The 72,089-nt window shown below is 43.9% G+C and overlaps 4 long non-coding RNA genes and 1 pseudogene across 4 annotated transcripts; 4 read left to right on the top strand and 1 right to left on the bottom strand.

The window, feature by feature from the left end:
- Positions 1 to 2,758: 2,758 nt before the first annotated feature.
- LOC115538029 (putative nuclease HARBI1) lies at positions 2,759 to 4,236 on the top strand (annotated as a pseudogene).
- A 2,856-nt stretch (positions 4,237 to 7,092) lies between these two features.
- LOC115538030 (uncharacterized) lies at positions 7,093 to 7,394 on the top strand. The gene is made up of 3 exons (XR_003975001.1): positions 7,093 to 7,104; positions 7,186 to 7,298; positions 7,379 to 7,394. It is a non-coding gene; the product is annotated as an uncharacterized LOC115538030 (long non-coding RNA).
- A 30,551-nt stretch (positions 7,395 to 37,945) lies between these two features.
- Positions 37,946 to 39,923, top strand: LOC115538031 (uncharacterized). The gene is made up of 2 exons (XR_003975002.1): positions 37,946 to 38,008; positions 38,834 to 39,923. It is a non-coding gene; the product is annotated as an uncharacterized LOC115538031 (long non-coding RNA).
- A 502-nt stretch (positions 39,924 to 40,425) lies between these two features.
- LOC115538032 (uncharacterized) lies at positions 40,426 to 41,310 on the bottom strand. Its single transcript, XR_003975003.1, has 3 exons — positions 41,292 to 41,310; positions 41,072 to 41,118; positions 40,426 to 40,621 (listed from the first exon to the last, which is right to left on the bottom strand). It is a non-coding gene; the product is annotated as an uncharacterized LOC115538032 (long non-coding RNA).
- An 8,394-nt stretch (positions 41,311 to 49,704) lies between these two features.
- On the top strand, positions 49,705 to 50,398 carry LOC115538033 (uncharacterized). The gene is made up of 2 exons (XR_003975005.1): positions 49,705 to 49,840; positions 49,960 to 50,398. It is a non-coding gene; the product is annotated as an uncharacterized LOC115538033 (long non-coding RNA).
- Positions 50,399 to 72,089: the final 21,691 nt, after the last annotated feature.

Raw genomic sequence — 72,089 nt, 5'->3', positions numbered from 1 at the left:
CATCGAGTTTCCGGTAGCACTAAGTCTGACTGACTCAGCTGAGAACCACGCAATGGCATGATTGCATGATGTTATTCACTGCTAACGGAAACGGAAACTGGACTGAACGAACGAACGAACGAATGATTCGCGAACGACTCATCTTGGCGAACTGACTGATGCGAACAGGTTCACGTAAACAAATCATTTGATCCACCATTACTTCCTATCAATTTAACTGAATTCACATGAACACGCATGATGATGGAGAGATTGTGTGTGGTCGCCATGCAGGGCCGACGGACTGCGGGGACAAAGGGGACAGTTGTGGGGGGGCCTAAGGCAGAGGGGGGGCCCAAAAAAAAAAAATTACTCATCGGCCACGTCCCCCGTCCGTCCGTCAACAATTGCTCCATACCCCCCCCCTCCCCCCCCGTCAACAATCGCTCCATACCCCCCCCCCCCCCGTCAACAATCGCTCCATACCCCCCCCCCCCCCGTCAACAACTTAGCGCAGGGGGGCCCATTAGTACCTATAGTATAGGGGCCCAGGATTTGGTGCTACGACCCTGTCGCCACGTCAGTGCCATCTGAACGCGTGTTCACGTTCGGTGGGAGGAGCTACAGCAGGTAGCGTTGCAGGGAGGGGCCAGAGAGCACGCAACGGAATCTCAACGGCTGTTTTTTCCAAAATCGCCCACCCTAGCTTTAACTAGTACGTTCTGATACTAGCCATGATATTATACTCATTTCTATCACTTGGTTTAATGTTCTATGGTTATAGATTTACATAAGACTAATCGTATTACTTCAGAGGTCCTTACAGAGAGAAGTAATTGTTTTACGTTGTGGGGGGATGTTGTGTCCACTACCTGATTACACCACTAGGTGGCTTTACTGTTATGTAGTGTGTTGTGGTACTAGAGAAGAAGTAGAGAACGCATGTGCTAGCTAGGGCATAGATAACTAACACATGTTATGTTGTTGGATATTGGAGATTAATTTAATGGTTCATCAACTAAAACTTTTACATTTCTTCAATGATTTAAAACGTTCATCTCATCATTTCTCATCTCATTTTCGTCCGCTTATCCGGGGTCGGGTCGCGGGGGGAGCAGCTCAAGCAGGGGGCCCCAGACTTCCCTTTCCCGGGCCACATTGACCAACTCTGACGGGGGGATCCCGAGGCGTTCCCAGGCCAGTGTTGAGATATAATCTCTCCACCTAGTCCTGGGTCTTCCCCGAGGTCTCCTCCCCATTGGACGTGCCTGAAACACCTCCCAAGGAAGGCGCCCAGTGGGCATCCTTACCAGATGCCCAAACCACCTCAGCTGACTCCTTTCTAAGTAAGGGAGCAGTGGCTCTAATCCGAGTTCCTCACGGATGGCTGAGCTTCTCACCCTATCCCTAAGGGAGACGCCAGCCACCCTTCTGAGAAAACTCATCTCGGCCGCTTGTACCCGCGATCTCGTCCTTTCGGTCATCACCCAGCCCTCATGACCATAGGTGAGGATAGGAACGAAGATCGACCGGTAGATCGAGAGCTTTGCCTTGCGGCTCAGCTCTCTTTTCGTTACAACGGTGCGGTAAAGCGAACGCAATACCGCCCCCGCTGCTCCGATTCGGAGGATAGACCCCCTTACCCCATGCTCCCGCAGCACCTCCCACAGTTTCTCCTGGGGGACCCGGTCATACGCCTTCTCCAGATCCACAAAACACATGTAGACCGGATGGGCATACTCTCAGGCCCCCTCCAGGATCCTTGCGAGAGTGAAGAGCTGGTCCGTAGTTCCACGTCCGGGGCGAAAACCGCATTGTTCCTCTTCAATCTGAGGTTCGACGATCGGCCAAACCTTCCTTTCCAGCACCTTGGAGTAGACTTTACCAGGGAGGCTGAGAAGTGTGATACCCCGGTAATTGGCACACACTCTCTGGTCCCCCTTTTTGAACAGTGGAACCACCAGCCCGGTTTGCCACTCCTTCGGCACTGTACCCGACTCCCACGTGATGTTGAATAGGCGTGTCAACCATGACAGCCCCTCAACACCCAGAGCCTTTAGCATTTCTGGCTGGATCTCATCAATCCCTGGGGCTTTGCCACTGCGGAGATGTTTGACTACCTCAGTGACCTCCACCAGGGAAATTGACGACGAAACACCATCAACCTCGAGCTCTGCCTCCAACATAGAGGGCGTGTTATTCGGATTTAGGAGTTCCTCAAAGTGTTCATTCCAACGTCCGACGACCTCCTCAGTTGATGTCAACAGAGTCCCATCCTTACTGTACACAGCTTGGATGGTTCCCCGTTTCCCCCTCCTGAGGTGCCGGATAGTCTTCCAGAAACACTTTGGTGCCGACCGAAAGTCCTTCTCCATGGCCTCTCCGAACTTCTCCCACACCCGCTGCTTAGCCTCCGACACGGCAGCAGCTGCAGCCCTTCGGGCCTGTCGGTACCCTGCAACCGAGTCAGGAGTCCTCCAGGATATCATATCCCGGAAGGCCTCCTTCTTCAATCGGACGGCTTCCCTGACCACCGGTGTCCACCACGGTGTCCGAGGGTTACCGCCCCTTGAGGAGCCTAAGACCCTGAGGCCACAGCTAGCCACCGCAGCTTCAGCAATGGAGGCTTTGAACACCGCCCACTCCGGCTCAATGCCCCCAACCTCCACAGGAATGCCAGAAAAACTGCGCCGGAGGTGTGAGTTGAAGATACCTAGGACGGGGGCCTCCTCTAGACGTTCCCAGTTCACCCGCACTACTCGTTTGGGCTTACCAGGGGCCCGTTTCAGAAAGCAGGTTTAGTGAAAACTCTGAGTTAGTTAACCCTGAGATGAGGGAAACTCTGGTTTTTCAGTTTCACAAAGCCAGTTCAGCTTTACTCTGAGTCAGTTACCCAGGCCACATACTCCGTGAACCTAACCTGCTCGCTGGCAGGTTTTCTTCAACTAACCCTGAGTTTCTCCTGCTCTTAAGTTGAAGCCTGCAGACTGAAGGCAGTGGCAGACATGGCATGTCCTTTCATTGAAGAGCCAGTTGATGTCGAGGCGCGATACTCCGCAGAAATCTCCACCGGGAGAGGATTATTAGACCCCGATTGGATGTTTTATCATTCCCTGATGAGTATCTGTTTGAGCATTTCCGTTTCTCTGCATCATCTATAATTTATATAAACGATATTCTCAGCCCTCACATCGCTCACATGACGCATCGTGGACATGCTCTCAGTTCCGAGCAAATTCTTTGTATTGCACTTTGTTTTTTTGCCAACGGCAGTTTTTTGTATAACGTCGGAGATGCAGAGCATGTGTCCAAGGCAACTGTCTGCCGGGCTGTCCGAAATGTGACACTTGCACTGAAACGGCTACTATGCACGTTTGTAGTGTTCCCAAGTCACAGACCCACCAGACTTCTCAAAGAAGAGTTCCACAGAATTGCAGGTATCAGTCTAAGCAGTAATTCATTTATGTCATAAAGCTTTGAGACTTGAAGCACTAATCAGTCAATTTGATATATTTTAGGGTTTCCAGGTGTGATTGGCTGCATAGATGGCACTCACATTCCTATCATCGCTCCTTCAATAAATGAAGGAGATTATGTGAATAGGAAATCTGTCCACAGCATTAATGTGCAGGTAGGCCTAAATAGTAGCCTTTAACATTCCAAATTGTGAAGATCATATGTGATGGAGCCCACATGATTAACAATGTGGAAGCGAAGTGGCCTGGGTCTGTGCATGACTCACAAATGTTTCGTGAGTCGACACTGAGTGCCAGATTTGCCCGTGGTGAGTTTATATATATAATTTATGTACAGTATATAGTTATATCCTATGATGAAATATTTTGTTACCTCCTATTGCAACTGAAACAATAAACTGTATCTTGTATTATCATTGGAGAGTTCGATGGTTACCTACTCGGAGACAGAGGGTACCCCTGCCAGCGCTATCTGCTGACCCCTTACCCTGACCCTGACCCTGGCCCACAGCGACACTACAACTTGGCTCACTGCAGGACACGAGCCAGAGTGGAGATGACCATCGGGATACTTAAGGCCCGGTTCCAGTGCCTTCGTAGGCTCAGGGTCACCCCAGAGAGAGCTTTTGACATTATAGTGGCATGTGTGGTTCTCCACAACATTGCCACTATTAGAGGAGAACAATGTCCTACTCTTTCCCCCTGTGATCCAGGTATTAATCATACCCCCCCTGCTGATACACGAGATGGAAGAGCTGTTAGAGACATGATATGTGTCTGACCCATCACCTCCCCAATGTTCAAGAACGACAATATGCATCTCATTTTATGAGGTCTTCTTTATTTCCTAGAAGGACAAATTTTGTACAGTTGTTAATCCTTTGTTGTTGAAACAATTAAAAAACATTCACCTGTGGGCACGTCACCCACCTTTAACTGATGGTCCAGCAGTTGTATTTCCTTTTCTGTTTTGGTGATCTGCAGCCTTATGTGCTCCATTTCTAGGTGTGATTTGTTTATTTGAGATTCTAAATATACCTTGTAAAGTTGTTTCACAGGGAGCTATAGGAACATAAATGACATTGAATTTCAGTGCCATGTCTATTTAGTGTCATTGTAAGTTGTGGGTCAATGCTGAACAACATCTTACTGAGGTAAGCTGTGCTGTGGAGGTTGATGGACCTTCTTCCTCATTGTAATTTCCAGCATGGCTCTGTTGGAGAGAAAGAAGTTGCAAGTTGTATTGTGGAACAAAACTATTAACTGAAGCCAAAGTTATTTAAAAAAAAAAAAAAAGGTGTGTACTTCAGCAGGCCTCTCTGCATCTTCCCTCTCTGTGGCAGCTGATAAGGTGTCTTCATCATCCTCCTGTAATGAAACAGAATGTGTGTGTTATATTCTACCAATTATGAAAAATCTGTGGAATATTAAGAGTACTTACAACAGCATGGAGGTCTGTTATGGCAGAAGGCTCAACGAGACAGATTACACCATCAGTAACTGATAGAAGATGAAGATTAGACAGTTGATTACCCAGAAAAGTGCCCCACCTAATTTAAACACAATTTTTCAAACTCTGAGTCACCTTAAAATAGATTGATATCTGAAAGCAAAAGCAGCCAATTGCAAAGAACTGTAGCCTACTGCTACAAGAAAAATCAGTGTGCCAACTAAGTTGTGTCTAAGATGAATGGGTGGCCATTACTGAGCGAACACTAGAAAAAGGATTAACGTACATGCCATTCATTTGAATAACTTACCTCTTATGTAGGCCCCTGTGACCTTGGGCGTGGGTGGGTCCGATGAACTCCCCCCAGAGATGCCCTCAGCAATGGGTCGTCCACTGTTCTGACTGAGGGCTATCTTTTCCAGCCTCTGTGAGAGGTGGTGGTGGTGGACCCGCCACCTGTTTGGCGGGCCTCAGCCTTTTTTTCTGTTGGCTATAATGGAGGTTCAATTTAAATACATACAGAAAACACAAACTTTGGAGACTTGTATGTATAAAAGGCATTTAGGTGTTGCTTTCATAGAGACAATATTAATAATGGCAGTGTTGGGATTTCTCTTTTTTTTGCAGATTTCCCTAATTACTTAAATATATCCATCACATGTTGAATGTTAGCCACTAAATGCTGTTTAATGAGGGCAGGCTAAACAACATCACAATGCTTGTACTTTATTATACCTTACCTGTTTGAACTACATTTTATAATTTCATCTTTAGCTGCTGCCAAGTCCGTTTGGTGCCTGTTGGGTTGCACCTGTGCTCACAGGGACACACATATGGAATATGTATGGTTGAATAAGTGGAACATTCAAGACAAAACATTTCTTTTTTTTTCTCAAATTAATACTCACAGCATTGACTCGGTCAGCAATTTTCTGCCGCGCAAGATCCCGCGCTTTTGCTGCTGCCACAGTATTGCTTCTTTTAAAAAATATATGCTCACTTTCTGCATACGCAGTCATTAATATTTCCAACTCCACTGGGGAGAAGTAGGAGGATCGAGGCTGTTTACCACTTGTTGCCATGGTGAATCATGTTATCTGTGTTCCATTGATGAAGGCTTTTTATATCCTCATGCACGAGCTTCACTCAGGGTTACCTTGACTCTGAGTTGATTGAACTAAGTGTTATCACCTGTTCTGAAACCGAAAACTTAGAGTTTGACAGCTCAGAGTTGCTCAACCTAGGGTTAAGGTTTTAACTCAGAGTTTGTTGAACCTGCTTTCTGAAACGGGCCCCAGGTCTATCCGGAAATTTCCCCCATTCCCTGATCCAACTCACAACCAGATGGTGGTCGGTTGACAGTTCCGCCCCTCTCTTTACCTGAGTGTCCAAAACTTGCGGCCCCAGATCAGAGCCCTGTTTCAGGTAGCTGGTTTTGAGGCAACCCCAAGTTTGTTCGCTCTGAGTTAGTGGAAACTCTGGGTTTTCCGTTTCAGGTAGCAGGTTCAGCGCAACCGAGAGTTAGTTGCTGCGGCAACATACGCCGTGGACCTAACCTGGGGGCATGCCCTCAACCTGGGGCCCCAGAAAGCAGGTTTAGTGAAAACTCTGAGTTAGTTAACCCTGAGATGAGGGAAACTCTGGTTTTTCAGTTTCACAAAGCCAGTTCAGCTTTACTCTGAGTCAGTTACCCTGGCAACATACTCCGTGAACCTAACCTGCTCGCTGGCAGGTTTTCTTCAACTAACCCCGAGTTTCTCCTGCTCTTAAGTTGAAGCCTGCAGACTGAAGGCAGTGGCAGACATGGCGTGTCCTTTTATTGAAGAGCCAGTTGATGTCGAGGCGCAGATACTTGGATGTTTTATCATTCCCTGATGAGTAGCTACCTGTTTGAGCGTTTCCATTTCTCTGCATCATCAATAAATTATATAAACAATATTCTCAGCCCTCACATCGCTCACATGACACATCGTGGACACGCTCTCAGTTCCGAGCAAATTCTTTGTATTGCACTTCGTTTTTCTGCCAACGGCAGTTTTTTGTATAACGTCGGTGATGCAGAGCATGTGTCCAATGCAACTGTCTGTCGGGCTTTCCGAAATGTGACACTTGCACTGAAACGGCTACTATGCACGTTTGTAGTGTTCCCAAGTCACAGACCCACCAGACTTCTCAAAGAAGAGTTCCACAGAATTGCAGGTATCAGTCTAAGCAGTAATTCATTTATGTCATTAAGCTTTGAGACTTGAAGCACTAATCAGTCAATTTGATATATTTTAGGGTTTCCAGGTGTGATTGGCTGCATAGATGGCACTCACATTCCTATCATAGCTCCTTCAATAAATTAAGGAGATTGTGTGAATAGGAAATCTGTCCACAGCATTAATGTACAGGTAGGCCTAAATAATAGCCTTTAACATTCCAAATGAAATATGCTTCACTATACAGCTAATTACTGTTCTCCACTGTGAAGATCATATGTGACGCACATGATACATGATAAATAATGTGGAAGCGAAGTGGCCTGGGTCTGTGTATGACTCACGAATGTTTCGTGGGTCTACACTGAGTGCCAGATTTGCCCGTGGTGAGTTTATATATATATATAGTTTATATATCCAGTATATAGTTATATCCTATGATCAATATTTTGTTTCCTCCTATTACAACTGAAACAATAAAGTGTATCTTGTATTATCATAGGAGAGTTTGATGGTTATCTACTCGGAGACAGAGGGTACCCCTGCCAGCGCTATCTGCCGACCCCTTACCCTGACCCTTGCCCACAGCAACACTACAACTTGGCTCACTGCAGGACACGAGCCAGAGTGGAGATGACCATCGGCATACTCAAGGCCCGGTTCCAGTGCCTAAGTAGGCTCAGGGTCACCCCGGAAAGGGCTTGTGACATTATAGTGGCATGTTTGGTTCTCCACAACATTGCCACTATTAGAGGAGAACAATGTCCTACTCTTTCCCCGAATGATCCAGATAATAATCCTGACCCCCCTGCTGATGCACGAGATGGAATTGCTGTTAGAGACATGATATGCTTCAATCATTTCTAACTGACTGCCTTTTTTCTGTTGGCTATAATGGAGGTCAAATTTTAAGATAACCAGAAAACACAAATTTGGAGACTTGTATGTATAAAAGGCATTTAGGCGTTGCTTTCATATAGACAATATTAAATACTGGCAGTGTTGGGATTTTTCTTTGTTTAGCAGATTTCCCTAATTACTTAAATATATCCATCACATGTTGATGCAGCCACTAAATGCTGTTTAATGAGGGCAGGCTAAACAACATCACAATTGCTTGTACTTAAATTATACCTTATCTGTTTGAACTACATTTTTATATTTCATTTTTAGTTGCAGCCAAGTCCGTTTGGGGCCTGTTGGGTTGCACCTGTGCGCACAAACACACATATGGAATATAATTGTTGAATAAGTGGAGCATTCAAGAGAAAACATTTTCTTTTTCTCAAATACTCTGACTCGGTCAGCTATATTTTTCCACGCGAGCTCCCACTTTTTGGCTGCTGCCATAGTATTGCTTTTTAGTAAAAAGATATGCTCGCTTTCTGCATATGCAGTCATTAAGATTTGCAACTCCGCTGGGGAGAAGTAGGAGGATCGAGGCTTGTTAGTACTTGTTGCCATGGTGAATCATGTTATCTGTGTTCCATTGATGAGGGCTTTTTATATCCTCATGCACGAGCTTCACTCAGAGTTACCTTAGCTGTGTTCGAAATCGCTCCCTATACACTCGTTCCCTATTCCCTATATAGTGTACATGATATAGTGCACTATATAGGGAATAGGGAACGAGAATTCGGACACTACGCTGAACATTTCTAAACGTAATTTGCGTCAGTAAATGCGCCGGGTATTTGTGTGACGCAGACAGATGCGCCCACATCATGTAAACAAACCTGGCACTCACGACGAAAGCTGGAGGTTGTATTGATGTTGAATGTTACATTTCCTTGTTTAATTAATTTTTAATGTTAAATATTCTATGTCAAATCCCAAATAAATTGTTGACATTTCTAAACGAAACCCGGAGACTCCATCATTAAATGTATTCGTTTTCGCGGTCATTCGGCTTCTTCTTCTCCCCTGGAAAAATACAACCGCATTGCATTGTGGTATACGGGAGTAACATGTAGGGAACATCGTATGTACCCTATTTTAAGTCCACTATATAGTGCCCTATATAGTGGACCACTGAGAATTCGAACACCCTACAAAATGGCGTGCACCCTATTTAGTGCACTACATCCATGATAGGGAACGATTTCGAACACAGCTCTTGACTCAGAGTTGATTGAACTAAGCGTTATCACCTGTTCTGAAACCGAAAATTCAGAGTTTTGCAGCTCAGAGTTGGTTAACCTAGAGTTAAGGATTTAACTTAGAGTTTGTTGAACCTGCTTTCTGAAACGGGCCCCTGCTCGGGAGGTGGTTAGACCTACTCTGAGTTTGTTGTCTATAAGGCTGAAGGCAGCTCTCCGACAGAAGGAAGTGTTAGAAATGGCATGTCCTTTTCTACGAGAGCCTGTGGACGTAGAGGCTGCGATCCTCAGAAGGAATCTCCGTGAGGAACGATTATTAAGACCCCGGTTGGATATACTTTATTTTCCTGATAATTTTCTTCACGAGCGCTATCGTTTTTCAGCGCAATCTATCATTTATTTAGACCACCTTCTCAGCCCCCATGTTAACTGTCAAACGCACCAGGGGCATGCTTTAAGTTTATTTTTTTATTTTTTATCGCAATTAACGCATGTGCAGAATGATCCGCCCCGTGCATCCCACCCGCTCTGTACTACAGTCACTTCAACGTTGTGGCTTTCCCATGATCAGAGTAGCTGACTAACCACGGACCTATAACTGCTGCAAGTCAAGAAACTCATTTTAAGAATGCAAGGCAGAAAAGATCCTGGTACTGCTTTTAACCAGATGCTGTTCTTCTCTACATGCACATGCTCAGCATAATCGTCTGCATTGTTCACTGAAGTAAAACCCTTTGAGTAAACTGTTCAACAAAATACTTGTCCCACCACAGCCCGTGTTCTAATAAAGACAATGTACTATTATGAGGATTTTTTTATTTCCTGAAAGCACAAAAAAAAGTAAAGTAATTTATATTGGGTATGATTTTAGAGCAGGGAACAGTAGCCTATCCCAGTTTTGCCACCTCACCCACCTATAACTTATGTTCCAAAATTTGGATCTCCAAAGTATCCTCTTGCATCTTTTGAATTGTTACAATTGCATGGAGGTTGGTGGAGGGCATCTGGTTCAAGTAGGGCGATGACGCCATCAGTAACTGGAAGAAGATGATTAGACAGTGCAATTATTACTTGAGCCAGAATATTGCCCCATCTAATTTGCAACGCGCTGGGTTGCGTGTACATATTTAATTATTTTGAATAACCAACCTCTTATACTGTAAAGGCACTTCTATCCTGGGGGGTGGGGGGGGATCAGAGGAGCTCCCCCAGGGATTGCCCTCAGCCACAGGACCCATACTCTGTTGGCTGAGGGCCATCTCCTCAGCCTCTGTGAGGGCTGCAGGTGGTGGACCCCCTCCAGTCTGCCGGGCCTCTGCATTTTTTCGATTTGCTAACATGGAGGAAAATGTTACCCTAATATTCAGTAAGCGCTATTTTGAAGACACATATATATTTATAATGCATTTTGCCTAGGTGTAGCCTTCTAATATATCTAAATCCTATTAAATATTGGCAGTGTTGGGGTGGCTGGGAAATGTAGGCCTAGGCCTACTACTTAACATTTACTGCTTAAATATAGTATACAAATATATAATACATGTTGAACATAGCTGTTAAAATTAGGTAGAGCAGGCAAAACAGCACAATTGATTTGATTTCAATTAAACATTAGTTTACCTGTTTAAACTATATTTTTGTACTTCATTTGCTGCCAAGTCCTCGTGGGGCAACTCGGGGTTGCGTAATTGACACACACACACACACACACACACACACACACACACACACAACACACACACACACACACACACACACACATCTACATATTGAATAAGTGGAAGATATTTAAACATTCCTCTTATTTTTATTTTACTAATTTATTTTCACTCACGCATTGACTTGTTCAGCTATTCCTGCGAGCTCTCTCTCACGCTCTCGCTGCCCGCGGGAGCAGTTACCCATTTGTAAAAATGGGTAACTGCTCGGCATACGCGTTCCTTAGAATTTCCAATTCCGTGGGGGAAAAGTAAGTGGATCTACGCTTTTGGTCCATGTTTGATCATGTTATCAGAGATCCATTGATGATCGCTCTTCATAGTCAACAGGCACGCCCTCAACCCAGAGTGAACATACTCAGAGTTGATTAACCCAACGCTGATCACCTGTTCGGAAACCGAAATCCCAGAAGTTGCCTTTTCAACCCTGAACTCTGAGTCAACCAACTCAGAGCGCAGGATTAAACTCAGAGTATGTTAAACCAGCTACCTGAAACAGGCCTCAGGAAGGTGACGCTGGTTAGAGAGGACCAGTCGTATCCGGATCACCCAGACAGATTTGACTCCCGGCCCCAGGTGTTGGTAGAGAGGCTCTGACTGGCCGCTGTTACTGGGAGGTAGAGTGGGAAAGATGGGTTTGATATAGGAGTGACATACAGAGGAATCACAAGGAAGAGGACAGGGTGTTGGACGGAACAACAAGTCCTGGAGTCTTGATTGTTATGTTGGTGGTTACTCTGCCCTGTACAACCGTAGTAGGAACAGTCCTCCCTGAAGTAGGCTACAATGAACCACGACATGGAGGAGAAAGGGATTGTTTGGCCGCGAATGTATCCCGCTTGAGCCCTGCTTCCCGCCGCCTCGGCAGCGGTCAGCGCTATTCACCGCATCCTGAAGCCGAGGCGGTGGTCCATCGGCAGCGAGGCTCCGGCGGGAGACGACCGCGGTCAACAATCCCTTTCTCCTCCATGTCGTGGTTCATGACTTCAGGGAGGTCAAAGCCAAAGTTCCTTTCCCCAATTCATTCTCAACCATGGCTGAGATAACCTCCACTACGGGTCTAGTTGTAGAAATACCATAGACGAGAGTCCGACGTGTTATGCCGCCATCACACAACAGCAGAACGGTTATCCAAATAACAAGGAAGTGTACAACACTTGCGTTACAGTCCTGGAGCTCTATATCTAAATAATATCATATAATACATAGATATCTATATCAAATAATACATATTATCACGGCCAAAAGCTGTGTGCACGTCGAGACGATATAATGAATCACAAAGGACTTCGTCGGGTTCTCCGACGTCTCTGGTTCTTCCACTTCCACATCAATCTGTATTAGACCAGAACCGTGCTCTGCCTGCTGCCGGCGCGAGGGCACCACCCGCCCGGCTGCCTGCTGCCGGGCGAGGCGGTGGTGCTCGCGGCAACCGGCGGCAGGCAGCATGTCGCAGTCATGTAGTTCGATGTCATTCTGCATATTGCATTCAAAATTCTGTAACTAGTGTGGTGGAAATTTAGCCTTACATTCTATGTTAAACTATGATTATTATTATGCCTACATATCATATATATACTTTAATGGTGAGAGAAGAGCTTGATCACCTCTAACCTAGATGTTGTGTGCCGTGTGACACCAGTGAGTTGGGTCCAGGATATTCTCACCTGATGGGCCATGTGATACATCAGTCAGAGAGTCCAGTCTACTCCCATATTGATGTACTCTCTGAAGACAATGCTTACATTCACACATGTGCATCATCTCTGTTTGTATAAGGATAATATATGTTCTAAGGTCACATTGGGATTCAGAAGACATAGGAGTATGCTGACATCCACACAGTATGACCCTGATGGGAAATTCTATATTTGATGAAAGTCCAACTTTGTATTGTGTAAGAATTGGGGATATAAGGAGCTGTCCGGGATTCATTCGGTAGTGTGTATTCGCGAATACCATTCAGCTTTGTTGTCTCTCGTTTGCGGGTGGCAATAAACTCTCCATCTATACTTGACCTGGACTCCCCGATTCCTCTTTGCTTATAGCTAGTTGAGGTGAATTAGATAAGTTGTTATTATTAATTCTACAACATTTGGCGTCACGACCAGGACTGAGGAGCAGAGACAGCCCGGCTGCTGGACTGACGGACGGGGCACGAGCGGATCACACAACCCTAGAGCTCGTCAAATTATTGGTAAGTTGTCTTACCACAAATTAATATGGTTGTTTGATCTGTTCCTGTCCCGTCTGGAAGCTCTGCTGCAGGCAAAGCGTCTCTTCAGTCCAACGAATCAAATTAATCATTGAAGAGAGATTGGGGAGCTCCAGCGAGAGATAGAGTGTGCGCGCGCACAGCCATAGACGCTCTGTTGTTATGGTTAACTAACAAGCGGTTTATGGTTCTAAATTGATACAAAATTGTTATTTTTGTTTTTTGATAAGGCCTACTATAAAGTCCTGTGGCTGTGTTCTACGGGAACGAATTAGTGTCAAAGTTCCAATAGAACAAGCGCAGGTCCGCAGGTCGAATGAGTGCGCACTTGTTGGATTTCTGAGGCCCCAGCTGAAATTGGTTTGGGTCTTCTATAAAGTCCTGCGACTGTTATCTAGGGGAACGAATTAGTGTCAAAGTTCCAGTATAGGTATGGCAGTGCAGGTCCACGGTTACATTCACACATGTGCATCATCTCTGTTTGTATAAGGATAATATATGTTCTAAGGTCACATTGGGATTCAGAAGACATAGGAGTATGCTGACATCCACACAGTATGACCCTGATGGGAAATTCTATATTTGATGAAAGTCCAACTTTGTATTGTGTAAGAATTGGGGATATAAGGAGCTGTCCGGGATTCATTCGGTAGTGTGTATCGCGAATACCATTCAGCTTTGTTGTCTCTCGTTTGCGGGGTGGCAATAAACTCTCCATCTATACTTGACCTGGACTCCCCGATTCCTCTTTGCTTATAGCTAGTTGAGGTGAATTAGATAAGTTGTTATTATTAATTCTACAACATTTGGCGTCACGACCAGGACTGAGGAGCAGAGACAGCCCGGCTGCTGGACTGACGGACGTGGCACCGAGCGGATCACACAACCCTAAGAGCTCGTCAAATTATTGGTAAGTTGTCTTACCACAAATTAATATGGTTGTTTGATCTGTTCCTGTCCCGTCTGGAAGCTTGCTGCAGGCAAAGCGTCTCTTCAGTTCCAACGAATCAAATTAATCATTGAAGAGAGATTGGGGAGCTCCAGCGAAGAGATTAGAGTGTGCGCGCGCACAGCCATAGACGCTCTGTTGTTATGGTTAACTAACAAGCGGTTTATGGTTCTAAATTGATACAAAATTGTTATTTTTGTTTTTGATAAGGCCTACTATAAAGTCCTGTGGCTGTGTTCTACGGGAACGAATTAGTGTCAAAGTTCCAATAGAACAAGCGCAGGTCCGCAGGTCGAATGAGTGCGCACTTGTTGGATTTCTGAGGCCCCAGCTGAAATTGGTTTGGGTCTTCTATAAGTCCTGCGACTGTTATCTAGGGGAACGAATTAGTGTCAAAGTTCCAGTATAGGTATGGCAGTGCAGGTCCACGGGTCGAATGAGTGCGTACTTGTTGGACTTTTTGAAATCCCATCTGGAATTATGAGTTATGAGTTAGAATTCATTACTGTGGATTAACTCGGTTTTATTTAGAGAAGAGCTTTCTTGGAGTGCCGACCAGTGAATTTTCAATTCAAGTCTTGGAGCAGTTGAGCTGCAGATCCTGCGCTGGTTGATGGTGAATTTCTAATTCCGATCTTGGCATTCTGAGAAAACCAGGCTTCTCGCACTTTTGAATAGATAAGTCTCTTGGTTGGGGTACCGTTTGAGTTGGTATTTTGAGAAGTTTCTTGTTTGTTCATGATCTGGTTGAATGATTATATATCCGACAGTTCATATTCTAAAAGGCCAGCTTCAGCGTTTGGCCAATCTTTTATTTTGCATTTAAAGACGAATGAGTGACTGGTTCCAGTCTATATCTTGTGCAAACAAATTCGGCCGTTTTTTCGATACACTATTAAACGTTGTTTCCTTCTGTATTTAAGTTGTGTAGGATTAAGTTACCTCGGAGGCTTTTACAATCCGTTTTGTTTTTAGTTTATCCTGTCATTAAGACAGTCAGAGAAATAAATAACTTGTCTGGAACAAGTGGGCGAAACTTTATTTAGGGGTGTGTTCTCTTAGCCTGTGGCCAGAAAGGGTGGGGGCCTAGGAGCAGAGTACATCTAAGAACAGCTGGGACGCACATCCCAATCGATAGAGAGAGAGAGCAACGCACGGGAGGAGTGCACATTTATACTGCCCTACAAAGGCAAAGTGCAGTAACTACGCCAACATTGAAACTGAGAAAAATGCCTTCAAAGTATTCATACTGGCCGGCCAACCTGTTTCAGGTACAATAGTGGTGATACTCTCAATTAATACCTTTATAGGAAGAAAAATAGTTTTTGTCTCAAGACAAAGAAGGTGTTATAAAACCCATTTTCAGTCTGGACTCAATTTTGACAAAATACGTAGTTACTGCACTTTGCCTTTGTAGGGCAGTATAGCTTAGAGATAATAAAATAATTTGTCTAACGAGTTGAATAAACTCAAATAAATTGTATTAAAAATAGTGTTTATACACCTAGAGAGAATATGAATATAGTACCGACGGCTGCGGAGATTTTGAGTAGAGACCGTCTATTTCTCAAAGGTGAGATGAAAAAGATCTCTGAGAAATTGGAAGAAAGGACAGAAGGACCAGGCACTATATGGCCCATGGGAGGGACTTTTGATCCAATAATGTATAGGGACATGGCGGTAGTGATAAGGGATTACATAGATAACAGAAGTGGTAAAACGGCCTTAGAGAAGAAGGCCAGGGAAAAGTTAGTACTAGCTTTGCTCCTAGAGGAAGGAGAGAGATCTCGAACGTTACAAAGAGTGGCGGGAGAAATAATAGCTAAGAACAAAAAGGCTCAACCATTGCCTCTGAAGGTTGAGCCACCGCTATACAAACCAGTGTCAGTCTATCCATTGTTAAAAGGCATGGTAGCAAATAAAGGGGAGGTCACACTAGATGAGGAGGATAAGCAATGTAACACACAGGGAAGGAGGGGCGCACCCATACACATGGACTGTTATGAGGGGATTAGAAATACAATAGAAGAGTGTGACGATTCTGAAACTAGTTCTAGTGAAAGCAAGGACGAGGATAAGAATAGTGGTGATGAGCACGTGGGCGAAGATGGGAACAATGCTACTGAACAAAATTACAAAGAACTTTCTTCTAAAATTAAAAGGAGAGGAAAGAACACAAAGAAGAGAACGAAGAGTCAGAGGAGGCAGAAAAAGGAAGAGATAGTAATTGGGGAGAGAGTTCCCGTGTGGGTCAAGCGTTGGGGGAGCCTAGCTGTAGTACAGCATTACAAAGCCCCCTGGCACTCGAAACACAGGGGAAACTAAGGAGATCACATAGAGAGAGAAGAGCACCCGACACGTCATCAGGAAATTATCCTATTCTAATCAATGGACAGCAGGCATTCTCTCCCCGATAGAACAGCCTCAGAGCCAACAGTCACCTAATCCACCCATTACACATGTTCACATCCATAATTATGGGAACCCCACAAATATAAATAGACAGAATCAGAATGAGGGCCAAGGTCAGTTTAGAAACAATCAACAACAAGGATTCAAAGGACAACGCAGAGGTCCTTTAATATGTTATGGGTGTAACCAGGAAGGACATATTAAGAGAAATTGTTCAATGAACCCTTTCCCACCCCAGCAAGGACAGGGTAACGGCTATCAGGGAAGGCAAGAACAAGGAGGTAGCTCCCAGCCAGGTCCTATTATGGGACAGGGATACTAGGGGTGCCCAGAGAATCCACAAGGGGAGGGTCAGCTTGTAGCAATCACAAAACAAGCCGATGAGGAATCAATACTACAGGTTCTTGTTAATGATAGAGGCACGCCAATGGTGGCCGACACTGGAGCCACTTACACTTGTGTAGGTTCAAAGTATGCCTCTCACCTCCCCATGGCAGGGAAATTCGCCAAAACTGTAGGATTCTCGGGACACACATAGTCAATACCTATTTCAACTCCAAGGTGACAATCTGAGAAATTCTTATTTTCAGAGTGAGTGAGTGAGAGAATGGATTTGCATTGTGCTGAATAGATTACATTTGTGATTGGATGTACACTGTACTACTTGGTCCTTTGATATAGCCTGTGGCCCCTTAATGGCTTCCTGTTTTAGGAAAAATCATAGAACCACCACTGGGATCGGGGACTCTGTGGTTCTGTGTGTCGCGACAACCTTTGAGACTCTCCATAGCGTCGTGGTACCATGTGATATGAATCAATAGAACTTGGTACACAGAGCAATTGGTGAAACACTGTGTTGGTTCAGAGGGTTACAGCATGTTGGGTAAGGGAGAGGATTGAGAGGATTCTGGATGTGATGAGTTTATTGTAAAGGACACAGAGAGAGAGGGTAGGGCAATCAATGGAGAGCCCAGTATCAAAGTATTAGAACTACATGGTAATCACAGGTTTTAAGGGTAATTATCTAGACTCCATAAAATGAACAATTAGCTTTTAATGTTGTCAATAACATGCACAACCGCTCGTCCACAGAAGTCCAGGGGGCTACCAGCTGGGGATTCTTATTAGAAGAATTCAGGGTAAACACAGTTGCACTCCTCAAAAAGAGGAGCCCAGCTTACCCAAACCTTGACTCCGCAGTGGATAGGTGGATGTTGTTTTGGTGTTGGACCTGAACGAGGTCTAGGTGCCAAGATAACAACACAAATAAAATATTTCCTAAGGAATTACGATAATAAACGGACATTTATTAAAAGTGGTCGTACAATCTAGAAATAATAACCAAATACTTAAAAATTAGGACTAAATGAGTACGTTAAAATAATTATTCAAATTTATGAATTCATGTTATCCACAATAAAATTAAATAAGTAAAATACAATAAAAAGGGTAGTGTGTTTTAGCCTGCTCTCGCGTGTGTGTTAGGGCCACAGAGGCAGGGGAGAATCCTCTCCTGCTTAGAGTGATGGAATACACAAAGGGGTACCAAAAGCTTACTTCAGACAAAACAACAGGTAGAATATAATACGATTAGATCGCCCAATTTAAATAGTGAGTATAGGACAATCGGGTGGAATTATAAAGGGAATTATGATTATGAGTAACGGTTAACACAGAAGTGAATCGCCTAATATTGAAAATGCAAGTTTTAATATTGTGATTTTTTGTTTTATTTTCACATCTCCTTAGTTAAGGACAGTAGGTGGATTAACGCTACATCTACTGGGAAGGGATCCTACATGCTAGGTCTCAATTTACATTCAGAAGTGGTGGGTTTACCTTTCAAATGCCATGACTGCTGCTGCAACACTTTTATAGAATATTAACATTTGATAATATGATACTTTTAGCTTCTGATGAATTACCTTTAGATTCACCCCCATCATATATCCCCCGCACACACAGGGTCAAATTTTAGTTGTTGTAACTGGTCTGGTGTGTCCATTACAGCCTTGGCTGCATGGGCAATTGTGATTGAAGACTCTGTCTCCATCCCTCCACTTTGCGGTCAAAACCACCTTATGCGTGGGGATTGATTGTATCCCAGGCACGGCATCCTGCACTAAGCCAGTATGGAAGGCTGGTTAGCCAACGACGGGTAAGATCCTACCTTGAAGACCGGGACAACCTAAACAGGCACAGTCACGATTACTTGGCAGTCACTGTGAGCACTGGCTCACTTGATGATGAAGTGACATACTGCAACCATCATAGGAAGAGCCGGAGGGTCAAAGGTGGAGGGGGAACAGGAGTCAGATATGGCAGCCCCAGCAGCAGAGGTGGTGGTATTGGGACAGGGCATGTTGCGTTTTATTTGACAGTTGAGGCATGAAGGCCTGCTGACCCATGAAATCTTTTTGGTTTAGTGCATGACTTGGTAACGGCGTGGTTTCAGGGCGGCTGATGGTAAAACCCACCAATATCAACCTTTGGTTTTGGATATACTGGCTTCGATTTCCCTTCCCAATAGATTGGTTTTATTTTACGGATGGTTAAGGTTAGGAGTTCCAACGTTGGTTCCACCACCGGCGTCGTTAGGTTTGCTTATCATTTAAGTGTGCATGGTTTTGACCATTGCGCAAGGGGGGAGGTGTTGAGGAGTGTTGAGGAGAATTAGAAAACAAGGTTTTTTCTTCACCATAATTGCAAAAAATGATTGATGACCAACTAAATGAGTATGAATTATGTGCAAAACACAATATAATAAAAACAATCACTGCTACATTGGGACACATTCCCACACCTGAAGGACCATTTTGACATTTGGTCATGAACTATGTTGACATGTTGTGCATGTTAGTTATCCTTGACAGGTTCAGCAGATGGGTAGAAGCAGTCCCATCAAAAGACCAAAGTGCGGCTACAATAATCAAGTTTCTGACTAGAGAAGTCATGCCAAGGTTTGAAATTCAATCAGAGATAAGCTCAGACAATGGGCCAGCGTATATTCAGCAAACACTGTTTCAAGCACTAAATAGAACTGGTTAGATGCAATTATTATCTTCACACACAACTACACACACACACACACACACACACACACACACACACACACCTATATACACATATACACACATCCAGACACACACACACACACACACACACACACACACACACACACACACACACACACACACACACACATCTATACACACATAAAACATTAAATAAGGAATGCAAATGAGGTATTATCAATTATAAATACAAACATATTTAAAACACATACAAATTTCGGGTCCAATGTTTCCAGAAGCAAGGTGAGTACCTTATATCTCTCTGAGAGATATCAATTAGACATCAATCAATATCTATAGCAATACTGAGTTATCACATACAAGCTAAATAGAATGACACAGCTAACTTTGCATGTGATGCTTACGGTTAGATTCATGCTTTCACTTACATTTCAAGGGGCCCCATAAGGGACTTACATAAGAACAATTAAAAATAGAATCAACGGAAATATGCTTTTGAACAACTAACTACGGTACACAAGTTTGTATTTCTACAATAGAAACGCAAAGTTCCAGAGCCAGATGCAGACACACCGGAGCCTACAAACTATGTCTGCCAAGCAAGGAGTAACAGCCACATGATGCAATCAAATAGTGGCAGGGGTTTGAATGAATTCTGTTTTTGTGTTTAACCATTCACAAAAATATTGATTGTATAATCTATATAAAATCAGCAACGTTTTGTCAAATTTACCATGGATACAGCAGAAGGACTATCAGAACAATTAGATACCATCTCCTGAATGATCTATCAAATTAAGCTAGCCTTGGTTATGCATTGGCAGAACCAAGAGGGGTGTGTGGGATGATAGGGGCGACATGTTGTGCGTTTATCCCCAACAACACAGCTCTGGATGGGTCGGTGGCCAGGGCTCTGGAAGGATTATAGTGCCTCAGATTAGAGTTGGCAGAGAACTCCGGAATCAATAACCCCTTCTCAGGACGGATGGAGAGCCTGTGAGCAGTGAGTGCTAAAGGAGCACCAGGTGTCATCCAAGAGTACATGGAGATCCAGTTGAACCTGGAGGCACAAATGAGGATCCAAAGGAGGCCCGACCCGATCCTACTGGACGGTTGGGAAAATATGCCCTTGCCAAGGAGGGACGAACATTGGACTGTGATATCTCAAACACCAGGTGGAGGCTCACGAAATGTGCTAGTAACCTCTTCATGTGAGCCGGCCTCGTGATCTACAAGGCTTGATGTCAGCCAACAGGAGCAACATCTATGACCTTGTCCAAAACCCCCCACCTGTATCCTGCGCACCAATACATCACCAGAGCCATTCAAAAAGAGCCATACAGACAATCATATGAAATAATAATCACATAAAATTATTAACTTTTAGTTTATTATTATGTCACATATTTTGGAGAATGAGGATTTTCAATGCATGCTGAAAACATATTGTTATGATTTTTTATGAGGGTATTTTAGGTACACATTTGATTTGGTTGTATTCTAAGTGTGGAAACATTGTGGTGTTATGTTTAGATAGGTTTTTTGATCTTTTTATGAATACTTTGCGGGAGTCAAAAGTATTGGACATAATACACCACATTTGGCAATCTTTTTCATCACCAGGTTGCGATCCCTGGATGCAGGTTGAGACTCCTGCTTTAGATTAGCTGTGTTTTTTCTAGGTAGCCAGATGTGGTACTATTCTGATCCAATTGACGGCACATGATCTCATAGACTAATTAATAGATAAAGGGGACAGGGGATAATTTCAGTAATAGAGATGTTATTATTGTTTTCTTTTATTGAGGCTTGGGCAAGCCTCAAAGGGGGGATATGTGGTGGAAATTAACCTTACATTCTATGTTAAACTATGATTATTATTAGGCCTACATATCATATATATACTTTAATGGTGGAGAAGAGCTGATCACCTCTAACCTAGATGTTGTGTGCCGTGTGACACCAGTGAGTGGGTCCAGGATATTCTCACCTGATGGGCCATGTGATACATCAGTCAGAGAGTCCAGTCTACTCCCATATTGATGTACTCTCTGTAAACAATGCTTACATTCACACATGTGCATCATCTCTGTTTGTATAAGGATAATATATGTTCTAAGGTCACATTGAAACTCAGAAGACATAGGAGTATGCTGACATCCACACAGTATGACCCTGATGGGAAATTCTATATTTGATGAAAGTCCAACTTTGTATTGTGTAAGAATTGGGGATATAAGGAGCTGTCCGGGATTCATTCGGTAGTGTGTATTAGCGAATACCATTCAGCTTTGTTGTCTCTCGTTTGCGGGTGGCAATAAACTCTCCATCTATACTTGACCTGGACTCCCCGATTCCTCTTTGCTTATAGCTAGTTGAAGTGAATTAGATAAGTTGTTATTATTAATTCTACAAAACTAGCCTGTTACTACGAACTAAGCAACTACCGTACACGTATTAGCATTTAGCACTAGCTCAATCACGACTCCTTCAGAATTCTTGTGGGTGGTTACGAACCAACCAAGTGGGCAGGGCCATGAATAATAATTTGACAACGCTACGTCACAGTGTCACCTTATCCAGATCGGCTCATTTCTTCTGCCTTTTTCCTTTCATTGCCAATTGCATTCAGCAGACAAACTGCATAGATTTCAAACTTACCACAGCTCACAAACTTATTCAGACCTATGTTATTTAACAAACAATAGGAAAAATGTGATTTTAATGGCATGGTCTCTTTAAAGTAACCCAACACCTTCACTCTCTGTCCCTGAAAACCTCAATCAAAGCCAGAAATCTAGGGGTTATCATGGATTCTGATTTACATTTCGAAAGTCACATCAAATCAGTTACAAAATCTGCATATTATCACCTTTAAAATGTAGCAAGACTTAGAGGGCTCATGTCCACCGAAGACTTACAAAAACTTGCACATGCCTTTATCACTAGTAAGCTTGATTACGGCAATGGTCTCCTTACAGGTCTCCCAAAACAAACTCTAAGGAAGCTTCAGCTTGTTCAGAATGCTGCTGCTAGAGTTTTAACAAAGAACAAAAAATTTGAACGTATTACACCAATTCTTAAATTGTTACATTGGCTTCCTGTAGGTCAGACAATTGATTTTAAAATCATGTTGCTAACCTATAAATCCCTACATGGTCTAGGCCCAAAATATTTAACTGATATGCTTCCACTACATAAGCCTTCTAGAACACTAAGATCTTCTGAGACCAATCTGTTAATTATCCCCAGAGTAAACACGAAACATGGGAAAGCAGGATTTAATTACTATGCAAAAAATAGCTGGGATAAACTCCCTGAGGATTTAAGACTTGCCCCAACTCTGAGCACCTTTAAAACAAGATTGAAGACTTTTATGTTTGCTTTAGCTTTCTGCTAAATCTTAAATACTTTACCTTTATTTTACTAAAATGCCTTTTTAACTTTCCCTTTATTTTCTATTTTTACCAGAAAAATACATGATCTGATACCAGAGAGAAAGGTTGTATAAGGGTTAGAGTCCTGTGTTTGTTTGTCCTTTTGGTCTGGGCTAGAGTCCTAGAAGCTGGGTTAGAGTCCTAGAATAAGTTGAATAAGGCCTTTGGTCTGGGCTAGAGTCCTAGAAGCTGGTTTAGAGTCCTAGAATATTGTTAAGGGTTAGAGTCCTGAGTTTGTATTTGTATAAGGGTTAGAGTCCTGAGTTTGTTTGTATCAGGGTTAGAGTCCTGAGTTTGTTTGTATAAGGGTTAGAGTCCTGAGTTTGTGTCCAAGTTCTGTCTGGGTTAGAGTCCTAGAATCTGGATTGGAGTTCCAGAGAAAGGACCAAGTTCCTTTAGGTCGGGTTGTAGTCCCGACTTGGGTTCCAGAGAGACTGTTGATCTGATCTTAAATACATTGCACTTTCAATTTTACTTACTAAAAAGCCTTTTTAACTTTCAATTTAATTTTCTCTTAAATACATTGCACTTTCTATTTTACTCATTTCTTGCATATGTTTTCTTTTACTTATCTATTATTTTATTTTATGGTGTGACAAAGTTTATATGTGAAGCACTTTGAGTCTGCCTTGTGTATGAAAAGTGCTATATAAATAAAGTTGCCTTGCCTTTATTTAAAACATGTCTTTCATTAACATATTAAGATCACATGAATAACATTTCCATCTCACTCTAGATTCAATGCATCTCAGTCGAGTGTGTCTTGACGAGGCTGGCTGCTAGCGCCAGCTTCAGGGGCTGTGGCAGCTCGTACCTGCGAGCTTTCTACCAAACGTTTTGCGTTGAGTTGATATTTAAGGGTTGATGAACTCCGGTGATAAGAAAATTCCTTGCTGCAGAGATTGCAGATAACGGTGTTGCTATCTACAGTTCCGTCCGGGAGTTTAAAACTTGAAATTTCCGTGCACGGGGCCGAGCAGCGTCTTCTCGTCTGCCTCCATTTTGTTTCAACGCAAATGACGCACCGGGTCAAAGGGCACTATAGAAGTGCGATCAATATGTTTTTTTTTGTTTTTTTCTGTGATTAATTAATCGAAATTAAAGCGTTAGTTTGAGTGGGTGTTCAATAAAAAAAATTAAAAATTGCTAATGTGTTAAATAGTTAACCGTCTTACAGGGGCGCAGGCTTAAACCAGTAGAAACAGAGTGAAGCGTTTGAGTCTGCAGCCGTCAGAGCGGCCATGTTGAGTCAAACAGCACTATGTTAGACGCTGGGGGGGCCATGACGATGGTTCTGGTTACATCTTGACATGCTAAGACTGTGTGTGTGTACGCGCGTGTTATTGTGTGTGTGTGTCTGTGTGAGAGAGAGAGAGAGAGAGAGAGAGAGAGAGAGAGAGAGAGAGAGAGAGAGAGAGAGAGATTTTTTTAGATTTTTCAAAAACACTTTATTTACAATCAACCGAGAGTACAATACATCAGGAAAAGTGCCATTTGTTCAGTCTTTACGCTTTTTTTGAGGTTTATCCAACAAAATTCTGTGCAAAGTGCAAATCATCATTTTCAACAAGGCAAATAATATTATTGTAACATCAGCGCTGTTTAAAAGCATCTACATCCCCAATCGCCTTATAAAACGTATACTCCAGCCAGACTCTGGCTCTGACGTTACAGAGGAACACAGGAGGGGCCTCATGCCCTGCTCTGTCCTCCACCTTATTTCTCCGGCTGATGTACACGGCCATTTTCGCTTCTCCTAAGAGATAATTTACCAGCTGCCACTTAAAATATTACTTTTTTGTATCCAGCACCAAAGATAAGAACTTTTTCAGAAAAAAGCATATTCAACAGACTAAAAACCAAAGTTAAAAGAGAGAAAAAAACAGTGAGTCTTGGGCACTCAGTAAAAATATGGAAAACTGTCTCCCGTAGGCCACAGAACGGACATGTGTTTGAAACAGCAGGATTTAAAACCGAGATAAAAGTATTTGAGGCGATGGCACCATGTAGTACCCTCCACTGGAGGTCAGCTGTCCGTTTTTTGAGGGGAGGGTTATATAAAACCCTCCACTGGGGGCAGGTCCCCCCCCCACCCTGGCCTGTTGCTCCATACTGTGGGGGGTCTGCCGCTCAGTCCTTTCTTGCGTATTGCTTTCACAATGTTCTCGTATAATAATAATAATAATAATAATACATTTAATTTAGAGGCGCCTTTCAAGACACCCAAGGTCACCTTACAGAGCATATAGTCATCATACATTTTTTAAAAAAAACAAGACATTGTGGAAAAATTTAATAAATAAATAAATAAATAAACATAAGCAATAAGAAATAAATAAAACAAAAACGAAAAAACAAACCAAAAAAAACAAAACAATCAAAACAGTGATCAGTTAGACGTTATGTGCGAGTTTGAACAGGTGAGTTTTGAGTCGTGACTTGAAGGTTGTAATGGTGTCTGACTGTTTTATGTGTGGGGGGAGGGAGTTCCAGAGCCTGGGTGCTGAACAGCTGAATGACCGGGCACCCATTGAAGTGAGTCGTGATGTGGGGATACATAGTAGTCCAGCAGAGGTTGAGCGGAGGGAGCGGGAGGGAGTGTATTCTTGGAGGAGGTTGCAGAGATAACTGGGGGCTAGGTTGTGGAGAGCTTTGTAGGTGAGGAGTAGGGTTTTGTATTGGATGCGGTAGTGTACTGGGAGCCAGTGAAATTGAATGAGGACAGGGGTGATGTGGTCAGATGATTTGGTGCGGGTGATGATCCGGGCGGCTGAGTTCTGAATGATCTGCAGTCTGTTGATGAGTTTGGTGGGGAGTCCGGTGAGGAGGGCGTTGCAGTAGTCTATGCGTGATGTGACAAATGAGTGAACTAGGATTTCAGCGCTGGATTGGGTCAGTGATGGGCGGAGTCTGGCGATGTTGCGGAGGTGGAAGAATGCAGTCCAGGTGATGTTGTGAATATGGGGTGTGAATGAGAGGGTGCTGTCCAGGATGATGCCGAGGCTCTTCACTTTGGAGGAGAAGGGTACTGGGAATCCATCGATAATTATGAGTGGAGCTGGGGTGTGTTGTGATTTAGTGAGGGTGGATTTGGGTTCGATGAGCAGGGCCTCGGTCTTGTTTCCATTGAGTTTCAGGAAGTTCCTGCTCAACCAGCTCCGGATCTCTTCCAGGCACGTGATGAGGGAGGTGGGGGGGATGGCAGCGGTGGGTTTGGTGGAGATGTAGACCTGTGTGTCGTCAGCGTAGCAATGAAAATGGACCCCATGGTGACGGAGGAGTGTGCCCAGCGGGAGGAGGTAAGTGGTGAAGAGGAGTGGACCCAAGACTGACCCCTGGGGGACGCCCAGTGAGACACCTGAACACCCAGACTTGTGGTTGCTTAGTTGTCAACAAATTGTTGACGGCCGGTGAGGTAGGATATAAACCAGGAGAGTGCAGCACCAGTGATCCCAATACCAGCTAGGCGGTCCAGGAGCAGAGGGTGGGAGATGGTGTCGAATGCTGCGCTGAGATCAAGGAGGATGAGAATGGTGAGTAATCCAGAGTCGGCTGCAAGGAGGAGGTCGTTGGTGATTTTGACTAGGGCTGTTTCAGTGCTGTGTTTTGGACGGAAGCCAGATTGGAACGGTTCGTGGAGATTGTTAGTGTCGAGGTGGGACTGTAGTTGTGCGGCAACCACCCTTTCAAGTGTTTTGGAGATGAAAGGGAGATTGGAGATGGGCCGGTAATGGTTAAGGTCAGATGGGTCAGCACCAGGTTTTTTTAGGATGGGAGTGATGGCAGCCAGCTTGAGAGTGGGGGGTACAGTACCAGTAGTGAGGGAGGAGTTAATTATGTTGGTGATCATGGGGGAGATGGACGGAAGACATGCTTTGACAAGGGAGGTGGGAAGAGGATCGAGCTGACAGGTGGTGGTTTTGGCTTTGCGGATGAGTTCTGAAACAGTCTGTTCTGTTACTAGGGTGAAGTCAGAGAGGGAGCTGATGAGAGGTTGGCAAGAGGTGATCATCCAGGGTGGGTCATCAGAGGGGGTGCGAGATGAGGCCAGTTGTTGGTGAATGGTGTTGATTTTAGAGCTGAAGAAGTCAAGGAACGCAGTGCATTGGGTGGTGGAAATGTCTGGAGGGAGAGATTTAGGAGGCTGAAGTAAGTGGCTGACTGTTGAGAAGAGGACTCTGCTGTTGCCTGTACCAGTGTTGATGAGGTTGGAGTAGTATAAGGTTTTGGCAGTGGTGAGGGCATTCTTGTCGTGATGGAGGTTGTCCGAATACATTTGGCGGTGTACAGTGAGTTGAGTCTTATTGTAGAGTCGCTCCAGTCTAATGTAGCCTTGTCGGCCCGGTGCAGGCTGAGCTTGCCCGGGCTGCTGACAGCTAACAGGGGGCCGGTCTCTTCACCTAACGCTGGGCTCAGGATGATGTCTGGGAAAGGGTCCGTGGGGTCTGGTATTTCCTCTCCTCGGGAGTACTTCATGAGGAGGCTCCTCTCCGTCCCACAGAGCTTCTGCCTCCAGAGCTCCAGCAGCTTCTGAACCACCCTGACCGATCGAATGCCCAGGAGCGAGCCCAGGGCCCCGGCCCCCGTCAGCTCCGGCCCTGCAGCCTCCACCAGCCGCTGCAGGCTCACAGTCTTTGACCTATACAGTGATGTCAGCAGCCCGGGCGTCACGCTACAGACGTCCAGCCTGCTCCAATGGATCAAAGGCTCCTTTAGTAACCAGTGCAGAGAGTTAAAATGTTCACATGTTTTGTGATTAAAAAGGGCCCAAGACTTAAAAACGCCCTGATAAAAAGGAGGAAGCCCATTCAACTTTAAAAATTTTGAATCAGTTAAAAACAGAGCAGTATCCAGCCCCAATTTACTCACATCTCTGAGGATACAGCTGGTCACGTTCCTCCACACCAGGTCGGACGGCCCTGTCAGAAACCTTTTTTTGAACTGCAGTCTGAAAGTGGCCGTTCTGCTGGCCAGGTGGATGAGGCCCTGTCCCCCCTCCTCTCTCGACAAGTATAGCACCCCCTGTGGCACCCAGTGCAGACTCCCCGAAAAGAAATCAACAATTTTTTTCTGGATTTCCGCTAGTAGGCCAGAGGGGGGGTCCACACACGACAGACGATGCCACAAGAGGGATCCAACAAGATTATTTAAAACTAAAACTCTACCTCTGTACGACATTTGAGGGAGCAGCCATTTCCATCTTCTCATTTTTTCCTCTGCTCTTTCAATGACAGTCTCCCAGTTTCTCTTCACCACCGCCTCATTCCCGAGAAACACTCCGAGATACTTTAACCCGTCCCTTCTCTAGGCAAGGGTCTGGGGGAGAACCAGGAGACCGTCAGACCATTCACCAACAGCAAGGGCTTCACTCTTTTTCCAGTTCACCCTTGCTGCTGATAAAATAGTAAAATCATTAATAATATTTTCTAACTTGTTTATCTCACGCTGATTCTTAATAAAAACAATGAGATCGTCAGCATAGGCCGATAAAACAATGCTTCCACTAAAACCAGGTAAAATTAGACCTTCGATATTAAGACGTATTTTGTTGAGGAGGGGTTCCAGGGAGAGCGAGTAGAGCATCCCAGGCAGAGCACAGCCCTGCCTGACGCCTCTACACACTCTAAAAGGAGCACACAGACTACCATTGACTTTTAGCACACTCTCAACCTCACTGTACAACACCTTGATCTTAGCTATAAAACCAGCGCTGAACCCAAAACTCTCCATAACTTCCCACAGAAAGTTATGTTCAACGCGGTCAAAAGCCTTTTCATGGTCCAGAGAAATCAAACCAGTGTTAAAACCCAATGAGCTGGAGACATCCAAAACATCACGAATGAGGTGGACATTGTCCACCATGGACCTGCCGGGCACACAGTAGGTCTGGTCCCGGTGGATGACCTGCTCCATAGCTTTCCCCACCCTTGGACGACAAGGAGGAAATTACATAAGGCCCAGACCAGTTGCCTTCTAGTTTGCCCCCTTTTCGCCCTTGCTTCCTCATGTTGGCCTTCATGACCTCATCCCCATCTTTGAATAAGAAAGACTTCATTTTCTTCCCCTTCGCCTGTTCAAAGGCTTTCTTCTGCCTTTTTTGGGCCACTTTTATGTTCTCGTATACCTGAAAAAAATATGAAATGATTTTAATGCAATTGTCTCTTAAAACTTAATTTCAGGAGTAATTGATATATATATATATATTTATATATATATATATATTGCCATTTTACCATCACCTTTAATGCAGATCTGCGACTTCTGCAGTTTGTGCCTCAAGCTTCTCGTCGCTTGAGTCCCAGACAGACGTAAGAGAGTCCCCATCCTTCTCTAAATTAATCACCCCAGGGGAGCAAGGGTGGGTAGGGTGCCTCCCAAAAAGGGCACAATACGGTGTGAACATGGTTGATCTTGTTGTGGGATTTCTAATAACTTATCTAATTCACTTCAACTAGCTAAAAAGCAAGAGGAATCGGGGAGTCCAGGTCAAGTATAGATGGAGAGTTTATTGCCACCCGCAAACGAGAGACAACAAACCCGAGTGGTATCCTCGAATACACACTACCGAATGAATCCCGGACAGCTCCTTATATCCCCAATTCTTACACAATACAAAGTTGGACTTTCATCAAATATAGAATTTCCCATCAGGGTCATACTGTGTGGATGTCAGCATACTCCTATGTCTTCTGAATCCCAATGTGACCTTAGAACATATATTATCCTTATACAAACAGAGATGATGCACATGTGTGAATGTAAGCATTGTCTTCAGAGAGTACATCAATATGGGAGTAGACTGGACTCTCTGGCTGATGTATCACATGGCCCATCAGGTGAGAATATCCTGGACCCACTCACTGGTGTCACACGGGACACAACATCTAGGTTAGAGGTGATCAGCTCTTCTCCACCATTAAAGTATATATATGATATGTAGGCCTAATAATAATCATAGTTTAACATAGAATGTAAGGTTAATTTCTACCACATATCCCCCCTTTGAGGCTTGCCCAAGCCTCAAATAAAAGAAAACAATAATAACATCTCTATTACTTAAATTTCCCCATGTCCCCTTTATCTATCAATTAGTCTATGAGATCATGTGCTGGCAATTGGATCAGAATAGCACCACATCTGGCTACCTAGAAAAAACACTAATCTAAAGCAGGAGTCTCAACCTGCAGCCAGGGATCGCAACCCGGTGATGAAAAAGATTGCCAAATGTGGTGTATTATGTCCAATACTTTTGACTCCCCCAAAGTATTCATAAAAAGATCAAAAAACCTTTCTAAACATAACACCACAATGTTTCCACATTTAGAATACAACCAAATCAAATGTGTACCTAAAATACCCTCATAAAAATCATAACAATATGTTTTCAGCATGCATTGAAAATCACCATTCTCCAAAATATGTGACATAATAATGAACTAAAGATTAATAATTTTTAAAAATATGCATCGTGATAATGTACCCAAACATGGACATTTCAGCATTTGAAATCTTGAATTTGCCTGTAGGTTTGCACGGGACTGAATGGCTCAGGTGATCTTCATGTATTGGTGCGCAGGATACAGGTGGGGGGTTTTTGGACAGAGTCATAGATGTTTGCTCCTGTCGGCTGAAATCAAGCCTTGTAGATCACGAGGCCGGCTCACATTGAGAGGTTACTAGCACATCACGTGAGCCTCCACCTGGTGTTTGATATATCACAGTCCAATGTTCGTCCCTCCTTGGCAAGGGCATATTTTCCCAACCGTCCAGTAGGACCGGGTCGGGCCCCCTTTGGATCCTCTTTTGTGCCTCCAGGTTCAACTGGATCTCCATGTACTCTTGGATGACACCTGGTGCTCCTTTAGCACTCACTGCTCACAGGCTCTCCATCCGTCCTGAGAAGGGGTTAATGATTCCGGAGTTCTCTGCCAACTCTAATCTGAGGCACTATAATCCTTCCAGCGCCGGAACTCTGTTGTTAAAAAAAAATAAAAGCACAACAAGTCGCCCCTATCATCCCACACACCCCTCTTGGTTCTGCCAATGCATAACCAAGACTAGCTTAATTTGATAGATCATTCAGGAGATGGCATCTAATTGTTCTGATAGTCCTTCTGCTGTATCCATGGTAAATTTGACAAAACATTGCTGATTTTATTTAAATTATACAATCAATATTTTTGTGAATGGTTGAACACAAAAACAGAATTCATTCAAACCCCTGCCACTATTGCATCATGTGACTGTTACTCCTTGCTTGGCGGACGTAGTTTTGTAGGCTCGGCGTGTGCCTGCATCTGGCTCCGGAACTTTGCGTTTCTATTGTAGAAATACAAACTCATGTACAGCAGTTAGTTGTTCAAAAACATATTTCCTTTGATTCTATTTTTAATTGTTCTAATGGAAGTCCCTTATGGGGCCCTTGAAATGTAAGTGAAAGCATGAATCTAACCGTAAGTATTACGTGCAAAGTTAGCTGTGTCATTCTATTAGCTCGTAAGTGATAACTCAGTATTGCTATAGATATTAATTGATGTCTAATTGATATCTCTCAGAGAGATACAAGGTACTCACCTTGCTTCTGGAAACATTGGACCCGAAATTTGTATGTGTTTTAAATATGTTTGTATTTTGATAATACCTCATTGGCATTCCTTATTTAATGTTTTATGTGTGTGTGTGTGTGTGTGTGTGTGTGTGTGTGTGTGTGTGTGTGTGTGTGTGTGTGTGTGTGTGTGTGTGTGGTTGTGTGTGTATGTGTAGTTATAAAGATAATAATTGCATCTAACCAGTTCTATTTAGTGCTTGGAACAGTGTTTGCTGAATATACGCTGGCCCATTGTCTGAGCTTATCTCTGATTGAATTTCAAACCTTGGCATGACTTTTCCAGTCAGAAACTTGATTACTGTAGCTGCACTTTGGTCTTTTGATGGGACTGCTTCTACCCATCTGCTGAACCTATCAAGGATAACTAACATGCACAACATGTCAACATAGTTCATGACCAAATGTCAAAATGGTCCTTCAGGTGTGGGAATGTGTCCCAATGTAGCAGTGATTCTTTTTCTTACATTGTTATTTGCACATAATTTATACTCATTTAGTTGGTTATCAATCATTTTTTGCAATTATGGTGAAGAAAAAACCTTGTTTTCTAATTCTCCTCAACACTCCTCAACACCTCCCCCCTTGCGCAATGGTCAAAACCATGCGCACTTAAATGATAAGCAAACCTAACGACGCCGTTGGTGGAACCAACGTTGGAACTCCTAACCTCAACCATCCGTAAACTAACACCAAGCTATTGGGAAGGGAAACCGAAGCCAGTATATCCAAAACCAAAGGTTGATATTTGTGGGTTTTACCATCAGCCGCCCTGAAACCACGCCGTTACCAAGTCATGCACTAAACCGAAAAGATTTCATGCGTCAGCAGGCCTTCATGCCTCAACTGTCAAATAAAACGCAACATGCCCTGTCCCAATACCACCACCTCTGCTGCTGGGGCTGCCATATCCGACTCCTGTTCCCCCTCCACCATTCACCCTCCGGCTCTTCCTATGATGGTTGCAGTTTGTCACTTCATCATCAAGTGAGCCAGTGCTCACAGTGACTGCCAAGTAATCGTGACTGTGCCTGTTTTAGGTTGTCCCGGTCTTCAAGGCGGGATCTTACCCGTCGTTGGCTAACCAGCCTTCCATACTGGCTTAGTGCAGGATGCCGTGCCTGGGATACAATCAATCCCCACCCATAAGGTGGTTTTGACCACAAAGTGGAGGGATGGAGACAGAGTCTTCAATCACAATTGCCCATGCAGCCAAGGCTGTAATGGACACACCAGAGCAGCTACAACAACAACTAAAATTTGACCCCATGTGTGCGGGGTATATATGATGGGGTGAATCTAAAGGTAATTTATCAGTTAAAAGTATCATATTATCAAATATTAATATTCTATAAAAGTGTTGCAGCAGCAGTCATGGCATTTGAAAGGTAAACCCACCACTTCTGAATGTAAATTGAGACCTAGCATGTAGGATCCCTTCCCAGCAGATGTAGCGTTAATCCACCTATTGTCCTTAACTAAGGAGATGTGAAAATAAAACAAAAAATCACAATATTAAAACTTGCATTTTCAATATTAGGCGATTCACTTCTGTGTTAACCGTTACTCATAATCATAATTCCCTTTATTATTCCACCCGATTGTCCTATACTCACTATTTAAATTGGGCGATCTAATCTTATTATATTCTACCTATTGTTTGCATGTTTTGTCTGAAGTAAGCTTTTGGTACCCCTTCGTGTATTCCATCACACTAAGTAGGAGAGCATTCTCCCCTGCCTCTGTGGCCCTAACACACACACGAGAGCAGGCTCAAACACACACCCTTTTTTATTGTATTTTACTTATTTAATTTTAAATGACATTTGTCATTGTGGATAACATGAATTCATAAACTTGAATAATATTTTAACGTACTCATTTAGTCTAATTTTTAAGTATTTGGTTATTATTTCTAGATTGTACGACCACTTTTAATAAATGTCCGTTATTATCGTAATTCCTTAGGAAATATTTTATTTGTGTTGTTATCTTGGCACCTAGACCTCGTCAGGTCCAAACACCAAAACAACATCCACCTATCCACTGCGGAGTCCAAGGTTTGGGTAAGCTGAGCTCCTCTTTTGAGGAGTGCAACTGTGTTTACCCTGAATTCTTCTAATAAGAATCCCCAGCGCTGGTAGCCCCCTGGACTCCTGTGGACGAGCGGTGTGCATGTTATTGACAACATTGAACGCTAATTGTTCATTTTATGGAGTCTAGCTAATTACCCTTAAAACCTGTGATTACCATGTAGCTCTAATACTTCTATACTGGGCTCTCCATTGATTGCCCTACCCTCTCTCTCTGTGTCCTTTACATTAAACTCATCACATCCAGAATCCTCTCAATCCTCTCCCTTACCCAACATGCTGTAACCCTCTGAACCAACACAGTGTTTCACCAATTGCTCTGTGTACCAAGATCTATTGATTCAAATCACATGGTACCATGACGTTATGGAGAGTCTCAAAGGTTGTCGCGACACACAGAACCACAGAGTCACCGATCCCAGTGGTGGTTCTCTGATTTTCCTAAAACAGGGGCCATTAAGGGGCCACAGGTTATATCGAAGGACCAAGTAGTACAGTGTACATCCAATCACAAATGTAATCTATTCAGCACAATGCAAATCCATTCTCTCACTCACTCACTCACTCTGAAAATAAGAATTTCTCAGATTGTCACCCTTGGAGTTGAAATAGGTATTGACTATGTGTGTCCCGAGAATCCTACAGTTTTGGCGAATTTCCCTGCCATGGGGAGGTGAGAGGCATACTTTGAACCTACACAAGTGTAAGTGGCTCCAGTGTCGGCCACCATTGGCGTGCCTCTATCATTAACAAGAACCTGTAGTATTGATTCCTCATCAGCTTGTTTTGTGATTGCTACAAGCTGACCCTCCCCTTGTGGATTCTCTGGGCACCCCTAGTATCCTTGTCCCATAAAAGGACCTGGCTGGGAGCTACCTCCTTGTTCTTGCCTTCCCTGATAGCTGTTGCCCTGTCCTTGCTGGGGTGGGAAAGGGTTAATTGAACAATTTTTCTTAATATGTCCTTCCTGGTTGCACCCATAACATATTAAAGGACCTCTGCGTTGTCCTTTGAATCCTTGTTGTTGATTATATTTAAATTGACCTTGGGACCCTTTACTCTGATTCTGCCTATTCCCATTTGTTGGGTTGCCAGAATTATGTGTGTGTATCTGAATGACAGGTGGAGTGGGTGACCATTGGCTCTGAGGCTGTTGTACTGGGGGAGAGAATGCCTGTTGAGGAGGTTGGGTTAGTGATGATCCCTGCTGGACGGCCTGCAGTATTGTTTCAACCGGTTCTGAAACAACCGCCTGTTTTTTCTTCTTTGTGAGTTCTTCTAACTGAAACTGAGATAGCTTCCTCAGCACCTCTTTGCTTTGTTCCTGTATTTTTTGTTCATTTTGGCGATATTTGTCCACTGCATGAACCAGATGACTACTGAAATCTCTGTGAGATTTATCTGTGATCAGTCCAACCACATCATCCAGCTTAGCCCTGATTGAGCTGGGTAATGTCTCCATCACAGAGTTTCTGAACAAGACCGAAAACACAGGATGGGTTTCAGGATCCACATCCGTTTCCAAGCGCCATCTGTCCACTTGGGCCTGCAGATATGCTGCAGGATTCTCCGTGTCGTTGATAGGGAGGCCTCTCATTTTTTTATGATCAATGTGGGTCGGGAACTCCCTTCTGAGTGCGGTCCACATCGCCACTCTGTAGCGATCAAGTGTAGTCCCATCATCCATCTCGTCCATTATATCCAACCCTCCATTCCTCAGTACAGACTCCATTTTGGCTAACCCCAATACTCTTGCCAACAGAGCTTTCAGGTCCCCCACTGCGATTAGTCTCCCCACTGTAAGTTCCTCAAATGTTCTAATCCATTGTGATCCCCCGTTATATATGTTAGGGAGTCTAGATAAGACCCCCTCCAAGTCCTGTGACCCCCATGGTTGATAACAGGCCTGTTGACCTTTGATTAGAATGGGAAAATTTCCTGGGAGAGTGTCGGGTGCCTTTTTCTCTCTATGTGATCTCCTTAGTTTCCCCTGTGTTTCGAGTGCCAGGGGGCCCTGCAATGCTGTACCACAGCAAGACTCCCCCAATGCTTGACCCACACAGGGGAACTCTCTTCTTGTTTCTTGTTCTGACTTTTTAATTTCCTCCTAGCTTTCCTATTCATGGGCTTCACCAAAACCTCTTCTTCCACATGCCCATCATCACTATCCTCATCTTCGCCCTCACTTTCACTAGATCTAGTTTCAGCATCATCACACCCTCCTCTTGCCTTTCTAATCCCCTCATAACAGTCCATGTGTATGGGTGCGCCCTTCCTTCCCTGTGTGTTACATTGCTTATCTTCCTCATCGAGTGTAACCTCCCCTTTAATCGCGACCATGCCTTTTAACAATGGATACATTTTTGACGGCTTGTATGGTGGTGGCTCAGCCTTTAGAGGCAATGGTTGAGCCTTTTCGTCATTGTTTATTATCTGCCTGGCTACTCGATGTAATGAACGCCACCTATCTCCTTCCTCTTCGAACAGAGCTAGAATTAACTCTTCCCTGGCCTTCTTCTATAAGGCCTTTTTTCCACTCCTGTTAGTTTTGTGATTCCTTATCACTACCTCCATGTCTCTACACACTATTGGATCGAAGGTCCCTCCCATGGGCCATATAGTGCCTAATTTAGCTGTTCTTTTCTCCCATTTCTCAGAGGTGCTTGTTATCTCTTTTCTGAGCAATGGGTTACTTTCGCTCAAAATCTCTACCGCTGTTGGTGCCATTTTAAATTACTATTTATTAATATAATTTATCCGAGTTTACTCTACTAGTTAGTTTAATTGTTTTATTATTTTTAAAACTACAAATGTGCACTTCCCCCGTGCTTCTCTCTCTCTCTCTCTCTCTCTCTCTCTCTCTCTCTCTCTCTCTCTCTCTCTCTCTCTCTCTCTCGCGGGATCTGCGTCCCAGCTGTTTTTAGATGTACTCTGCTCCTAGGCCCCCACCCTTTCTGACCACAGGCTAAGAGAACACACCTCTAGATAAAGTTTCGCCCACTTGTTCCAGACAAGTTATTTATTTTTCTGACTGTCTTAATGACAGTCAGAGATAAACTAAAAACAAAACGGATTGTAAAAAGCCTCCGAGGCAACTTAATCCAACACAACTTAAATACAGAAGGAAACTGTTTATACCACGTTCAATAGTGTATCGAAAAAACGGCCGAATTTGTTTGCACAAGATACTGACTGGAACTCACTCACTCGTCTTTTAATGAAAAAAGACTGGAACTCACTCACTCGTCTTTTAATGAAAAAAGACTGGGACTCACTCACTCGTCAATAAATGCAAAATAAAAGACTGGAACTCACTCAACTCGTCTTTTAAATGAAAAATAAAATAATAACTCCAGATGGGAAGGTATTGACTGGAACTCACTCAACTCGTCAATAAAATGCAAAATAAAAGACTGGAACTCACTCAACTCGTCTTTTAAATGAAAAATAAAATAATAACTCCAGATGGGAAGGTATTGACTGGAACTCACTCAACTCGCCAATAAAATGCAAAATAAAAGACTGGAACTCACTCAACTCGTTCCCCTAGAACACAGCCACAGGACTTTAGAGTAGAATTCTAACAATTTTGTATCAATTTAGAACCACAAACCGCCTGTTAGTTAACCATAACAACAGAGCGTCTATGGCTGTGCGCGCGCACACTCTATCTCTCGCTGGAGCTCCCCAATCTCTCTTCAAATGATTACTTTGATTCGTTGGACTGAAGAGACGCTTTACCTGCAGCAGAGCCTTCAGACGGGACAAGAACAGACCAAACAACCGTATTAATTTGTGGTAAGTCAACTTACCAGTAATTTGACGAGCTCTAGGGTTGTGTGATCCGCTCGTGCCCCGTCCGTCGGTCCAGCAGCCGGGCTGTCTCTGTTCTTCAGTTCTGGTCGTGACGCCAAATGTTGTGGGATTTCTAATAACTTATCTAATTCACTTCAACTAGCTAAAAAGCAAGAGGAATCGGGGAGTCCAGGTCAAGTATAGATGGAGAGTTTATTGCCAGCCGCAAACGAGAGACAACAAACCCGAGTGGTATCCTCGAATACACACTACCGAATGAATCCCGGACAGCTCCTTATATCCCCAATTCTTACACAATACAAAGTTGGACTTTCATCAAATATAGAATTTCCCATCAGGGTCATACTGTGTGGATGTCAGCATACTCCTATGTCTTCTGAATCCCAATGTGACCTTAGAACATATATTATCCTTATACAAACAGAGATGATGCACATGTGTGAATGTACGCATTGTCTTCAGAGAGTACATCAATATGGGAGTAGACTGGACTCTCTGGCTGATGTATCACATGGCCCATCAGGTGAGAATATCCTGGACCCACTCACTGGTGTCACACGGGACACAACATCTAGGTTAGAGGTGATCAGCTCTTCTCCACCATTAAAGTATATATATGATATGTAGGCCTAATAATAATCATAGTTTAACATAGAATGTAAGGTTAATTTCTACCACAATCTCTTAATTAAAAGGGAATGCAGTATTTTATTGAAAATCTGTCGTTGTTGAACATTGTTTCCATTTGTAGTCGTTACCTAATATTACCTGTTTTGAGGTGTTGATACTCAACAGTTCCCCTCAGATAAATATCCCAGTCATCCTGCTCTTCCCCACAGTACTTGGCCAGGGCTGACTCTATTGTCTTGTTTGTCCTCTCTGCTTGTCCATTCGCCTGGGGGTGATAGGTGCCCCATGGTTGAGCTGCAATGCATTAGTTTATGTAAATTAACTTGAACGATTAGATTCAATGAGAAATATTCTATGTCACACATACACTGTTTTACAAACATAACTGTACCTCATTCACAAATTCCCGCCGTTGGTCTGTAATAATCCTGTCGACCAGACTGAAGTCGAGGAGAATATTTAAAACATTTCGTGACACCTCAACGGCTGTTTTGGTGCACAGGGGTTTTGCCACAACCCACTTAGTAAAAAGGTCTGTTGCTGTCAGAATAAATCTGCAACATAAAATGCATTTTATAAATGTAGTAATAATCGTTAATGGACATTCCATCCCTGTCACTAGTTTTCCTTTAGACCAAATCTTTTGCATTGACTATCTTTAAATGTGGTTACACATACAACAGCCATGCATAAAAGCTACCCTTTCCCTTTACGGCAGTGGGAAGGGGACCAATTACGTCAACCCCAAGGACACTCCATGCCTTGCCAACATCAATGGGATGAAGGACAGGTGCCACAGTCTTCATCACCTCATGACGCTGACAGCGGGGACATTCATCAAACTTTAAAGCAGTCAAGTAAAGTTCCATCAAGGTCTACTCATGAGCATGACAAAGCAAAAAAACAATTACTCTGTATATTTGTTGCAATATAAGGATTAAAAGACTGTCATAAAAATATTTTAAATAAATCCATCTCAATTCAGTTTCATAACTCACCTTTCAAAAAGTCCCAAAACTCACCCATTTGTTCACATCCTCTCGCAAGGTTGCCCTGTGGTAGGATGCCATGATCTCATCCAATGTCCTGCGCCTCCCTGGATGACCTCCAGTGCCCAGGTTGTCGTGGCACTCCACAAGGACATCAAGAGACCGCTCGTTGGTGCACACAACCAACCTCGTATGGTTTTGGTGCCGATAATACAGCTCCTCATCTGCCCTACTTCAATTATGAATGTGTGTGTAGGTAACATTATGACAACAAGTAGCTTCAGGAAATCTAGTGAAATCGACTTAAACGTGTGTCTGAAAGCAGCTAGTGTGTGAGCATTTGATTACATTGTAAAATTTGTCAATTTATGGTTATGGGTAATTGTTCAATGGAAAGTGTAGGGTTATAATCAATACTCAGCATGTAATCAATTATTAAACAGCTTTTAATGTTATTCAGGCCTAAAAGTGAATAGCTACAAATATAGGTCAAATACAAGCAAATATTTTGGGCAGTACTTGGAAGGTAAAAAAGCAAAGGAATAGTGCTAATACAGAGCATTACATATAAACTGTCTCAAATGCGTTTGACACTCTGTGACTTACCCCAGAGGGTAGGTCTTTGAGACCTTCCTTATATAGCCCTTCCTGCCTTCTGGGTTGAAGGCGGTTAGGCTGTGGTATCTGTTTAGCTTCAGGTAATGATTCACTTCAGTGTACAACGCTTCCATTTCTGAGAAAATAAATGCCATAAACAAAGACAAAGACAGTTTTCAGAATTAAGGCATTAAACCGCAGAGACACTGAGTTATCAGTCCTCTCAATGTGTATGTGTGTGTTTTTGTGTAAGTGTGTTTTTGTGTGTGTTTTTTGTGTATGTCTGTGTGTGTATGTGAGTGTGTGTGTTTTTAAAAGAAAATCGGCGCGGGGGACAAACCGACTACAACCGACACAGAGACACTGAGGACCCCACTAGGGACCCCCCTGGGGTCCGCCACCCCCCTACCCAGACCCCCGGGAGGAGGTCCTCCTGGGTGAAGGAGGAGCAGAAGGTGTGGAGGTGTGTCAGTGTGTCTGAAGACCCTCCTCCACCTGGGGACACTCTGTAGAAGGACAGAGAGCCAGCAGGCCGGTCCAGATACACTCCTACTCTGGTGGAGCCAGCGGGGGGGAGAGGGAGGTCTGTCTGTGTATCGTTGTACCAGGCAGAGTAACGACCATCATAACAATGGAGACTCCAGGACTTGTTGTTCCCTCCAAGCTCGCTGTCATCACCCGCTCCTCTCCTTGTGATTCCTCTGTATGTCACTCCTATATAGACCCATCCTCCCCACTCTACCTCCCAGTAACAGCGGCCAGTCAGAGCCTCTCTACCCAACACCTGGGACCAGGAGTCAAATCTCTCTGGGTGATCCGGATACGATTGGTCCTGTCCAACCCGCGTCACCTTCCTGTTGTCCTCAGACAGTGAGAGGAGTCTGTAGGCCGTGTTGGGTCCAGTGTGAGGTCACAGGCATCTGAGGGAGAACCAGACATGATGAGCTGCTGAACCATTCTTCATCCTCATCATCATCATCATCATCACTACTACTGTATATATATACATATGTACACATTCATAGATACACACCCCTCAAAAATAACGTTATGAAAACATTAACAACAATATTATGAATATATCAACTACAAACATCTCTCCTTGGATCCAAGCTGCTCTTTTCCTTTTTATTCTCTTTCTTTTTGTGATCGCTCTCTCTTCTTCTTCAGCCCCGTCACCCCCCCTCAATGTAACAATGTAATACCTGCTGGGTTTTATACAAGCAGGTTTAATTGTGATGGTCGACAGTATTAATATACATAAGATACATCATGTCAGCCATCATCTTCATTCCCAGTAGGATATGACCTCACTTCCTGCATCAAACAAATAGTGAGTGTTTGATGTGATGAATCAAACAGACACTTACACTTCTTTAGAGCTGGTTTCAGCCTCCACACTCCACCGTGCTCCACACTGGGGGGGAAACAAAGTGAGAGCAGCATGTTGAAACATTCACCGTCATCATCTGTTGTCTCATCACGTTCTACACAACATGAGTGACAGCTGCCTCTTCAAACCACTTCATCTGGCAGCAGCATGAATCCTTGTAGGAGACATTGTCCCTGAGCGGTGAGCTGTCCTCATACCTGAGAGTGTCCAGTCTCCAGCGTGGATCCTCCAGTCCAGCAGAGAGCAGCGCAGCTCCAGAGTCTCCTGGGTGATTGTAGCTCAGGTCCAGCTCTCTCAGATGAGAGGGGTTGGAGCTCAGAGCTGAGGCCAGAGAAGCACAGCCTTCCTGTGTGACCAGGCAGCCAGACAAGCTACACACACACAAACACACACACACACACACACACACACACACACACACACACACACACACACACACACACACACACACACACACACACACCTGTAAAATCCGGTGTTTTTCCAGTCTGCAAACCACTTAGTGAACGTCATACTCCAAACACAAGTGGTGTTGCCTTGATGACGTAGAAGGTCCTTTTATGAAGCACTTCCTGGTCCATTGAAGGGACCATATTTGTGGATAAAGAATTAGCAATTAAGATAATGAGTACTGGATATTAGGGATGTGAACGGTTACAAAAAAGTGTTGACGTTTACACGACCCCTACTTTTTCGTGTACACAGTTAACCAATTCTTTATTAATTAATGAAGCTTTAATTTTATTTTAAAGTGGACCGCAGTCGCTCTTTAGGGGGATTATTTGTTTATCAACACGGCGGAAGCGCGAGCAGAATGATCGCAAAAAGATCATTTGTTTGACCGGTTGCCATGGTTATCTCCGTGTGGTTCATTTGCAGTTGTGGTGTTAATTAGGATGTTGTCAGCTTACTGTTACATTAAACTGTAATCAGAAAACGCGGTTATATGCTATAGACCCTATAGCAGGGCTATTCAACTTCCTTAACAAGTGGGCCGAAAAGGAAATTTGATGATTGTGATTGTGGGGTACTGATACTGGCTAGTAGCACCGGCTACACACAGAAACCTGATTTGCATGCAACTATGTTTGTCCTTTATTTTATTTATTTTCTTGCTTGCAACCTCTTGCGGGCCAGAAAAAAATTAAGAGGGGCCGCATTTGGCCCACGGGCCACTAGTTGAATAGGCCTGCCCTATAGTATCGGTGGCATAAAGGCTGGGACGAATTTATAATTATAAATATGTACACTTTATGCTGAAAGTACAGACCGTCGCTATTCCCATTGAAACGAATGGTGCGGTGATTATTCTGCAAAACGAGAGCTGGTAAATTGGGAAAAATGAATTAAACTGTAATCAGACAACGCGGTTATATGCTATAGACCAGTGGTTCTCAACCTTTTTTGAGCAAACGCCCCCCTGACCTTACCCTGATCCTCTGGCGTCCATCCCCCAATCATTTTTTTTTAATAAACTAACAACCCCACTCACACTCGTGTTATATTGCTTAAAGCTGTTATTGCAGCGTTTTTCATTGATTTTGCGTTGGTCACTAATAGCAATGAATGCCCTCTGAGTCGGATTTGGTGAAAAAAATATACAAATTTTCATGACATGCAAATGTCTCACCTCTGATTGGCTAACAGCACTGTCCATCACTGTAATAAACCCAATTAAACTTCCAGAGCGACGAGAGAGAGCGAGGGAGCGAGAGAGCGTGAGAGCGAGAGAGCGAGAGAGAGAGAGAGAGCGAGAGAGAGAGAGAGAGCGAGAGAGAGAGAGAGGCCACGTCTCCCGTCTTCCTTGGGCACCCCGACCGTGACCACGGCACTCCCGCGACTCCCGCCGTGCCCCGTGAACGAATGAATGAATGGCCCGGGAACCACGGGCACCGCGGCCCGGGCAACTTGGGCACCACGAAAACAGATCGCGCACAGAGGCCTAATTAGGCCCATATATTTTGTACTTGAAATGCAATGTTTTTTCACCCAAAAATTTAGAAAACCATGGCAGTTTAAAAAAATCACCTACCCAGCGCCCCCCTAGGTTGTACGAACGCCCCCGTTGAGAAACCATGCTATAGACACTAGAGCAGGGATCTTCAATTAAAATTGAACAAGGTCCAGTTACTAAAAATTCCTTCCAAGAAAGGCCCGAACCTACCACGTCCTAATAGCCTTCTTTTGTCAAATACAATCAACACGGCATATTACCTTATAATTTTAGATTTATTTATTTTCAATTTTCAAATAGCTTACTTTTAACCATGAAAAACTAGGAAGGCAAAGTAACGCATATTAACATTTCAAGTAAACAAAACAGGTACATTAGGCTTGCAATTCAAGTAAACATAAAGAGTGCATAAGGCCTACATGTGAAGTAAGCAGAACAGGAACACTAGGCCTACACTTCAAATAAACACAAAGTGCATTAGGCCTACATTTCAAGCAAGCAAAACAGGTACACTAGACCTACATTTCAAATAAACACAAAAAGAGCATTAGGCCTTCACTTCAAGTAAGCAAAACAGTGTCTCAAGTGGTGTTAGACCCAACAGGTCCTCACAGATCTCTTTCTTGTCTTGATGAAACAATCGCACATAAACCAAAAGCTGGGCATTATCCGTTACATCTGAAGACTCATCAATGGCTAAGGATGGGGCACTCTGAACAGCCGCATGAAGCTGTGACAGTGCATCATCTGATAACAATTCAGATTTTCTGGTTGTCGTTGCAGCTCACATTGGGATTTGCTTTACTTTTTCACACAATTCATCCCTTTGTTTACCTTCATGTAACGTCTCGGCAGCGGCGTTGAAGCACTCCTTCACAACAGTCATGTCACTGCAAGTTTTTTTATGTTGCCCCATGCAACATTAAGTGAGCATTCATTTGCAAATTGCTGGCCTGTAAATGAGTCTGTGAAGACACGCGTAGACCTCTAATACTGAGCTCTCAGCTCGGATATTTTCCACGCTCTTACTTCTGACTTCTGGTGATACTTTTCCTTGAAGGATCTGTGTTTGGATTAGTAATGCCGCTTAATATTCCCGCTTTTTATCAGTGCCACGGTTTCAACACATAAAAGACACAACAAAGGTTTTGTACTGCCGTTCGGGAGAATGAACAAGTATTGGTCAGTCCATTCATCTTTAAAATGTCTGTTTTCGGGGTAAACTTTCCTTATTTTTCGAGCAAGCCATTTTCTCATTCAAAATCGCCCTTCTGGTAAACAAAAAATTTGATTGGCTATTTTTTGAGTGACGCTATTACGCACATGCCGTGACAGACGGAGGGAGGGGGGGAGTTCGGTGAGTGTATGATCTTCGCTCTGTGAAGATCATTGCTTTTTGATGTTTATATGCTGTACTACAGACTATTCTGCCTTTCAATTTGTATTTCAGTGAGAAATTATTTTACTAACATAATCATGCTTTTTTATTATTATTTTTAATTTGGTCATGGGCCGGATAGGACTGTCACTTGGTCCGGACCCGGACGGCGGTCCGCCATTGGAGATGCCAGCCCTAGAGTATCTTTGGTATAAAGGCTGAGACGAATATCGAATTATAAATATGTAAACTTTATGTTTAAAGTATGGACCGTCGAGATTCTCATCGAAACAATGACGCTGTGAATATTATTATTTTTTTACGGTTTTTCGTTTCCTTATTTTTCCTAAACGGTTATGATTTACTAACCGGTTACACGTGTACCCGTGCACACCCCTACTGGATATATTAAGTCTTAACACACGACTTGTGTGACAATTGCAAGTTTCAAATCATTTTTTTTATATCTTTCCAGTGACCCTGTAAAATGTTTCTGTTGAGGCTTTCAGGGGGTCGAGGCGTCCAACTAGGGGTAAGACCCTCCAAAGACCCCCTGTACTTCACCCTGCTCTAAACTATCACCGTCACGTATACGGGGGACAGTGGGGGGGGTAATATATTTATATTTTGAGCTCATTTTTATATTTATAATTGAAAGGTTGCAGGCATATGGATGTATTAGAATATCCACCTAAACAAAAGGTGTTACATCTCCAATGATACAAAAACATGGATGCAGTCATCACAGGTACTGAGATATAATTAAGCAATAGATCATGACAGGCTGTGGTATGTGCTCATTATACCACTGTTAAGGGGCGTTGTCCGGCCCCGACGCGCAGCGGAGGGCCGGCGACCCCCTTCACAGTGGTATAATGAGCACATACCACTGACTGAAGTGATCTATTGCTTTTTGGAACGGTTACTATTATGGCAAAATGAAAGTCATAGACACACTACATTTTAAAAGAAACCAAGAAAGACAAAGTAGCCGTTTTTTTAAAGAATACAAAAAAGTAGTCCCTCCTGGCTGCCTTCAAAATGCACGACGGTCGCTATGCAACACACTTTAGCGTCCCTCCGAGAGAAGGCTCGGCTAGAGCGGTTCGCCGGCAATTTATCCGATGGAGCAGTTCACTCGCCGTGTGCCTAAGCTTTCGTTAGTCTCTCCATCGCCTTGCTCACTCCCGGAGTAACAACATTTACACCCTCTCCATCGTTCAATATATTTTTTACTTTGTAACTGTTTCTACTTCCAGGCGCGGAGTGATATGCAAACTTTCACAAAATGATTGGGCGTCATAGCAGTTATGTATACGCTCATTATACAACAGTTAAATCAATCAGATCGCTGGATTTAGTTACATAACCGTCCTCTGATGTGGAAATTGTGGTGTTACTGTTTGACCATTGAGTAAAACTGACCTTAGAGTTTCCAGTGTACAGTGTGGACTCCCCAGTCCAGCAGAGAGCAGCTTCACTCCTGAATCCTGCAGATCATTGGTACTCAGGTCCAGCTCTCTCATACTAGAGGAGTTGGACCTGAGAACTGAGGCCAGAGCTTCACAGCATCTCTCTGACAGATCACAGCCCTGGAGCCTTCAAACAGAATAAAGAGAACAGGTTAGGAACTGTGATAAAAAATAACTTAAATCTACAACTTATTACATAATGTAGAAATTGTGCTTATTCAATATTGGGTCTAAAATGTATAACTACTGCAGGGCTCTACAGTGTGCCCATTTCACTCGCATTTGCGAGTGAATATTTCAGCGTGCGAACGAGAAAAACAAAACAGGAGCACGCGTGCGAGTGACTTCTCCGGCACTTTATTTTTTTTATTTCGTGCTCTGCAGGAGCGCTGATATGAGCGTACAACGTCACTCTGACTTTTCACCAAACTAATTCACTCCGCATTCTTCGTGCATGGTGTTTTGTTTATATGTTGCTTGGCAACAGTCTGCTCAGCGGAGATCTATTTTTGCTTAGATTGCTGCTCGAGCGCCTCTCGCTGTATGTGATGGCTCGAGCGCGGCGCGCCTCCCGCTGTATGTGATATTGCTGCTCGAGCGCCTCTCGCTGTATGTGATATTGCACAAACACAACGGTAACTAATAAGCTAAAACAAATATGCAAAGCATAACTGCGTTTTTCAAAAAGAATGATGGGAAAACACAAACAAACAGAAGAGAGGAAGAGGAAGAAATCGCCAGGAAGAAGGTTAGAGTGGAAAGTTAAAGTTACTGTAGTCGATAAAGTCTACAAATTCAACCCCGACTGGTTGAAGGATTTCGGTTGGCTACTTTATGATGCCGAGAACATGAAAATGTTCTGTAAATTTTGTAAGGAAGCCCCATCGGCAATGGCAGGCTCCTCTCTGTTTATAACGGGGAACCCTAATCTAAAACGCGATGCTGTGGTAAAACACAGCGAGTCCGTTCGGCATTCTCGATGTCGCGATTTATATATAAATCGCACCCAGCCCAATAACCCTGGCACGGTGGAAGCCGCCGTTGGCAGACAAGTGGCTATCTCTAATCAGGACGCGCTCCGGCAGCTGAAGGTTAAATTTAACATAGCGTATGTGATCGCAAAGGAAGAGATAGCCTTCACTAAATTTGGACCGATGATTGCCCTTCACCATAAAAATGGATTAAACATCAATCCCACATATGACAATGATGTGAGATGTGCTGAGATGGTCGGTCAAATAGCGGAAGGCATCAAAGACACTCTCGCTGCCCAGCTACAAGCGGCCCGTTGCCTCGCAGTCCTGATAGATGGCGATACGGACATATCAAACACGGAGTGTGAGATTGTGTATGTGCGCTTCGTGGAGGATGGCAGACCGGTGACCCGCCTCGTCGGCCAACAGGCTCTCTTACACGCTCATGCGCAAGGTGAGTGGCAAAGAAATGCTATGTTTTTATATCAATCACACAGCCCCACAATTTATCTTCTTCACCAATCGTATAGGCCTAGCTCTCCTAGTTATTCTGAAATGCAATGATGATTGGTGGTGGTGTGTGCGTGCGTGTGTGTGTTTATAATGTAAACGTGTATATTTATATTAAGTTTAGGTATTTATTGGTGGTGTATTACATAAAGTCCAATGGTAAAGGGGAAAAAATAATAATATAAAACAAGGGGACTGAAATGTGAATGTCATGTCTACAACAATAGTTAGGCCTATAGGGTAACATTATCAATGAAATTAATGCAAAATGACTTACACAGAATATGAATATGTGGACAATTGCTTGTTAAAAAAAAGGCTACTTTAAGGAATTTAACTCTGTTTTTTTTTTTACTTCAGGTGTCCTGGCTGGAACCAATGCAGCATTTGATGCTCTTGGACGTGGTACATGCGACTGGAAGGCCAAGTGTGTCGCATTTGGTGCAGATGGTGCTAAAGTCAACATGGGTGTGCATAGGGGAGTGAGTGCTCTACTCAAACAGGCAGCCGGACAGCATGTAATTCCCATTCATTGCATGCCTCACAGGTGAATCTACATACATTGTGCCCTAACTATATTACAGAATGTCATTGTTGATTGTATGCATTTGTCCATTAGTAATAGGTTACTGCTATATGATTTGTCTGTGTTTGTTGTCAATGTCTAGGTTGGAGTTGGCCATTCTCAACCTGCAGCGCAATGAGACAATGGTGGCCAAAGTCTATGACCTTCTCCATCTTGTGTGGAAGACCTACCACCAGAGCCCTAAATCCAGGCTTGAGCTGAACCTGATTGGAGAAGAGCTAGGTGTGAGGGTCTGCTCTCCTTCGAGCGTGAAAGGGACGAGGTGGATTCCCCATGTACACCGGGCACTGAGTGTGTTCCTTCGTGCAGCAAAAGAAGGGAGTCTGTCAACTGACAGTGGTCAGTATTCGGCTGTTTTGCGTACGTTTTACAAAACCATAGCACACATTGCTTATGAAAGTGACCTGATTTATTTTGAGATATATCACTTAAAATCTAAACAAGGTATTTTTTCTGACTGCCCCTGTTCAGATTAGGAAGGGAATGCACGAGATTAATTTCTGCGCATTTAGCCATTTCCTGGCTGACGTGTTTAATGAACTGGCCTCGCTCAGTTGCGTTCTGCAGAAGAACGACCTCATTCTTCCTCAAGCCATCTCAGCGCTGAGAAAGACAGTGATGGTGTTGCAGGCTATGCAGGAAACACCGCAAAGAGGGGGCATGCTATGTCAGTTCATGGAATGTCTACAAGGGCAGGAAGAGATCTCATTTCAGGTTTGTTAGGGATACAGGATAGTGAGTGTAGTACAACAGCTTAATCAGTATTAATTAGAGCTGTCAAGCGATTAAAATATTTAATCGTGATTAATCGCATTAATGTCATAGTTAACTCACGATTAATCGCAATTAATCGCAAATTCTTTTTCTATGCTAAATATCCCTTGATTTTTTTGTCCCATAATTCTTCTCATTTTAATTCTCTTGTCAACATGGTGAAGTGCATCGGCTTGCCTTGTGCAAATGATTTTTTATTGATAACAACATTGGCATTTACTGATCAAAACAGGACGATACAAAAAAAGAGCCTATAGTGCAATTAAACGACTGCTTTGAACAAATGTCATTTGAACATAGCAGTGAGGCTACTGCTTCTTTGTTTTGAGCCAAAGATTTTTTATTTTTTTATTTATTTATTTTTAAATAAAATAATTGCGTTAATCGCGCAATAAAAAATTTAACGCCGTTAAAATTGGTTTGCGTTAACGCCGTTAATAACGCGTTTAACTGACAGCTCTAGAATTAATCCATTACTACTCTTTTGTAATCAACTCACATGTCTTTTACATGTCTGTGTGAAATATTCTGTAGGTTGAATGTGCATGTTGTGTGCACAAGCTACTGGATGCTACAACTAGGTATGTTCTGTTCTTTTTCCATAATTTTTTCTTAAAGGGTGTACCACTCTCGGGAGATGTCACAGGAATGCAGCAGAGGCTACAGAGAAACATCACCTCTGTCATCACCACCACTGTGGAAGCCATTAACGCCAGATTCGGCAGTCTCATTAATGAGGACTCCGAAGACTACTCTGCAGTGAATTGCATGAAAATCTTTCATCACGACACCTGGCCTGAGAATACCAATGAACTGGTTGATTATGGAAACGATCAGTTGGAGGCCCTAATGGAGCATTTTCGTCATGTCCTTACAAGGCACGTTGCTGTCTAATATCATGGATTTGATGGGTTACCAGATTATGAAACAGATGAGTCACAAGCCTATGTTTTTCTCTCTCTAGCTCTGGATGCCAGATGGATGCTTTGCCAGGGGAATGGCAGAGTTTGAAGACCCTTGTAAGCTACACGTTTAAGGACCTACAGCAGCTTATGGCAAACAGCTTCAACCAAAGAGCCATACAGAACTGACTACAAGGTAACATACACTTCAGCACTTTACTGGAAGGTTGTACATTAATTGTAATGAGGTATTTCTGGTATGTAGTTATTTCTTTTGATCAGTTACTATGAGTCCCTTTTAAATTACTCTTACAGAACATCCTACACCTTGTGGACATTCTGTTGGTCCTCCCAATTTCATCTGCACAGTGTGAGCGAGGCTTCTCTGCGCAGAAACGCCTCAAAAGCTCTTTGAGGAGCTGCTTGCATGTCTCCACCACAGAGGATCTTATCAGGATCACAACAGAGGGCCCCTCACTTGAATTATTTGATCCCACTAAATGTGCCGAAAACTGTCTGTCAGCTGGAAAAAGGTCACGTCGACCCAACTACAAGTCATGGCCAAGTGATTCCGAGTCCGACATGATTTTTGTGTAGCCTAAATGTGATATTTTTTTATTTATCTTTTTAGTAAATTGGTGCTGTTTTGTGTAGCCTAAATGTAATCTTGTCTATTTGTATTAATTTAGTTTTAGTAAGTTGGTGCGGTTGGTGTGTGCAATTTCTGCACCCTAATAAATGTTCTGAACAAAAACCTATTGTGCCCCCGTTTTTTTTTCTGTGCTCCTAAATTTTTTAACTTGGGGGCACGAGTGCTCCTGAAAAAAAAAGTTAGCGTAGAACCCTGATTACAGTGTTTCACACTTTAATTATCTTTAATTCATCTGTTTATGGAAGATACTGTCATTTTTCATTATATCAGACATTTGACTTTTTATGGCATAATAACTGACATGTATATATATATTTTGTGTTCAACATTTTCTACTTATATTATAAACCTGACCTTTTTAGAGAGAGAGAGAGAGAGAGAGAGAGAGAGAGAGAGAGAGAGAGAGAGAGAGAGAGAGAGAGAGAGAGAGAGAGAGAGAGAGACTCATTCACCACGTCTCTCCCCTCTGATCGTGAATACGAGTTTCTAGTTGTTACTTTAATCTCACCCCACCCTGGAACGCTTATTTTGCTGCGTCTACAGACTAGTACCCTCGGTCATCCGTCGACGGATGGAGGTAGTGTGAATGCGCCCTGGCCTGAATACGCGCGGACCATGGACCTCTATAGACCGTTAGGAATGCGCCCGGACCGTTTTGAGTACACCATCCGGGTCCTTTCAGTGCACTGCTTTCCCCCGATCGTAATTGGAACGCCCTAATCAAACTAAGTATAGTAAGTGACCCTGAGCGCTCCGGTCACACACACCAGAGCTGGTGCCGTGCAGCACACGACTCAAAGCCCCCAAGGCTCGGCACAAAGCCCCCGAGAGGAGAACCATCCCCCCCCCCCCCCTGATGACCCCGACCTGCAGCCCCCCCCCTGATAACCCCGACCTGCAGACCCCCCCCCCCGCAGCAGAGCACCACATCTGGACCACAGAGCCGTCTCACTCGCTGGCAGACGAACACAAACAGAGCCAGCAGCCGCGGCGCTGTAACCCACGGCAACGAGACCTGTCACAGACGCAGACGTCGGGATAGTCACGACACGAGACGCAGCACACCCGCCGCGAGAGAGGGGGGGAGGGAGGCCCAGAGGGGCGGGGGGAGGGAGGCCCAGAGGGGCGGGGGGAGGGAGGCCCAGAGGGGCGGGGGGAGGGGGGAGGGAGGGGGCGCTGCCGCCACTGAGGTCAGCGGGGTCGCCAGGGATACGCCAAGCGGTCGGCCGCTCATCACGGAGACGTCAGTGCTGGTACGAGGGAGAAGGGGAGAGAGGGAGAGAGGGAGGGGGGGAGAGAGGGGGAGAAAGAGAAAGGAGGGAGAGAGAGAGAGGGGGAGATAGGGAGAGAGGGACGGGAGAGAGAGGGAGAGAGGGAGGGGGGGGAGAGGGAGCGGGGGAGAGAGGGAGCCGGGGAGAGGGAGAGAGAGGGAGAGAGGGAGGGGGGGGAGAGTGGGAGAGAGGGAGGGGGGGAGCAAAGGAAAGAGAGATGGGGGGAGTGAGGGAGGAGAGGGGGGATGGAGGGAGAGGGAGAGTCTCTTATCCTCACCCTCTCTGTTGTATTCAGGGAATGGGTTAACCTAGCGAGTGTTAGTGCTTGGCACTTGGTTCTCACATCCTTACTGCACCGACAGAGATACATTGTTGTTTCTTTCATATTTGACTTATTTTAGGTGTCTGCTAAACGCCCTTAATGTAAAATGTAAATGTCGCAGCAAAGTTCAGAAGCGCAGGACAGAGAAGACATTAAAGGTCCCATTGCATGCTACTTTGTGGATTTTATGGATTCTTATATATGTGATAGTGGGCCCTTAATACAGTACTTGAAGACGTGCAAGAAATTCAGCCTTGGTGCAAAATTACAGCCACTACGAGCTCTGTTTACAGTGGATGTATCGCAATGGAGAGGCGCACACAGCCTACGAGCCGGTCCCACATTGAGAGAGAGAGAGAGAGAGAGAGAGAGAGAGAGAGAGAGAGAGAGAGAGAGAGAGAGAGTCCGTCTGTCTGTGGTTTCTTTCTACAACCGACACAGAGACACTGAGGCACCCCCCCCCCCAAACAAAACCCAGGGAAGAGGTCCCAGAATAAAATCGGAATAACATTTATTTTTTTATTAATAATTTCTGATTAATATATTATTATTCTTAAGGCACTTATGGAAGCATTATTCAATCATTGGCTGAACACACGAGAACATTCAGTTGGATCCACTGAGTTGTTTATTACAATTATGCTTCATTAACAAAAAAGACAGAAAAATAGTCCCTTACATGTACACAATGAACACGAGGACTAAAACAATAGAAGCAGCAGACTTTACAAATCATCAACAGGTGAGCACGTATCTTTAATAACTGAACATGTTCTGCGGCCTCTTGGTTCCCAACAGAACACAAAAAATCAAGATTCAGTTTAAAGTCATTTACAACATGCAACATTATCCCATAGACATCTTGGTTATTAGGAATAAAACATAACATCTGCTTTAAATCAGGTCGCAAATCAGGATTATGACAAAAATGATGATATAAGAGCCCTTAAGACTTAAATTGGTAAAGTCTGAATATATATGAAGATTGACCATCAATAGGTATTTTATGTACATTTCAAATAATAAATGTGCTTATCTAACTATGGGAGATCTTAAAAGCCTTTTCATGGTTTATCATGCTATACTTTAAAGAAGAGAGAGAGAGAGAGAGAGAGAGAGAGAGAGAGGGAGAGGGAGAGGGAGAGAGAGAGAGAGAGAGAGAGAGAGAGAGAGAGACGGGGAGGGGGGGAGAGAGACGGGGAGGGGGGGAGAGAGAGAGAGAGACAGAGACAGACAGAGAGAGAGAGAGAGAGGGAGAGGGAGAGGGAGAGAGGGAGAGAGGGGGGGGAGAGGGAGAGAGGGGGGGGAGAGAGAGGGGGGGGAGAGGGGGGGATTATGTGTGTGTTTGTGTGTGTGCGTATGTGTTTTTTTTATGTGTGTGTGTACGTGTATGTGTGTATGTGTGTGTGTGTGTGTGTGTGTGTGTGTGTGTGTGTGTGTGTGTGTGCGTGCGTGCCTGTGCGTGTGTGTTTGTGTGTGCGCCGGGGCGGAGGGGGCTGCACTTTTTTTTTTTTACGACACTGAGTCTGTCTTTTTTTTTCTACAACCGACACAGAGAGGCGGAGGACCCCTCCAACCAGACCGCCACCCCCGGGAGGAGGTCCTCCTGGGTGAAGGAGGACCAGAAGGTGTGGAGGTGTGTCAGTGTGTCTGAGGACCCTCCTCCACCTGGGGACACTCTGTAGAAGGACAGAGAGCCAGCAGGCCGGTCCAGATACACTCCTACTCTGGTGGAGCCAGCGGGGCGGAGAGGGAGGACTGTCCCTCTACCGTTGTACCAGGCAGAGTAACGATGATCATCACAATAAAGACTCCAGGACTTGTTGTTCTCTCCAAGCTCACTGTCATCACCCCCTCCTCTCCTTGTGATTCCTCTGTATGTCACTCCTATACCAACCCCTCCTTTCCTCTCTACCTCCCAGTAACAGCGGCCAGTCAGAGCCTCTCTACCCAACACCTGGGGCCAGGTGTCAAATCTGTCTGGGTGATCCGGATACGACTGGTCCCCTCCAACCTTCGTCACCTTCCTGTTGTCCTCAGACAGAGAGAGTTGTCTGTGGGCCGTGTTGGGGTCCAGTGTGAGGTCACAGGCATCTGAGGGAGAACCAGACATGATGAGCTGCTGAACCGCTCTTCATCCTCATCATCATCCTCATCACTAGTACTCTTCTCCTGCGCTCTGTGTACATATACATAGATATGAACACATACATACATATACATATGTACACATTCATAGATACACACACCACAACAATGACGTTACGAACTCATCAACAACAATATTATGAATACATCAACAACAATGTTATGAAAACATCAACAATCAGAATCAGAATCAGAAAGGGTTTAATTGCCAAGAAGGGTTTTACACCAACCAGGAATTTGGCTAGGTGAATAAGGTGCATACATCAAGACAATAACAATGAACAATGAACAAACAGTGATATATATATAACACAATATAAACAAGCAGGGACATAAGTGATCAATTAAAAATAGGATGAATATATCAACAAAAATCTCTCTTTGGATCCAGGACTTACCAAAGACAAGCAGCTCAGCGCTGTGATTGGCCGTGCCAGCGCTGTTGCTCGCCATGCAGCAGACCGTGTTCACGCCGTACCTCCCATCTCTGATGAAGAGGAAGCCCCTCTCCACCCAGGCCTCTGATTGGTTGACTGTGCTGTTCCTCTCCAGGGGCCTGCCGTTGTGGAGCCACTCTACTGTGGGCTCCGGCGTGCCACCGGCGTGGCAGGTGTAGCGGGCCGTTTGGCCCACGGGCAACACGTGGGTAGAGGAGTGGAACTCTGTGATGCTGGGGGCCTCCTCCTCCTCCTCCGTGGGCATCACTGAACCTGAAGAAACCAGGAGGAGAGGAGTGAACGTCTACAACACGGATCTAGAGATGCAGCGTCAGACACTGCCTTCACTCTCTCCTAACACCGGTCCACTAGAGGGCAACCCAGGGGATTCACACCCGGTATTCTCGCCTGTCTTTTCATACATTGAGTACCACAGCAGTGTCTACAAAGATTACCCAGGGAGGGGAAGTCACTCCACGAAGAGATTAACTTGTCGGGGGCGGAGCTTGAAGAGAAGAACGCCAAACCGTTCAGCAGCTCCAATAGAAACTAGTGCAGGTGCACCCAGAAAGGGTTGACCCTTGAGATCTGACCTTAGGAGACCACAATAGAAACCTGACCTCAGTAGACCACAATAGAAACCTGACCTCAGTGGACCACAATAGAAACCTGACCTCAGTAGACCACAATAGAAACCTGACCTTGGTAGACCACAATAGAAACCTGACCTAAGTAGACCACAATATCCCATAGCTCTTTCCTCATATTTCATCATACTTATTTATTTACTTAACACACAGGTCACCTACAAATGGAGAGTTACATGTATATAGTATGTTTGTTTTATCTTATCTTTATCTTATTAAAATAGTTTTGTACTATAATTTTATTTTAAATTAGTAATGGTATTGTATATATACTGTTTTTTCGCACTTCTCCTTTCCCACTGTACTGCTGGTTACCTGTGTATTTCTCCCAAGGGGGATTAATAAAGGACTATCTTATCCATCTTATCTTATCTTAATAGAAACATGACCTCAGACCACAATAGAAACCTGACCTCAGTAGACCACAATATAAACCTGACCTCAGTAGACCACAATAGAAACCTGACCTCAGTAGACCACAATAGAAACCTGACCTCAGTAGACCACAATAGAAACCTGACCTCAGTAGACCACAATAGAAACCTGACCTCAGTAGACCACAATAGAAACCTGACCTCAGTAGACCACAATAGAAACCTGACCTCAGTAGACCACAATATAATCCTGACCTTGGTAGACCTAAACACATCCAACAACCTTTCAACTCTTAAAGAGTGTATTTACTGTATCTACGGCACAGAGAACAGAAAGGAGGAACCGTTCTCCACTCATGAACACAAACAAAGTCTACGGACCCTCTTTATTCCGCGCAGCCTCCAAATGATCCAGGTCTAGGACCTTCTCACAGATCCAGTGGTGCAGTCTGTTACACGGTTCTTCAGACCAGCCGTCCTCCCCTGCTACGACACAGTCTCTTGCTCCGCCGTCATCGCGTGGTTTAACGTGTCTCCAACTGAGAACCACGAGGAGGAGACAGTGGAGGTCAGTCTGTCACTCTCAGAGAAGAGATGCTGCTGAATAGAGTCTTCAGCCTTACCTTGAGGTCATGGGGGTACCATCCACCCACTTGAGGGTCCCCTCTTTCTCTCGGTCACTCAGTCCAATCCAGGAAGAACCCATCAATCTGCTGACCAACATGGAGACCTGGTTCTAAAGGTAAAAGCATCTGTTGTCATGACCACAAAGTACCCGCACACACACACACACACACACACACACACACACACACACACACACACACACACACACACACACACACACACACACCAGTTCTTCTCTGCTGTTGATGACCACCAGGTCTGCCTTTCTCTTCTGACAGTCTTCTCTACTGGCCCTCCAGCCCTTCTTAGTGGTAGAAACACGGTAGAGACTCTTGTCGTGAAGCATCCAGCCCTGAAGTGTCAATTCATCTGTTGAATGTAAAAGAACATCCTGAACAAACAGAGAACTGCTTATCTTACGGTCTTCAATAGACGACAATAGAAACCTGACCTTAGTAGACCACAATATGAATCACAGAAGCAGAGGGTGTTTGAAATGATTGTTAATGACGCGATTGATTTAATAACTTGGATAAAACCCTCACCGAGTTCATCCAGTAAGTGCTCTCTCCCCTCCCTCCAGGGTGACGGTGAGTCTAGGACAGGACAGAGGAATACAGAAGATATGAGCTCTAAAACAGAACGACATCGTCTCTAAACATCACAGGACCCACAGCCAACCAAACACAAAGTCATAATATTAATACTAATTAAAATAGCAATAACTACAGTTATCTATATCATTATCGTCGCTATTGTTACAATTATTCATATTAGTAGGCCTAACACAAATTCTAACAAACTATTATTTGATTATTATTATTATTAAGCTATTATTACAGGTTGAGCGCGCGCATTGCACGCTCAACCTCTAGTTGTAATTAAACCCATAGCTATAATGTGGAAACCCCAGTCGATAATGTCACACATTTCTGAGCACATAATATAATACCATTTTGCCTATAATGTTACAACGTATAACATTTAGGTTCAGCTATAACGTAATGAAGCAAGCATAATAATTTCCTCTTTACGTTGTGAAGCAAGCATCTTTTGCCCGCCAACGGAGGTTCATGCCAATTCATTGTCAACCACGGCCGAGATAAACACCGTAGCATGTCTTTACCTGTTGTGGAAGAGGGAGGGACGTCGGAGAACCCGACGCAGTCGATCCATAATATCGTAATGACCACGGAAGAGGAAGTAAATGAAGTATTGATTAGACCGCGATTTATTAGATACCACCGCTGATAAACCGTTGGAGCACACAAGACCGGTAACCCTAGCAACGCCGGTAAACAAACCCCTCGAAGCCCAATCCCGACGCGCTACGGCCGTCCGGAGGCTCACACAGCTTCTGGCCGTAATATTATACATTAAAATATATAATATTATACACTATTATATATAGAGCTTTCTCCTCCATGCTGCGGTTCACCCGGACTGCACTGCAGGGAACGGTTGGCCGGTTGAAAGCTGATTGGCTGTTACGTTATGTCACTCAGTGGCCACGCTGTTGAACGCTGATTGGCTGTTACGTTACGTCCCTCAGTGGCCACGCTGTTGAAAGCTGATTGGCTGTTACGTTATGTCACTCAGTAGCCGTTGAATGCTGATTGGCTGTCATCACACGAATGTCGCGGTTCAAATATTTCAATATCATCCCACTGCAGACACAAATGGGCGTTCTCGTGTGGTGGGGGTTCCCGTTCACGCAGACTGGAACGCCCCCTTCTTATTCTTCGTCGCCTTTCTCGCTGAACTGTATTCAAATGTCAAAGTGTACTACTCCGAAACCATGTAAATAGTGTTGTAAATAAACTTCCAAAGTTTTTCAAATCTTATTTGGAAAATAACTTCACATGGTGTATCTTTTCACAATTTATTCGTTACCAGCATTCGTAGTGTTGATCAGCAGTGAAATAGTCTGCCGCTGGGGTTGACAAGTTACCGGACTACTACCCATGCAAGTGAACGGAGCGTTCCACGGCATTGAGAAGACCCGTGTAATAAAGGCCTATAATATTTCTGTTTATGGCATAGATTTCTCCTCAGATTAGCCAAATAAAGCAATGAGACAAAAAGAACACAAACGCTCGCATTTTGTGTGGACGCACCTTCACCTGTGCGACAGGCCTGCTATTCTATAGCAGTAAGATGTTTAAAAACATAACGTCTAACCTTGGCGAGTCGCGGTGTGTGCGTGTGTGGTCTTACCTGGGCGCGTGTGTCGATGACGGAGCCGTTATGTTTGAAAACATAACGTGTTACCTGGGCGAGTGTCGCTGCGGTGTGTGTGCGTGCGTGTGTGTTCTTACCTGCGCGTGTGTCGATGGCGGAGCCGTTACGGTTAAAACATAACTTACCTGGGCGAGTGTTACCTTACCTGGGCGAGTGTGTCGCTGCCTTTGTATTGGCTAGCGGTGTGTGTGCGTGCGTGTGTGTGTGAGAGCTGCATGGCACATGCACACTGACCAACTTGAGTAACTGGTGCGACAGGACTGCAATTATATAGAAGTAAGACTAGAGTGTCTGTGTGTGCGTTGCCTGCGCTCAACCTCCAGTAGTTTTTAAACCCATAGCTATAATATGGAAACCCCGGTCGATATTGTATTTAATTTCTGAGCGCATAATGTAATACAATTAAATATAAAAAAAAATAATTGCCTATAATGTTACAACGTATAATATATTGGTTCACCTATAACGTAACGAAGCAAGCATAATAATTTTCTCCTAACTTCATGAAGCAAGCATAATATTTTTAAGTTTGGCGTATTTGTATATCAGAAGATTCGACCCTGAGGGTTTTTCACAATTTATGCTTTATATGTGGACATCGATGTCGTTCAGACATCAGCAGAATCTAGGGGGGTGGGCTTGCAAAGGGCGGGATTGGACGCATCGTCGAAGTTCGCACGAGGCGGGATAAGTGCGGCCGCTGACACTGTAGTTTGTTTCGGTTTGACCGCAGACAGCGCGGAGGCAGAACGGGCAGAACTCATCGCCAAAATCTTAAATGTTACTGCAACGATGCATCATATATTCCGTTGCATTCACAACATCCGAAAAATCGATCAATGAAAGATTAGAGCATGAGTTAGAGACAAATTTAAGAAAAGACGAAGAAGAAGGGTGTCGCGAACGATACTGGAGAAGGAGAGTGTATTTATTGCTTAAAGGTCCCATGGCATGAAAATCTCACTTTATGAAGTTTTCTAACGTTAATATGAGTTCCCCTAGCCTGCCTATCGTCTCCCAGTGGCTAAAACTTGCGTTCGGTGTAAAACGAGCACTAGGTATCCTGCTCGCCTATAAAAAAAATGGAAGCTAAGGGGCGCTGATTTGTAATGTGGCCCCATATGGCGTCATAAGGGGCCAAGTTACCTCCCCTTTCTCTGACTGGCCCGCCCAGACAATTCGGCCTGCCAATCAGACAATGAGCTACGACCATGCGTGCGCCACATGTGTGGTGCTTTGTAGTTTGGATAACCGTTCTGCTTTGATGCTATGGCGCATAAAACGTTGGTTCTTTGACGTCCCTAGTAATTCCACAACCAGACTGTAGTTGGGGTTATCTCCGCCATGGTTGAGAAGGAATTGGGGGAAAGGAACTTTGGCTTTGACTCCTTGAAGTACATGAACCATGACATTGAGGAGAAAGGGATTGATTGTTGTATGCTTCGTCATTGTGAAACATCCACTGTAAGCAGAGCGCATGGTACCGTGGCCTCAAGCTGCTCAGGGCCACACCCCCACCCTCCTTCTTGACACGCATCTCTCCTCCTCATTTGCATTAAAGCTACTGACACAGAAACTGCACATTTGGGGAAAGCTCAATGTGCGACTGCCCGTAGTGGCTGTAATTCTGCACCACGGCTGAATTTCAGGAACATCTTCAAATACTGTGTTTGGGGCCCACTAATACCTATATTAAAGCATCCATGAAGTAGCATGCCATGGGACCTTTAATTTCCCATAGCACAAACACTGGGACAAATGCAGTTGATTTCTTGTTTAAACAGGGTGAGAAAACAGGGAGTGGAAGGATGCGACCATATAATGTTCAGCTAACTGTTGGGGGATTTGTTTAATGGAAAGTGTAGTAGACTATGCATGCAAATCAATCATTCAATAGCTTTTACTGTTATTCAGGGCTCAAAGTGCATTGATACTAAAAAAAATGCATGGCAACTACTATTGGTTAGTTGGAAATAATAATAACAAACAGCTGAAAAATGTGTTCATGTTACAACAGCTAAGGCAGCAACCTACCTAACTATAGTGAACTCAACCCGGTATCATGCAATTGCGTGCTCCTGCGCACGAACGTTAATCTATTGAAGCGTGTTCCCGAGCACGATAGTCCGACTTTTTGCGTGTTACACAAAACGAAATGTAAACCAATGCATTCTGAATGGGAGTGTTCTAAGACAATTAACGTGCTCCACAAAACGGTACGAGAGAGAGAGAAAGAGAGAGCGGGAGGGACAGAGAGAGAGAGAGAGAGCGAGAGAGAGGCTTCAGAAAGGGTGTGCGCAGATAGTACAGTGCACCCTAGTTATGTTTATGCCAAAACCTATATATATAATTAGGCTGTGGAAATTGCAATAAGTTAGGAACACAACTTCGCACGTTGAGCACACAGCCGTGTGACTCGTTTATTTTGTAAAAAAGAAAACCGGAAAACAAAGCGTGCTGAAGGTAAACAAATCCAGAATGGTCTGTGACGTCATGAGACGCACATACTCCTTAGGGACCGCGATCCCTGAACCACCAAGAACGTAAATGACATGCAGTAAACAACAACACAATTGAAAGAACAACACATAACGAAATACTGTAGGTGAATTATGTTACGGTCACTACAAGGCTATAATTATATTATTTAGCGTGTAATGAGACAATCTATAGCCAAATTGTCGAAGATGCCCGAGAATCTTCGGGGATATCAGCATGGGAAATCGGCGAATTAGACCCATCAAGGGGGGGGGGGGGACACGTTAGTTGAAGGGGGGGGGAGACACGTTTGTAGGGGGGTCAACTGAGAACCCCAATTCCCAGAATCCCCCGCGGCTCCGGAACACGGCGTAGCTTATATTAATCTTTATTATCTGAATGGGAAATGCAATATTTTAGGACAGATACACCATTGAACGCGTTTCTAATGACATTTCTAGCGAGAAATGTACATTTTCCTTGCATAATCTTCAGTCAGTGAATGTGTATGATCTTTATTAATCTTTATTATCTGAATGGGAAATGCAATATTTTAGGACAGATACACCCAGGGCCGTAGCACCAAATCCTGGGCCCCTATACTATGGGGACTGATGGACCCCCTGCGCCAGGTTGTGGGGGGGGGGGGTCCATCAAAAGTCATTAGAAACGCGTTTCTAATGACTTTTCTAGCGAGAAATGTACATTTTCCTTACATAATCTTCAGTCAGTGAATGTGTATGATCTTTATTAATCTTTATTATCTGAATGGGAAATGCAATATTTTAGGACCGATTCACCGTTAAACGTGTTTCTAATAACATTTCTAGCGAGAAATATACTTTTTACTTGCATAATCTTCAGTCAGTGATTGTGTCTGATCTTTAGTTTTATAGTTATTAGGATTTGATCGGCTCGCTCGCATGTTTCAACGACGTCAGGTTGCTTTTGCTAAACTAGCAGCTCACGTGCTTCCTGCGTTTTTGTTATTAAACTGTTACTTTATGTAACTTTTAATGATATCATCTTGTTAGAAACACGTATATCTGAGAGCCAACCCAGTCGCCAAAAGCATACGTTGACAGTGTACTTTTCGTGAACACTGGATTACGTCGCATTTCAACATAAAATAGCGTGTTATACACACACACACACGCACGCACACGCACAGACACACACACACAAGCACACACACGCACGCACAGACACACAGACACAGACACACACACACACACACACACACACGCACACACGCACACGGTGCATTTCGCTGCTAAAACAACAACAAAAAAATATTCCCTCAAATATTATTACTTTCAAAACGTTGGCCAAATTTTTTTATTTGGGATGCTTCTAGGACATTTTGGGTGGATTTTGAACGGTATGTGGGGGGCACGTTTTTTGCAGGACCTGGCAACCCTGCGCTGTTGCCCGAGATCTGGATCCGCCCCGGCGTGGTGCCGTCTCCTTTTGACCTTTTGACCCCAGACTTCTGGGGGAATAGCTGAATCAATTCATTAGTCAATCAGAAGCATGTAAATATCTTCCCGGTGGCGTAAGAGGACGAACAAGGTGTCCTTCAACATCTACGCTTCCAGGAGATTGCAACGGTGCCACACATGAGCATATTCGAACATGTTTAATGGTAGTAATTAGCTGTCGAAATTGGAGGCCTTAATCAATACTGAGCAGCTATTGATTTGCTTCCCGATAAAGATTTGTCACAAATGACATGTTATTTAGCATCTACACGTTGAGCTGAGTCCAATGACACCAAGAACGACACTCTAGCTAATGGTAACATGTGTTTTTCATGGTACACCTAGGTCTAGGACATGATCTTGGTGTAGCAAGAGGCCGAGCTTGATCTCATTGGACTCAGCTTAACGTGTAGATGCTAATTAACATGTAATTTGTCAAAAATCTCCATCGGGAAGCAAATCTATAGCTGGTCATTATTGATAAAGGCCTCCAAAATCGACAGCTAATTACTACCCCGAAACATATTCAAATATGATCATGTGTGGCACTGTTGTCTCGAAACGTAGATGTCAAAGGAAACCTTGTTTGCTCTGTTGCACCACCGGGAAGATATTTTCATACTTCTAATGGATTGATTCATATTTTAGGGTTCTCGGAGTGAGACTTTAAGTGGCTGCAGCAGAAGTGTTGAGACGAAAGATGATATCAAGAGATTTATAGAATATTCCCATTCACATTATGATTCTTCGTCGTAACATCCGACCAAACATCCTTTACATTCACAGAGCGAAGATTATGAAAGTCCAGGCTCAGCAAGTGCTCCATCTCGTTGCACCTGCACCCAGCGGCTCGCTTGCAAGATTTTGGCCTGAAGTTCTTCCCAGACCTACACCCTAGCCATCCAACATGCATATCTGAGAATCAGGCCTCTCTTTAATAATGACAAAAAGTTATGAGAGAAACACACATTAACTTTTTGTTATCTCATAAGCGGCGTGGTGCCGGCTCCTTTTGACCTTTTGACCCCCAACTTCAAAAACGTGGCCACAGGCCAGCTGTGTCTACACACCTTTAGCCACAAATGTACACCTCCATCCCACAAAAAATGGGGACTAGAAACTAACCTCTGTCTTATGTACATTTACTGTACTGTTGGAGGTCATGCCCCTTTGCCGACCTTTTCGAGATAGCTAAGGATGCTAAAATGTCTACACACATTTCCCGGGGCCCCGTGTACGACATATCCGAGATTTGGAGTTCTAGCCCTTAGAGAAAAAAAGTTTTCTCAAATGGAGTGTCATTTGGACAAAGCCCCTCAGAAGTGTAGCCTGCAAGACCTAATGGTTCAGAATGTGGTGGAAAAACAGTTTTTGAGATAGGAAGGTCCTACCGCCCTGAAATTTTAATACCTTATTCTAGGGCCTAACTGGGACCTCCGCACCGAAACTTGGCCCGGTCGGACCCCGAGGGCAGGAAGGGGGGGCCTGCCCTCGGGGTCTGACCGGGCCAAGTCTCGGGCAGGAAGGGCCCCCCCTTCCTGCCCTCGGGGTCCGACCGGGCCAAGTTTCGGTGCGGAGGTCCCAGTTAGGCCCTAGAATAAGGTATTAAAATTTCAGGGCGGTAGGACCTTCCTATCTCAAAAACTGTTTTTCCACCACATTCTGAACCATCAGGTCTTGCAGGCTACACTTCTGAGGGGCTTTGTCCAAATGACACTCCATTTGAGAAAACTTTTTTTCTCTAAGGGCTAGAACTCCAAATCTCGGATATGTCGTACACGGGGCCCCGGGAAATGTGTGTAAACATTTTAGCATCCCTAGCTATCTCGAAAAGGTCGGCAAAGGGGCGTGACCTCCAACAGTACAGTAAATGTACATAAGACAGAGGTTAGTTTATAGTCCCCATTTTTTGTGGGATGGAGGTGTACATTTGTGGCTAAAGGTGTGTAGACACAACTGGCCTGTGGCCACGTTTTTGAAGTCGGGGGTCAAAAGGTCAAAAGGAGCCGGCACCACGCCGCTTATGAGATAACAAAAAGTTAATGTGTGTTTCTCTCATAACTTTTTGTCATTATTAAAGAGAGGCCTGATTCTCAGATATGCATGTTGGATGGCTAGGGTGTAGGTCTGGGAAGAACTTCAGGCCAAAATCTTGCAAGCGAGCCGCTGGGTGCAGGTGCAACGAGATGGAGCACTTGCTGAGCCTGGGCTTTCATAATCTTCGCTCTGTGAATGTAAAGGATGTTTGGTCGGATGATACGACGAAGAATCATAATGTGAATGGGAATATTCTATAAATCTCTTGATATCATCTTTCGTCTCAACACTTCTGCTGCAGCCACTTAAAGTCTCACTCCGAGAACCTTAAAATATGAATCAATCCATTAGAAGTATGAAAATATCTTCCCAGTGGTGCAACAGAGCAAACAAGGTGTCCTTTGACATCTACGTTTCGAGACGATTGCAACAGTGCCACACATGATCATATTTGAATATGTTTCGGGGTAGTAATTAGCTGTCGATTTTGGAGGCCTTTATCAATAATGACCAGCTATAGATTTGCTTCCCGATGGAGATTTTTGACAAATTACATGTTAATTAGCATCTACACGTTAAGCTGGGTCCAATGACACCAAGAACGACACTCTAGCTAGATCTAGGATCCAGATCTCGGGCAACAGCGCAGGGTTGCCAGGTCCTGCAAAAAACGTGCCCCCCACATACCGTTCAAAATCCACCCAAAATGTCCTAGAAGCATCCCAAATAAAAAATGATATTATTGGCCATTTTGGCCAACGTTTTGAAAGTAATAATATTTGAGGGAATATTTTTTTGTTGTTGTTTTAGCAATGAAATGCACCGTGTGCTTGTGTGTGTGTGTGTGTGTGTGTGTGTGTGTGTGTGTGTGTGTGTGTCTGTGTCTGTGTGTCTGTGCGTGCGTGTGTGTGCTTGTGTGTGCTTGTGTGTGCTTGTGTGTGTGTGTCTGTGCGTGTGCGTGCGTGTGTGTGTGTGTGTATAACACGCTATTTTATGTTGAAATGCGACGTAATCCAGTGTTCACGAAAAGTACACTGTCAACATATGCTTTTGGCGACTGGGTTGGCTCTCAGATACACGTGTTTCTAACAAGATTATATCATTAAAAGTTACATAAAGTAACAGTTTAATAACACAAACGCAGGAAGCACGTGAGCTGCTAGTTTAGCAAAAGCAACCTGACGTCGTTGAAACATGCGAGCGAGCCGATCAAATCCTAATAACTATAAAACTAAAGATCAGACACAATCACTGACTGAAGATTATGCAAGTAAAAATTATATTTCTCGCTAGAAATGTTATTAGAAACACGTTTAACCTCTTAAGACCCATTCGCCCACCGGTGGGCGATTTGTGTTCGTTGACGACATGTTTCCACTACGCAGCGACATAACCCGCTTCAACTTTCATCATTACAGACATTCTATACATCGTTAGAAAGGGTAGAATCTCCACAATTTATTCATCCGGTTGTTTTTTTTATAAATCATGAGCACAAAACCATAAATATTGATATTAACCAGCATGGTAAACCGGAAATGCCAGAAAACAGAGTGACTCCCTACCTTTGAAGCAATCTGAGAACCGTAATATGTGTCCATTCCTCAATTATTTATATTCCAATTGTCCGTGAGAATCCACTGATCAAAAGCATCCAAATGGTTTTTCATAAAATTATTCCAGCTTGTGAATATCGTTGTGTAAAGTCCATTTGTTTACCATCTCCAAACTTTGTTCATCAACTAACATACAGACGTTCGCAGCCGTATCGATATTTTCTCTAGCTCCAGCATGCAGTTGTTGGATATGCTTGTTTTCATCACTTTGCTGGCTACAAAATAAAAGTGTCCCCGTCTTTTTCTGTTCAGTTTTCACTCCGGTACAGCCCGTGAGGTAGATGTAGCGCTCCCAGTTCGAAGGGCCAATGGGCTTTGTTTACTTTGTTACGCGGCTTTAGTATAGGGACAGCGTATTGGCTATTGATATGTCAATCACTTGGGCTTCTAGCCAATGAGTTTACCTTTCCAACGCTGCTAGGCGTGTCCAGCTGTGATGCGTATGAGCCGAGATATAAAGCTGCGTCAACACGGCAGACAACTCACTTTGCGCATATTTTGCGCATATATTGTTCATATTTAGTTCTTGTCATATTTTCATGATATGGCCAATATCTCAATATGAATGTGTGAAAAAATTATGTTTTGAATCACGGAGAAAGGTTTTATAGTCACCAAAATGCTTCAGTAATGTTTCCAGTGTCACAGAAGTAGAGTAAATGCATTTGGCACAATTTGGCCATTTGGAGACATTTTGGAGAGGTTTGTGCCGACAGTGACAACACACCATAAAAACTCCATTAACTCCCCAAGGTTTAGGCCTAGAACTCCAAAATTTCTTCCAGGTGTAGTTGGCATGATGTAGAAGGTATTTGGTATTTGAAGACAAAAAAAATTGCTTTAGAGCCATGTCTGAACTGATGTCATTTAGGTTGTGTGTATGATACATGCCAAATACATATCTACAGAAACTAGAGCTTGTCAGCTTTCAAATGAAGTATCATACATCCATCTAGGACTTAGGGTTACTGTGTTATAAGCTTTTCCATTTGGGTATGTGTATAGGCGAAAAAAACCAAAATACTGCCGGGTCTTAACAGGTTGAATCTGTCCTAAAATATTGCATTTCCCATTCAGATAATAAAGATTAATAAAGATCATAGACATTCACTGACTGAAGATTATGTAAGGAGAATGTACATTTCTCGCTAGAAAAGTCATTAGAAACGCGTTTAATGGTGTATCTGTCCTAAAATATTGCATTTCCCATTCAGATAATAAAGATTAATAAAGATCATACACATTCACTGACTGAAGATTATGTAAGGAAAATGTACATTTCTCGCTAGAAATGTCATTAGAAACGCGTTTAATGGTGTATCTGTCCTAAAATATTGCATTTCCCATTCAGATAATAAAGATTAATATAAGCTACGCCGTGTTCCGGGGCCGCGGGGGATTCTGGGAATTGGGGTTCTCAGTTGACCCCCCTACAAACGTGTCTCCCCCCCCGTCAACAAACGTGTCCGTCCCCCCCCCCCTTCAACTAACGTGTCCCCCCCCCCCCCTTCATGGGTCTGATTCGCCGATTTCCCATGCTGATATCCCCGAAGATTCTTGGGCATCTTCGACAATTTGGCTATAGATTGTCTCATTACACGCTAAATAATATAATTATAGCCTTGTAGTGACCGTAGCATAATTCACCTACAGTATTTCGTTATGTGTTGTTCTTTCAATTGTGTTGTTGTTTACTGCATGTCATTTACGTTCTTGGTGGTTCAGGGATCGCGGTCCCTAAGGAGTACGTGCGTCTCATGACGTCACAGACCATGCTGGATTTGTTTACCTTCAGCACGCTTTGTTTTCCGGTTTTCTTTTTTACAAAATAAACGAGTCACACGGCTGTGTGCTCAACGTGCGAAGTTGTGTTCTTAACTTATTGCAATTTCCACAGCCTAATTATATATATAGGTTTTGGCATAAACATAACTAGGGTGCACTGTACTATCTGCGCACACCCTTTCTGAAGCCTCTCTCTCGCTCTCTCTCTCTCTCTCTGTCCCTCCCGCTCTCTCTTTCTCTCTCTCTCGTACCGTTTTGTGGAGCACGTTAATTGTCTTAGAACACTCCCATTCAGAATGCATTGGTTTACATTTCGTTTTGTGTAACACGCAAAAAGTCGGACTATCGTGCTCGGGAACACGCTTCAATAGATTAACGTTCGTGCGCAGGAGCACGCAATTGCGTGATACCGGGTTGAAAGCACAGGCTTGTGTGGGGGGGGGAGGGTGGGCTACCTGACGTGAGAGATGTTTTTTTTTTGTTAACAGAAGAATGCGTCATTGAGATTAAACATCTCTTCAAGTGATCTGGCCAAGACAAGCAGCAGTAGCCTACAGTCGCACATAGCCTACACATAAAACATAAGAAAAATAAAACAGCTAATACAGTCGGCAGGGGGGAGGGGGGATTTCAATATCACAAGACATTTCTGGAGGCTCAAGGAGATGGAGAATGTTTAAAGAAAAATAAGGTTTTGCAAAAAAGTGTCTTTGATGGACATAAGGCTCAGGTGGGAGAGTGTGTCGACGGCGGGGCTGTTATCTCAATCTTGCCATTGTTTTGAAACATCTGCATCCACGTGTGTGCAGTGTGTGTATGCACTTGCATGTGTGTGTGTGTGTGTGTGCATGTGTGTGTGGTGTGTGTGTAGGCGGTGTCCTGCGCTGCATTTGTCTTGAAACGCCTGCATCAGCACGCCCGTGTGTGCAGTGTGTGTGCATGTGCGTGTGTGTTTGTGCACGTGTGTGTGGATTGTTTGTGTGTGTGTATGCTGTGTTTATGGGTGTGCGTGCGGTGTATGTGTGCTAACCCTATTATTATCACTAAATCTAACAAAAACAATATTTAACATTATCATTGCTATTAATACAATCAATGATATGATTATACTGTATTGTAATTCTATTCAGGAGGATATGATTTAGACTCACTGAAGCGCAGGGAGATGAGGAGAATACTCAGCAGTCCGATGCTCACAGTGACAGTGATGTGAAACCATAGAGCTGTTCAGGAGTAGGACACAGACACACACACACACACACACACACACACACACACACACACACACACACACACACACACACACACACACACACACGATCACTTCGGCTAAAAAACCCTTAAATGTATTTGGAGGAAATCATACTTTTTTGGATCATTGTTTTGGACTGGATTATTTCTTTTAAATTCTCTATAAAGTGGCACCTACCAAATCTTCTCTTCCTGGTCTCCTCCCGGTCCAAAGACGTGTCCTCAGGTTCCTCAGAGAGTCCAGGCTCCGGTTCAGAGATGGTGACCTTTGTTACTCTCTGACGGCTTCCACGGCGTCTGGACTTAGCCTTCTTCTTTGCTCTACCAGCTGGAAAAACAACGTCACTTGTTTTCATTCTGACCAATTATCAGCTTGCACTCTGATACCATCAGTGTAAGGAAATGTTTTTCTTCTAATGCACACAGACTCACGAACGCACTCAAGCACACACACACGGACACACAGAGTAATGTACACACAGATATATTCATACTGCGTGGCTGTCATTCACAGTCCAGACTCCCTACGGTCTGCAGAATCCCTCCCCGTCTTGAAGAAACACCTGAAGACCTCTACTGAGAACACCTCAGTAAGTGATGACTGGTACTGTGGCTCTCGTGTTTAGAACACACTTAAGCAGAGCAAGTACTGGTCTCTAGCATACATGTTATTATTCCCTCATTATTGACATATACGTGCACATAGTTATGCAGTAATGCACACAGAATTACATACGAATACACACAGTAATGGAGGGGGGACAACATGTGGCCTGCGTGTTGCCAGGGTCTTTCACATCGGCCCACGCAGAAAACACAAGGACATGTATTGTGGGATAATTTAAGATATGTTCATATTAATGACAAATTTTATAGAATTATGTTAAATTCATAAGTACACCTGATATCACTTCAGTTAAATGAGAAGCCATTATTAAAACACATAATTCTTGATTAAATTAACCATTGTCACTCTAATGTCACGTGGTACTACCATTAATAATAAGTCTTGAGAAAACTAAACTTGTGTTCTGCTACCTAAAGTTACTCTGCACTCTGTTCCACGTATACTTGAGATGCCTATCAATAGTCCGTTACTCATGGGCATAATCACAAGTCAAGTTAGGTTAACGTGGGCTTTTTGCCTCAAACGCACACATCTTTATTTAGAATAAATATATACGGTCACTGGTTCATCAGGTCGGACCCTTTGGCTAAAAACGTTTTCTAAAAGTACATTTTAAATGTATGCAGTTGAAAACACTTTTCTTTTACTGAATTATTTATTTTAAATCCTCTCAAAAGGGCACCTACCAAATCTTCTCTTCCCGGTCTCCTCCCGGTCCAAAGGCATGTCCTCAGGTTCCTCAGAGAGTCCAGGGTCCGGTTCAGAGATGGTTACCAGGGTTCCTCCCTGACAGCTTCCAATATGTCTGCTCTCAGGAGTCAGCTCTGCTATATCAGCTGAAAAAACACGTCACATGTTTTAATTCTGACCAATCATCAAGTGACAGTGTTTTTCTTCTACTTTTATCAGATGTCTTCATTTGACTCACGGACGCATGCAAACACAAACACACACAAACCACAAGATATTTTTTTAAATTTAATATAAAGATAAAACATATAGCAGACAGCTTTTCAACTTTTCTATCACAACTTTGTCATTGAGTGAGTGAGTGTGAGAGAGAGAGAGACATTGTGTGTATGGTCTAAAAGCAGTACCGGTTGTTCCAGTACTTGATGTTAACTCTGATTCGTATCATTTCTGTGAAGCCTATCTCTTCTGCTCACAGGGAATTAACATCCACGCAAACCATGTGTATGTTGAACTTCACTCATTGACTCCTGTGTGTGTGTGTGTGTGTGTGTGTGTGTGTGTGTGTGTGTGTGTGTGTGTGTGTGTGTGTGTGTGTTTGTGTGTGTGTGTGTGTGTATGTGTGTGTGTGTGTGTGTGTGTGTGTGTGTGTGTGTGTGTGTGTCTGCGTGTGTGCGTGTGTGTGTGTGGGTAACACTTTAAAACAAGGTACGCAAAAAATTGGGTAGTTACTGTGGAACGAATAAGTAAAGAATGATTCATAACTCCTCAGTAGTTACTGAATAACTGTCACTTATGGGCCTAGTTAGGGCCCCAGTTGTTCATCATTCGTTACTCAGTAACGAATACAGTATCCCCTAGTCTGTTTACCAGTAAATCCTCAGTAGTTACTGAGTAACCGTCACTTAGGGCGCCGTTAGGGCCCCAGTTAGGGCCCTGGTCGTTCCTCATTCGTTCCTCATTCGTTCCTCAGTAACTACCCACGTTTTTACGTACCTTATTGTAAAGTCTTACCAAAACGTTTCTATGTTTGTGACACTGTTAGGATGTATATCATGACTTCATCATTAGTCTGAGTAACAGCTGTGTTGTGGTGACGCCCAGAGCAGCAGGAGAGAGCAGACTCCCCTGGACCCAGCTGTGTCTCCATGAAGAGGGACTGGTCTATGGGACTTCCTGAACAGTTTAAAGATGGAAAGTCTATTGAGAAGAAGTGAGGATTTAAACATTGCTCAGAGGTGGTGTGATTGAGAGGAGGGATATGGCTGTTTTAGTGATGTGGTTGACATGGTGTGAATGATTGCAACTGTTGGTTCATCTGAATTCTGCATTCTCCGTTCGCAAACATGAACAATTATTGAATTGTAAGATGACAAATTTTTCCTCGTAAAAGTGATTTTTGTGCCTTGACAAGTAAAAGGTAATTGTACTTATGCGAGGGAAATGGCCTCCTAAAAAACTAAATGTTGACACACACACATACACACACACACGCACACACACACACACACACACACACACACACACACACACACACAGACACACACCTTTGCTGTTTTGCAAGCTGTTATGTACACTTGCAGACTTGCAGGCTTCTATGGTAATAGTAATGAAGAAACTTATTTATCTTCAGATCTTCATTTCCTCCTTTGCACCGCTGCATCTCCAGATACGTAGAGCTACAGGACGCTAAACCCTTTGATAACCCCTTGTTATCTGTGGTCTATGTGTGGGTGTGTGGGTGTATCTGTTTGGCTACT

This window comes from Gadus morhua, unplaced genomic scaffold (assembly GCF_902167405.1).
Source record: "Gadus morhua unplaced genomic scaffold, gadMor3.0, whole genome shotgun sequence".
NCBI classification, from domain to species: Eukaryota; Metazoa; Chordata; class Actinopteri; order Gadiformes; family Gadidae; genus Gadus; species Gadus morhua.
The sequence above is the reverse complement of the archived record's forward strand: the minus strand, read 5'-3'. Positions and strand labels throughout refer to the sequence as shown.